Genomic DNA, 72089 nt, shown 5'->3' on the forward strand with positions numbered 1-72089 from the left:
ATAAAATTGTAGGTTTTGTTTGAATTCAAGGATTTGATGAAGGATTTGAAATCCATCCAAATCGCTCTAGTTGTTTGGATTGCTTAAAAGGTATTTGGATTTGTGTAGACAATGAAATTTTAATTAAATTTCAAAAATTACCATTAGTCTATAAAGTATTTTTATGGCTTATTTTTATCCAATTGGATATTGCCATATGGCATGTACACCTGGAAAGATTGGTTATTAAACGGCCAATTATATTTCATCACGTGTCAAGTTGAGGTGTTCCAAATCAATTTAAATTGCATGGATATCTCCACCAATCAAATCATATCATGTCACATGTCTATTGGATAAACTAGTTTTGTACCCGTTCATTGAACGGGAATCATCGAAAAATAATAAACTATTTAGTTAATTTTATAAAAATGTCGATATAAAATAAAAATTTAATGTATAATCTATTATAACTTGTCTTAAGTATATTACTATGTACGCATTGTAATACAAAGTATTCTTATAATATAAATTTAAACATCTAATTCAGTGAATAATAATTCAAAAATAGAAAAAATATCATTCAACAATACCATAACATTAAAAAACTTGAAAATAAATAAAAAGTGCAGTAAATAGTATCAAATAATATGATATTCTTCAGAAACTTGTTTTTGTTTTTCTTCTGTTTGAACATTCTCCTCGATCTGTCCGTGCAAATCAACATTTATTGATTTTCCATTATCGCTGCATGATAGCAAAGCAAAATAACTAAGTACTGGAAAAAAATGATTTATCGCATTTAAGGTTGTATATAACAATACGTAAAGATTATAATTTGTTGACCTTGGTCGATCAATCCTTGGTTTTGATGATTATCAAACCAAAATGTAGATTTGGGCTAATGTTTTTATGTGAGTAATTTGTTAGAACAGATTCTTGTGGCGTAAAAGAAGAAGCAAAAACAGGGCACTCATGTGGGACGTCCGAAAGGAAGCTATCGGACGTCCGAAAGGATGAAGAACATCAACGGACGCACGCATCGGACGTCCGAGAAATTTCGCAAAGATTTGATGACTCTCTGACGACGGTCGGACGCAGGGTTCGGACGTCCGACAGGTGGTTCGGACGTCCGACAGGCCAACGGCTAGTTTTGACAGCATTTAATATTTGACCGTTGGAGAGACTTTTGAAGCCATTTCTCACCTTTTATAAACACCCCAAAGCACAAGAAGACAAGAAACTTTTGCCAACACAAAATACAAGCTTACAAGTGAGATTTTTGAGTAGAAAGATTCTTTGTTGGTTGTATAAGGGGTTGGGAAAGTTGGGTTGTGAGGTTGCTCAAGTGAAAACCTTGGTGAAGGTGAACATATCACTTGGAGTGGTAAAACCTTGGTGAAGGTTGCCTCATTTGTATAAAATAGTTCTTAATTGGGTGAGTGATCTTTCAAGTGTAGGTTGTTGAGGGTTAACTAGAATTGTTGTAAAACTCCTTGGCTCAACCAAAGAGTATTTGGGGTGAGGAAGGAGTGAACCTTCACTTGTACATCTTGGTTAGCATCGCCATCAATTGAAGAGGCTATTGGATTGATATTTGGTTTGCATTTCTTATCTTTTCTCTTTAATTAAGTTTTCTTTATTGTGCTTAAATTTGATATATCTTTGTGCATCATTGTGAAATTGTTTGTACTCATTGGGTTGCACCGGGTATTACAATTGGTATCAGAGCTTGGTCTCTTTTGATCAAGCTTAACCGCTTAGAGTAAAGATCATGGCAACCATAAAAGTTTCTTTTTTAGAAGGGCAATCTATTGATAGACCACCTATGTTTAATGGTTCTCATTTTAGCATGTGGAAACAAAGAATGATGATTTTCTTACAATCCGTTTATATTGAATTATGGTATGTAGTAGAAGATGGTCCTTATGAAGCTAGAATAGTTGACTCTACCACCAATTTGAGTAGATTAAAGACTAGACAAGAATTGAATGAAAAAGACAAGAGATACCTTTCTTTGAATGCCAAGGCCATGTGTATATTGTACAATGCATTAGATGTAAATGAATCTAGTAGGATTAAAGGTTGTAAATCAGCTAAAGATATTTGGGATAAATTGTGTGTATTTCATGAAGGTAACCAAGATATTAAAGAACAAAAGAAATCTTTGCTTGTTTCTCAATATGAATTTTTCAAAATGCATACTCTTGAAAATGTTGATAAGATGTGTAGTAGATTTTGTGACATTATTGAAGATCTTAAATTGCTTGGAAAAGAATATTCTTTGGGTGAGAAAAATAGAAAGATTTTGAATGCCTTACCAAAAGAATGGGAAAACAAAATAAATGCTATAGAAGAGGCAAAGGATTTAAATTCTATGTCCATTGAATCTCTTGTGGATACCCTAACCTCTTATGAATTAAAGCTGAAATTCAAAGTGCAAGAGGAAGAAAATGCAAGAATGTATAAGAGAGGCATAGCTTTTAAAGCATCTCAAGTGGGGGATAACCCATCCTTCATGGGTAATGAAATCATGGAAGTGGACAATGATATAACTCCTCACATCAAAAGTTTCAAGAAGATCTTCAACAAGAGATGTTCAAGAGGAGATTGCAAAGTTACATGGGATGAATGCAATTCAAAAAGAGAAAAAGAAGAGTTGGCCCAAATGGCACTAATGGCCGTTGGAGAAGATGAGGTAAGTTCTTATCACTCTTCTTGTGATGAAGATAATGAAGATGATGATGTGAAAATTCTTATGATTAAAATGCATAAAAGTTTGAGAAAATCTTATGCTAAAAATAAAGATTTGAAAACAAAAATAAATGATTTGTTGGAAGAAAACTCCAAACTGTTTCAAGAAAACAAATGTTTGAGAATGGAAAATGATGATTTAAAAAATCAAAAAAGTGTTTTTGATTGCAAAAATAATTTGAAAAGGAAGTTAGAAGAGAAAACAAAGTTTTATGAAAAAATGTTGGAGGAACAAAATGTGTTAAAGAAAAGAATTAATGACTTGAACGAGTTTCTCCAAAATGAAAAACAAAAGTTTTCTCAAACAAAAGAAAGCAAATCTTTTCAAGGCACAAATAAGTTTGCTATGATAAGAAATAAGAAAATTAGTTGCATTAAATCCACCTATGTGCAAAATACTTCTATCATGTGTAACTTTTGTTGCAAATTTGGACATATGCATAATGATTGCTATGTAAAGAAAAATATGAGAAAAGGCATGAAATTCATGTGGATTGCTAGATCATGTCGTATTAACTCCCAAGGACCCTATAAAGAAAGGGTACCAAATGAAATTTCTCATATTTAGGTACATCATGAAGATTTGATCCAAGTAGTGCTATATGGTTGTAAGTACATTTGAAAATTTTGATATTCAATATGGTCTTGATTTGAAAAATAAAGGGGGAGTTTGTTTTTTTTTTATTGATGCCAAAAGGGGGAGTAGGATTTATTGAAATTTCTTTGTATGTTGGCACTTTCTAAGGGGGAGCTTTATTTGAACTTATTTGATAAAAGAAATCTTCATTTTGTTTGTCATCATCAAAAAGGGGGAGATTGTTGACCTTGGTCGATCAATCCTTGGTTTTGATGATTATCAAACCAAAATGTAGATTTGGGCTAATATTTTTATGTGAGTAATTTGTTAGAACAGATTCTTGTGGCGTAAAAGAAGAAGCAAAAACAGGGCACTCATGTGGGACGTCCGAAAGGAAGCTATCGGACGTCCGAAAGGATGAAGAACATCAACGGACGCACGCATCGGACGTCCGAGAAATTTCGCAAAGATTTGATGACTCTCTGACGACGGTCGGACGCAGGGTTCGGACGTCCGACAGGTGGTTCGGACGTCCGACAGGCCAACGGCTAGTTTTGACAGCATTTAATATTTGACCGTTGGAGAGCCTTTTGAAACCATTTCTCACCTTCTATAAACACCCCAAAGCACAAGAAGACAAGAGAATTTTGCCAACACAAAATACAAGCTTACAAGTGAGATTTTTGAGTAGAAAGATTCTTTGTTGGTTGTATAAGGGGTTGGGAAAGTTGGGTTGTGAGGTTGCTCAAGTGAAAACCTTGGTGAAGGTGAACCTATCACTTGGAGTGGTAAAACCTTGGTGAAGGTTGCCTCATTTGTATAAAATAGTTCTTAATTGGGTGAGTGATCTTTCAAGTGTAGGTTGTTGAGGGTTAACTAGAATTGTTGTAAAACTCCTTGGCTCAACCAAAGAGTATTTGGGGTGAGAAAGGAGTGAACCTTCACTTGTACATCTTAGTTAGCATCGCCATCAATTGAAGAGGCTATTGGATTGATATTTGGTTTGCATTTCTTATCTTTTCTCTTTAATTAAGTTTTCTTTATTGTGCTTAAATTTGATATATCTTTGTGCATCATTGTGAAATTGTTTGTACTCATTGGGTTACACCGGGTATTACATAATTTTAAAAAGTAAAATAGTATATTAAATCTATATTCTCAAGCAAATCTTTTTATGACGATTCCCTTCCTCTGTGATTTTTGTTGAACCCTCTGATGAATAATTCATATGAAGTGTATTGAAATGTTGTTGATTAGAATCATCTGTTATACTAATTGGGATCTGGGAAGAAAATGCTTCAGGTTGGTATTGGTTGTCGGTTCTACCAATCTGATAATGATTTATCAAAATTAAAGACAAAAATATTATGTGAGATATAATATATGAAATATAAGAGAAATTTATTGCACATTACCTGTGAAAGCATGAAATGCGTTTCCCTCCCGAAATCACAGTGGAACCATTTAGTCACTGTAAATCTATTACTATCTTATTCCAGATTGTAATTGTTCAACTTGATTTGGAACACAAAAGGTTTCCACGTGATCTTATTTATAATTGATGACACGATTTCACTTCTAAATCCTTCCTGAAAATGAAATGCAAAATAGATTTTTTTTTGTTAGAATATTCAACGGTTAAGATAAGTGTCGGATTGTCTACTATTATTAAAAATATTTTTAAAAATTAGATATAAGTTTAACTTGTTAAATTCTTCAAAAACAAAGGAAAGTTTGTGTTCTATTATTCTTTCAACCTCTTGATCAAATATAACAAACCAAGCACTACTGGTTGTATCACTTGCCAAGACTTTTAACATACACCTATATAAATACACATATTCTAAAAGTTATGTTTATGTAGATATTGTAACAATTAAAATGATAAAAAGGTTAACACCTACGACATACCTCAATTTAGGATACTCTACATTTTGATTGCAAGCATTGCACACAAAATTAGACCCTTCTAATGTCACTTTTCTCTGACATTTAGGACATACTTTGTAGTACAGTTGACTATTGAAATCAACATTCAAAATCGTCACTTTCGAAGTGTAAACCAATTCCTAGAGAAATGAAAAGATCTAAGCAGTCAATTTAAATAATTAATATTTTTAATTGTGAAAACTAATGTGCTATAATTGTAACTTGTAACTTTAATTGTACCTATGTTTAAACACCGGCCATTATCTGATGTATCTCTGATAATAATTTTCGATTCTTGAACATTAGTTGCTGTATAGCTTCTCACGTTTTTTGAGGATGTAAAACCTCAATAGTTTGAGGAGTAGTGCTATCAATGCTAATAACAATCTTATCTTAATTACTTATATACAATATATATGAAAATATTAAACAAACATCTGATAAAGATATATAATTTTACCAATTCAAATAATCTGCAACTTCAAAAATATTTAGATTCATATATACTCGATTTATCAATGCAAATCAGCATTTATTGATTTTCTATTATCACTGCATGATAGCAAAGTAGGATAACTAAGTATAAAAAAATAAATGATTTATTGCATTCAAGGTTGTGTATAACAATACGATTATAATTAAGTAAACGGCCCGAGTCTTTTAATTAACTAATGAATTTGCAGATATATCTAATAGAGATATTTATGTCTCTTATATTTATATCGCATTGCTTTCCAGTGCCTTTTGTTTTTTGTTGTTTTTCCTGAAGGCAAATTAACAAACATCATAGTATATGATCACAAAAATCAATTAACAAATATGATAGAAAAAATCCTACAAAAATAACGATGAAAGTACTTGTTTAAATCCTATGTCTTCATACAAAACAAATAGAAAATTAAAATAAAAAATTAAAATTCAAGATATGTTAGTAAGCTCTTACAATTGAAGATCAACATGCATTTTTTAAATAAATAAATAAATAAATATATATATATATATATTGAAAGAAGATGTACCTGATAATCAAGAAGAGTGGAAATCCAAAATCGATACTTTAATATGCCAACCGTTTGCACTGGAAATACCTAACCATGAATTTGATGTTTGAAATCAATATATTAGAGGCTATATGTAGTGTAAGCATAGGAAGTAAGAATTGATAAGGATACAAAGAGATATTTATAAGAACATTAAAAGTATGTTTATCTTAATTTAAGTTGCTTAAAGTACGTAACTTTAGGTAGGAAATAAGAATCCTATAATATTAAGAATTCTTATAGGAAATAAAACCATAATCGTCCAAATAACTTTGGGTAGGAAATAAGATCTTATGTGACCCGTACTATGCACGTATATAAACCTGTACGTAATAAATTTACAAATACGTTATCAAGATAGATTTTACCAATCTTAAAAGACCACCTCCATATTGAGTCCTTTAAGTACATGGACTCCTATGATGTGAGTCCACACACGAAATATTGCCCACCATCTGGGCAGAGATATATTGTGATTAAGGAATTATTAGCAGAAATATATTAAAAAAAAGACGGGCGGAGGACACTATGGATACTACGGACGGAGGCCTTTCTCTTGGATTGGAGGACACTACGGACAGAGGGTCAGGTAGGGGCCTTCGGGGTGCAAAACTTCAACAAATATCTAATGTTTTATCTCATCTTTCTTTAGTTATGATAATGGGATTTTATTTCTTTGGTTGATGACACTCCATTTTCTATATGGACTTTTCCAGAAATTTTCAATCAGATGAAGTGCCATTTCTCTTTGTACATCAATTATGCATGGGGACTATGAGTCTTGTAAAAACTTTCTCGAGCTAACTTTCTTTAATTTTCATGTCTAGATTGTTTGTATATTGTTCTATATATGGATAGATTATCTTAAAATAAAAAGGATCTATGATGAAACTGTTAAAAAAAAAAAGAATAGGACACTATAAAAAAATATATTATCATTTATTCCTATATATCTAATAGAGGAGATTTATGTTTCTTTTATTTATATCGCATTACTTTCCAGTTTCTTTTTTGGGTAGGAAATAAGAATCATACAATATTAAGAATTTTTATAGGAAATAAGAATTGATATATATCCAAACAAAAAAGGAGCAAGCCACGTAGGAAACTACTTGCCGTCTCGTTAAGCCACGTAGGAAAGAGAAAATATGAAGGGATAAGTATGAGAATACGACTTTATTATATATATATATGATATCTAAATATTTATTTCTTATTAAAGGGATAATAATTAGAGTTGTTTAATCCAAGTATATTTCTTATACGCTGCAATAATTTGGCCAGTCAAATGGCGCCACGTCACGTGCCCCCACAAGTTTGGCCAATCGAGGAATTACTTATTTCTTTATTAATAAATATAAAATGAAGAGATAATATTTGACTGGTACAGTCCTAATATGACTGCACATCTTGCAAGACAAGTAAAGTAGTACACAGGTTTTCAACCTCTACATCTTGCTACAACTATTAATAGGGATCTTTCAACCAAATTAAAGACACACGAGACATCCAAAGGCATCTCGTACGCTCAAGTATTGAATCTCCAAGCCACGAAAGGCCCGGGTTTTCAAGCTCTTCGAGTCTCCCATATATCAAGACTTGAGTCTTCAAAATATCTTTCAAGTTCTTCGAATCTTCCATCTCAAGATTTGAAGGAGCCGGTGGTGGATCCAAGAGCAAGCTGCAAAGCCCCTGGATTAGCGTTTGAGGAGGAGAATCGAGGGGAACTCTCTACAAATCCGAGAAAATCCCAGAGATTGTACTCACACATTTTCTTAAATTTATATTATACATTTGTCGTGTATATTTCTTGTTTTTTTGCAGATTTGAAATTTTATCGCGTACAATTTGTAATTCATCAATTACATAACTACGTTTTAAACAAAATAATTAGTGATTTACAAATCCAAATACCTTTTAATTAATCTAAACAACTAGAGAGATTTTAGAGGATTTCAAATCCTTTGTTAAATTTCTCAATCCAAATGCAGCTTTAATGAACCAGTAGTACCAAGCATTAAATGATTGGCTGAATTTTCTTGAATTCAACTTTGAATTAAAAAAGAAATAAGGCTAGTTAACTACAGTTAAAAAAAATCTATATGAACAAGTTTTTATTCACGTCCTGTCAAATATCAATTTAAAGTAAAGTGATAGTATTAATAATCCTTTTCTTTAAAAGATTGGAACTTATCTAATTTGAATTGTACGTTGATAATCGACATGAATTTTCAAGGCTAATTTATTTTTATCCTTTTCTTGATTTACTTTTCAAAAGCTATGCCAATCTTATATGACCAACACATAGAATAATGCTTCACTAAGTTTCAGTCTACCACTACTAAATATATATGAAACTTATTAAAGAACTTCACAACTGATACAAAAAAAAGTAACATGCAAATAAAAATATCTTAGAACAAGACAATTCACAATAAAAAATCAGCATAAACGCACACATTAATATTCAAACAAGAAGGAGTTACAAGTGTACCTCCATTTTTACATATTTCTTGCGAACATAAAGTCTAGTTTGAACTAAAATTCATGAGCTCGGATACTAGAATACGAAAGCAACACTCATTAACTAAAGAATCATTTAGTAAAAATATATTTAGTGGACAACCACACAAGATGAGACAGGATTTTCGAGGGCAGGAGAGTTTATTCTCAACTAAGTTACATATAACCATAAAAGAAAGACACCATGCGGGTGGGACTTTTTTGCCAAAAATAACACTTCTTTTTAAAAAAATATTCTCAATGTGATTCACTTTCAAATTTTATTCCCAAATCGATGTTATTGTTGCCACCTAATTACCCTGATTGCCATGTAGGATAACAAGAAAGGAAACCTTTAATCTAGTTTATAGTTTCCAATAAAAATTAAAAATTTAAACTATTTTATTATAGAGGCACAAGAAAATTGCATAACTTTGATAATTTCCTTATAATTATTTAAAATAAATTTTACCATTATTGACCTTGCTATTATTGCTCTCTGTAATTTTTTTTTAAATGTATCAAACTTATTGCATATATTTTTTCAAAAATAAATTTGCAAAATACAAAAATTGCAATGAACATTATAAGCAATAACAAGAAAAAGTTACAAAAACTTCAAGGCTATCATATTTGTTTATGTTATGCTTCCTACTCCTTGAAATTTTTTTTTACAAAAAGTAATCAAACTATTGCAATTAAGATAATGCTAAAGTTTCTCAAAAGTAGCACAGGCCATTAATTGATGTTGAATAAATGTGCAAAAATACTTCAAGCATACGAGATTATTTGATTATGTGATAAAGAGGCACTACAAATGGACATGCTTATATTGAGCATGAATTTATGTTGTTACGTAGTTTTCCTCTTACACATTTTATCAAACACACGGTATGAGAAATCATTTGTTAAAGCAATTAGTATTCAAAATTTTTTGAAGGCCATAGAAATGTTTCAAAAACTGCACAATAGAAAAGACAAGAGAATAATCTTCATTTACCTTGAAATTATCAATTCAAGGAGAATATTTTCATCTATAGATACAATATCAGGAATGATGAAGTTTTAGATGTTGTTCATATAAATATTGGCTTTTAACAATTACATTTGACAAGGAAAAATAACGAAAGGACACAAAATAATAAAGGAAAAAAAAAGTGGGAAGGTTCAGAGAGGGAATCAGGAAAGATATTAGTTGGGAAAGAGAGATAGAATGTGTCTCTATTTCTATCTTACCACATATGCAACCTATATGGAAAAAAAAGAATTATAAAGGTAATAAATTTTAAAATTAGGTTACTTTGGGTATATGTAGAGATGGCAATTTGTCCCAAGTCCTAATGGGTTACCCATGCCCATGGGGATTTTGGGCGGGTTGGGTACTAGAATTTGATATTGGGTTTAAAATGAGACAAATCCCAATTATACCCATTAATTGATGGGAAATTTTGGAAAATACTTGGGTACCCATGGGGCTCAAATTAGATTCAAAAATTATCTTTAACAATTTTTATAGTCATACCAGTGAATATAATCTAACAATCTTCATAGTCATTATTCACAAGAATTTTTAGCATTTCAGTCAGTTTAAACCTGTCATCCTTGGATAATGATGATGATAAATATTCAACACCTTAAGTGCCTTGGCCATCCTGATATATGTTGGAATATGGTTGTATATCTATTTTTTCCTTTATTTGTTAATCCAAATTTTAGTGGGAATCCTGAGTATAAAGCACTTGCATGTTTATTTAATAAAACTAAAAGAAATTTAATAAATCAAAAATATTAAAGTTATATAAAAAAATAAAAAATGAATTAAAGAAAAAAAAATATGTAGAAAATAGATTTAGGTATTGGGCGGAATTAATCTAAACTCATTCTAAAATGATTCAGTCCAAGTTAGTCCCAAAACACATATGAGTAAGGTTGGATCCAAACCCATATGACTCGATTCATCTCAAATACAAGCAAATCCCGCGCATCCGGTCTATTTTGCCACATCTAGGTATATGTTTCAAAAGAAGAGTTATTTTGGCAATAAACTCTGTGGGTGCCGGCTTAGAAACTAGTATGATGTCTTTATGATGCACAAAATTGAAAATAGAGAAAATTTGCCTTTTCTCTCACTTCATCACCTGAGCCCCAGTCAAGCTTACCAACAAAAAAAAAACAAAATTGAAAATTTCTTTTTTCCAAATCCTTATACTATATAAAATTGAGTTTTGGTCAAAGAATAGGTTGAATTTCAACCGTATAGGTGGAGATTTTTTGGGAATGTAAAATGTTGTGTATTAGTTTAAAAGCTTTAGGTACAAGTTAAGGAAACATGCATTTGGGTATGTTTACTGAAATGACCCCATTTTAATACATTTAAAGTTGTCATTGATGAGGCATCTGGGTATTGATGGAATGTGTAATTAGTGTGCAACCGTTTTTGCATTTTGTACAACCCATATATGCTTGTGTGTTGGTGTAATTACCGGAATATCCCTTAACTACCAATAATTCCCCTTTTCAGCCGCAAATAACCGTTTGAGATGTTGCTTTGTCTGAAACATTTGAATGGTAATCGGATTTAGGAAATGAGCCAACAAATTCTCTATCAATGGTAGAAACCTATTTCTCTATCATTTATAATCTGCATTTATGAGCTACAAACGTTGGTCATTTTATCCCCTTTCAGCTTCAAGAGTTAAGGTTTCCCTTTTTGCCTTTGTCTACAACGATTTGCCTCATCGTTTTCTCTTCCATCCGAACTCAACTCTGAAATTACCTATTATTTCGTCATTAATTACACCCAATTCAATTCCCGAACTGTTGGTATCTTAATGCCTAAACGATTGATTATCAGTTTCTCCCTGTTCACATTCTAGAATTGGGATAATTCTACCTGGCTTCATACTAATTAGCTCAGAACGCTCTTCAGTTCCAACTACTCCTGGTAGTTCAGCGTAAGGTTAGATTTTACCCCCCCCAATTTTTCAGTTCCTCCCTTAATTTTGTCAGTGTATTCTTAGTACCTACAATTAGCGACTTTTATCGTATTGTCTAACTGCAAGATAGCATTTTTCGCATTGCCTAACTCCAATTGGTCTGGATTGGTTATAATTTTATAGGTTTGGAACAACAGCAAGAGAGAGCTCTCGGTGAAGATTTTGGAATAAGGTTAGCTTTTTGTGTTGCTCTGCTTTTCTGCATTATCAACGACCTTCAATTTGATACAGTTTTATTGTAACGCTGTGTGAATTGATTGATTATATCGTTTATTTTTTTATACTAAATTTTATTTCTTTTCACAATATATTATTGTTTGTTCGACAAAAAAACCTCCTTCCCCACAAATATTAAATACTTGCGCGATGCGCGGGTACTCCCCTCTAGTTGTTAAGAAAACGGTTCGGACTTTTTACATTCCAAATCAACCGCGAAGAAATTATTTGCCTTTCCTTCTCCCTATTTTCTCTTTATAGAAGTAAAGTTTAAAATACTAAAAAAAAAAAAAAAAATCTCCTATGTTTGAATTAGTCTGAGAAGCTAAACCATCTTTTTTTTTTTCTTTTCTGTTTCTTTCTCGCGTAGACCCCCCACCGGCCACCGCCACCATTACGCTCTTTATCGGCCTGCTCCGGCAGCCCATTGTGTATAGCCATACATAACTTCCTGATTTCTCAGCATCTACATACAGTTGGAAGCCCCTAATTATTCCCATGTCGGCGGCGGAATCCCTGAGCATCGGGGACGAACAATATATTTCAATTCCCTGCGGGGGTCCTATCTATAGCCCCCATATGCTTGGGCGCCTCACTCGGGTTTCTGAGTTTGAGAGCTCTGTATTCGAACAACTTCAGGTATCCAAGGAAACAAAAATTTATTTATTTGTTTATTTACTTTTATACTAATTTCTACGGGTATTTTAATTTTTGAAGTATCTAAGAAAATTTTGGCTTGTTGAAGGTTTTATTTAGCTTTTTCTAATATGGAAATATTATTTGCTAGTAAGAATTGGGGAACAATTTTAACCATCTACAGAAGAAAGATTTTTTTTTTTTAAGGTTGTTTTTGATTAAGTCTTTCACTATGATAATTGATTTTAACCATCTACAGAAGAAAGTCTTTTTTAAGGTTGATTTTGAGGAGTTTTTTCACTGTGATAATTGATTTTATGGAATTTTTACTGTATGTATATATTTAATTGTGAATTTCAAGAGTAATTTTAATTTTTTTAATTATTTTTGAATAATGCTCTTTTTAGTGATCCTTTTTTATTTTTATTTTAGGAATATAAATTCCTTGGGATATTTGCATAGTCAAACTTATAAGAATTTGTTTTTGATGCAGAATCTCAAGGCAGAGATTGGTTGGGACTCGCTCGAGATATCTGATGACGAATTTTGGTCAGTTTTGTTTTGCTTTTTCTTTTTTATTTTTCACAATGTATTCAGAATTAGTCGTGGTTCTTTGCATTCTTTAATGATGATATCTGGTTTGGATGTTATATGAATTTTTCTCTCTTCTTTTAATGGCTTGGCAGTGTTAATGATCTTAAAATAATTAACGAGGAGGTCTTGGTAAATAGGGCTTTTGAAGAGGCATTTAAGGTAAGCTGTTTTGAATTGTAATTTCTCAGAATTACCAAGTTTCTTATTTTGTATTCTTTTCTTAACTTTTAGTGGATAATGATAGGATGGGCAGCTGATAGAAAATGTTTCACAAAAATCCCAGGAGCAATCATGTCAAAGGTTAGCAGACAATTCATTGCTTCTTGCTGTATTTGTTTCTTTTCTAAGCTTATTTGATGTTTTATATCTCGAATGGTGAAATACCTGAGATTTTCTTCTTCACTTTTTTGTTGAGTGTTGAAGTGAAGTGAAATCGAAATTACTGATTAATGGAAATTTCAGAGATGTTACAGGTCTTTGGGTTTGTGGTGGGGGAAAAAAGTTGGGTTAGTTTTAGGTTTATCATAATATAAAGGACATAATAGGCTGTGATATGTGACTTTGGATATGTAAAAAGGCAGCCAGATGAGCTTGGAATTTTGGCTTCATAAAACATGATAATGGTGTGCTGTACATAAATGGTTTAAGAAAGAACAAAATCAGCAATATTCCTGGAAACATTTGGCTGCAGTTCTTGCCTATTAGAGATACTATAATGCATAGTGGATCCTCATGAAAGTTTTGGTTATGTAAAATGAATCTCATTTGTGAGAACCCGTAATTTTCCCTATCCCTATATACAAGAAACAAAACTATCCCAAAACCCTAGGAGTCGAGACCTAGTCCGTCGACGGGCTAGTAGATCCACCCAACGGGGTGGATCCAACCCCAGCCTCAGGCCCTGCACATGAATCCTCGTCACTCACGCCCTCGACCACGTCCGCGCATAGGTTCAGGATCGAGGCAGCTCGAACCTTAACCTTTCGCGCTCGCTTAGTCTCGCGCTCACGGGTTTCCCTAAGTTGGGTGCACAGGTCATCCACCCGATCCTCAACCTCAAGCACATCGTACTCTAGCCCTTTAATGCGCTCGGCCTGTTTCTCATTGGCCGCCCTAAGCTGGGTCACCTCGGCCTCCAACCTAGCGTTATCTCGAGCTAATTCCTTACGCTCCTCCGCCACGACCAATACTAATGCGTTAGGATAGGCATACGTGTGTCGACACTCGCAACGTCAGAGGCGGTTAGTCGGGCTCCAACGAACAACGGCTCCTCCTGGCCGAATCTGGTATGTGATCACTGGGAGCGCTCCACGAGGTCGCTCTCCAGGCGGGGGACTACTAGGCTCACCATGACCGTCCATCCTACATCAAAAGAGTAAATAAACATAAATAATCTTAAATGACGTAATCAAAAGAATCCTCAAATCAAGTATTTCTAATACATCCAGGTCAATTCAAACTTAGGTTCTGATACCACCTGTGACAGTCCCATCTTCCTCTAAGGCGAACCAAAGGGGCTAGCGGACTGCCTGCCCAGCTCTCGCCAGTACTAACGGTTCAGTTCACATCGATCTAAGACGTGCCGAAACATACTAACGCGCGTAAATGAGTCACAATGTTCAAATAAAAAAAAATGAAACCGGAGTCGGCCATGAATAGTAACCGACACGTCAAAATCCAACCGAACATCAAGCAAATATTTACATGTTGAAATTAAGCATATACAATCCAAAATGGCATACAAAAGTTATTCCAAAGTGGATACATGTACGGTTTGCCAAATCAAAAGAGAAACGGATCCAAAAGTACATTTAGGGTTTCAATCAAGGAACTATACAAAAGATATGTCCAACTAGCTCAATTCGGCAATCAATTATCAAAAGTCATTCCAAAAGTGTTTATTTCCTGTAAGGAAAACAAAAGGAGTAGGGTGAGTTTATGCCCAGTGAGATAATACCACTCAAGCAACCAAGTTCATATAAGCATGAGATTTGCATTCCACAAGAAAGTAAGCCATGATCATATTTCAATAAATTGATAAAAGGATACGGACGGCTCTGAAGAGTCCCTTTCCTCGTTTGTATACTTGATCGGACTTCATTGACCCTCCGTCAATATTTAAGAGTAACCAACCGTAGGCTCTACTTTATTTCTATTCCGTCCACCTAACATTCCCCTATCGGGCCCGAACTCCAAACACTTGCAATGTGGTATTACTCGAGTATACCGGAATCGAGAGTCTCTCATACTACAAGATTCCATATAACAGTCCCCAAGGCTCATTAATTGGCACGACCAAGCCCTCGTCGGCTCGATTCAATCAACTACCAATGGGGTTGAGCTCAATGGTAACAATCATGGTCGTTGGATACTCGTCCAAACGACACCAAGTCAAGTACTTTCATTTCATGTAACATTCCAATAACATGATAAACAATGATATAAGGCATATAAGTGAGAGTGATAAAGTACACCCTCACTTCAATCAATATCGATGGTGCAGTAAACATTCAACGCATCAAGTTCAAGTATTAAAGCCATATAATAACACACATGTGAGTACTACACTCACCAAGCTTGAAAATGATATTTCATACACCTCCGTCAAAGGAGCGTCGTAAACCATCGTCACGCCCTAAAACATGCAAACAAGTACAATGAGACTCGATAACAAGTCATAAACCAATGCCAAATACTACCAAAATAGGGTTCCATAAGCATACATAAGCATTAGAGGAAACCAGAAAAATCCGGAAATGGGGTTAAGTGTTAACAAAAAAAACAGTTTTTGACATTATTTTGCGGTTTTGGCACCAAAAGCACTATGATTATCGGATGAAGGTGTAGGACCCATCGTTTCGAAACTAAAAGATAGGGCTACAATGTTGAAGAAGGTCACTCTGCCCAGTTTCGAGTGTAACCAGGTCAAAAATGCAATATACTACACCAGAACCGGAAAAACAGGTTCACAAAACGCATTCTGGTGCAAACATTCTAAATCAGGCTACCTAAGTCCAAATCCAGTAATTCCAAAGCCATCCGAAAGCTAAGATACAGGGCTACATTTCATCAGAAGACCTCAACAACCAATTCTGAAGCATTCCTAACCAAATTAACCAATTACAGTCGCAGTTCTCAAGTTTGGGTAGAAACAGGACAGCAAGAGTAATTCCGTCTTTTCACAAGTTACGCTACTCCGATTGACCTGAAATTTTGCAGGCATCTCTAAAATATCATTCCCTACAACTTTCATGTTTTAACTCAAGGCCAATTCGGCTTCTAACTATGAGCTACTGTGCCGGGCAGAATGTACAATCATAAAACCTAACTTTCCAAATTTCTTCCAAAATAGAAATTGCTTGCAATTAACCACTTTTTCCACCTTCTAGATTTCTTAAATACCATTTCCAATCATCATATATGACCACATAATCATATTCATATGAAAACAGAAAAATCACCAATAATTATAAGATTTCACCAATTCAACCAAAAATCAAGATGTAATCTATAAAATTGCATCTTATACTACCACCAATCATGAATTAAGCTTCATTAGAGGGAGGAGAGGGGTTCTTCACAACTCACCTTAGCAACACAAGAGAGAGAACAACTAGTCACCTTAGCTTTCCAAACAACTTCACCAATCACCTCACCAACACTAAGTGAAGAGGTTTTATGGAACAAAAGCAAGTTTAAGTGGTTGTTTTGATGGATTTGAGCTAAATGGAAGCAAGAACTTGGAGAGTTTTCTCTTTCTTTCTTGAAGTTGGCCGGCCAAGATGAAGAGAAAATGGTGAATTTTTGGTAAATTTTTGAATTTATTTGGTCAATTGGTAAGACAATGAATAGTAGTCATAAAGTACCACTAATCATTTGGTGACACTTGTCACTATAATTAATGCATCTCTATCTCTTTGTTTCCTCTCACAACACTCTAACCAGTAACCTCTAATTATTTCTTAGCACCCGATAATTTAAACCCAGTATCCAAAACTTAACCTAGTTGGCCGAATTTTTTCGAACTTTTCACCCTAGTGGGTCCCACGGAGCGTCACAGCAGGCAAAGGAAAGAAGCTCCAACCGAGGTTCGTTGGACCCTACAAGATCTTCCAGAGGGTAGGAGCGGTAGCGTATCGATTAGAGCTGCCGTCCAGTTTCTCTCGAATTCACGACGTCTTCCACGTCTCGATGCTCAAGAAGTACTATCCCGACCCATCACATATCTTACAACCAGAGGAGATAGACGTAGACGAATCGCTTGCTTACGAAGAGAAACCTGTCCAAGTACTTGACCGGAAAGTCAAAGAACTGAGAAACAAGCAGATTCCGTTGGTTAAGATACGATGGAGAAACCATGGGGTAGAGGAAGTTACCTGGGAAGTGGAAGAAGAAATGCGAAAGAAATACCCTGAACTTTTCGTGAGTTAAGGTGAGAAATTTCGAGGGCGAAATTCTTTTAAGGGGGAGAGAGTGTGAGAATCCGTAATTTTTTCATTTTCTAGGTTTTATTATCTTTCACGGCTTGTTTTCTGCATTTTCGTGATTAGAAAAATTCTAGATAATTTTTATGAGTAAATATAGTTTTTAGATGATTTTTCTAGTATCGAATAGTTTTTGAGAAATTAAGAGCGTATACCGGACGCGGGACCCACTAGGGCGAAAAGTTCGAAAAAATTCGGCCAACTAGGTTAAGTTTTGGATATTGGGTTTAAATTATCGGGTGCTAAGAGATAATTAGAGGTTGCTGGTTGGAGTGTTGTGAGAGGAAACAAAGAGATAGAGATGCATTAATTATAGTGACAAGTGTCACCAAATGATTAGTGGTATTTTATGACTACTATTCATTGTCTCACCAATTGATCAAATAAATCCAAAAATTTACCAAAAATTCACCATTTTCTCTTCATCTTGGCCGGCCAACTTCAAGAAAGAAAGAAAGAAAACTCTCCAAGTTCTTGCTTCCATTTAGCTCAAATCCATCAAAATAACCACTTAAACTTGCTTTTGTTCCATAAAACCTCTTCACTTAGTGTTGGTGAGGTGATTGGTGAAGTTGTTTGGAAAGCTAAGGTGACTAGTTGCTCTCTCTCTTGTGTTGCTAAGGTGAGTTGTGAAGAATCCCTCTCCTTCCTCTAATGAAGCTTAATTCATGATTGGTGGTAGTATAAGATGCAATTTTATGGATTATATCTTGATTTTTGGTTGAATTGGTGAAGTCTTATAATTATTGGTGATTTTTCTGTTTTCATATGAATATGATTATGTGGTCATGTATGATGATTGGAAATGGTATTTAAGGAATCTAGAAAGTGAAAAAAGTGGTTAATTGCAAGCAATTTCTGTTTTGGAAGAAATTTGGAAAGTTAGGGTTTTATGATTGTACATTCTGCCCGGCACAGTAGCTCATAGTTAGAGGCCGAATTGGCCTTGGTTTAAAACATGAAAGTTGTAGGGAATGATATTTTAGAGATGCCTGCAAAATTTCAGGTCAATTGGAGTAGCGTAACTTGTGAAAAGACGGAATTACCCTTGTTGTCCTGTTTCTACCCGAACTTGAGAACTGCGACTGTAATTGGTTAATTTGGTTAGGAATGCTTCAGAATTGGTTGTTGAGGTCTTCTGATGAAATGTAGCCCTGTATCTTAGCTTTCGGATGGCTTTGGAATTACTGGATTTGGACTTAGGTAGCCTGATTTAGAATGTTTGCACCAGAATGCGTTTTGTGAACCTGTTTTTCCGGTTCTGGTGTAGTATATTGCATTTTTGACCTGGTTACACTCGAAACTGGGCAGAGTGACCTTCTTCAACATTGTAGTCCTATCTCTTAGCTTCGAAACGGTGGGTCCTGCACCTTCATCCGATAATCGTAGTGCTTTTGGTGCCAAAACCGCAAAATGATGTCAAAAACTGTTTTTTTTTTTGGTTAACACTTAACCCCATTTCCGGATTTTTCTGGTTTCCTCTAATGCTTATGGAATCCTATTTTGGTAGTATTTGGCATTGGTTTATGACTCGTTATCGAGTCTCATTGTACTTGTTTGCATGTTTTAGGGCGTGACGGTGGTTTACGACGCTCCTTTGACGGAGGTGTATGAAATATCATTTTCAAGTTTGGTGAGTATACTACTCACATGTGTGTTACTATATGGCTTTAATACTTGAATTTGATGCGTTGAATGTTTACTGCACCATCGATATTGATTGAAGTGAGGGTGTACTTTATCACTCTCACTTATATGCCTTATATCATTGTTTATCATGTTATTGGAATGTTACATGAAATGAAAGTACTTGACTTGGTGTCGTACCATTGAGCTCAATCCCATTGGTAGTTGATTGAATCGAGCCGGCGAGGGTTTAGTCGTGCCAATTAATGAGCCTTGGGGACTGTTATATGGAATCTTGTAGTATGAGAGACTCTCGATTCCGGTATACTCGAGTAATACCACATTGCAAGTGTTTGGAGTTCGGGCCCGGTAGGAGAATGTTAGGTGGACGGAATGGAAGTAAAGTGGAGCCTACGGTTGGTTACTCTTAAACATTGACGGAGGGTCAATGAAATCCGATCAAGTATACAAACGAGGAAAGGGGCTCTTGAGAGCCGTCCGTATCCTTTTATCAATTTATTGAAATATGATCATGGCTTACTTTCTTGTGGAATGCAAATCTCATGCTTATATGAACTTGGTTGCTTGAGTGGTATTATCTCACTGGGCGTAAGCTCACCCTATTCCTTTTGTTTTCCTTACAGGAAATAAACACTTTTGGAATGACTTTTGATAATTGATTGCCGAATTGAGCTAGTTGGACATATCTTTTGTATAGCTCCTTGATTGAAACCCTAAATGTACTTTTGGGTCCGTTTCTCTTTTGATTTGGCAAACCGTACATGTATCCACTTTGGAATAACTTTTGTATGCCACTTTGGATTGTATATGCTTAATTTCAATATGTAAATATTTGCTTGATGTTCGGTTGGATTTTGACGTGTCGGTTACTATTCATGGCCGACTCCGGTTTCATTTTTTTTTATTTGAACATTGTGACTCGTTTACGCGCGTTAGTATGTTCCGGCACGTCTTAGATCGATGTGAACTGAACCGTTAGTCCTGGCGAGAGTTGGGCAGACAGTCCGCTAACCCCTTTGGTTCGCCTTAGGGGAAGGTGGGGCTGTCACATCATTACTTTTAGTTTAGCTTGGCATTCTTAACTGCAGGAATCTTCATAGTCACTGTTCACTGTTCCAAAGCTGTCCCTAAAATCATATGTTTTTGCTGCTAGTTGAATGAGAATTTTCTTTCAGCTGAACCACAGAGACTTATGAAAAGGTTAAGAAGCAAATAGAATTATATATAAAGTCATTCACTGGCTTCTGTTCAACTTTGTTTACATATCTGGATTGTGCAAACATTTTAACTCTCGAAACTCTTCTCAGACTACTACAAGAAATAGTGGAAGTTAAATTCTTTATCTTATGAGTGTTGTAATTATAGCAAATGGACAATAAACTTCTATAAAACACTTGCACATCACACATCTCATGCTTATCTTAATGATACCTTATGATTATTACAAAAGGGAAAAGGAAAATGGAAGTTGTCTTTTACTTAATTTTTAATTATAAAATTGAAGTTCCAGCACAAAGAGCAATGCGTTTATGAAAAAGCAATAGGCTGCAGTAGTATCACGTGATTCTTTTTCATGGTTGGCATCTTTGTTTTTCTGAAGCTTTTCTGATTTCTTTATTTCTTACTCTATGAGAGCGACTTACTTCAATACCAAGCGTTGAGAGGTTTTCAACTTTCTCATCTCAGCTTTGTTTTTCTTTCTTTCGCTACTTGTGTTGATTATGACCTCTAGCATTTTTTTTTTCAGATAGCATCTCTTTATATATTTAGTCTCCTTAGACTTGTGTGGGGCTTTCTTCTCTACTTGATCAGGAGTTTAGATTCATTTAGTTTTGATGTCAAATCTGTAGGGAACCAGATAATGGCACTTCATCTGCTACTCTAACTTCTTGTATTACTAGGTTGGGAGGAAAGGACACTTTAGTTTCTTGTGACTCCTCAACTGGTGGTCCTAGAAACTTTGAAAAGACAGTATCAAATGATAATGTTTCACAAAAGAGGAAGAGGAAGAGGCATGTGAATCGGGAAACTGTTGATCTTGAAGTATGCTTCTAGCTTCTTATTGTACTTTTTCCTTATAGGCATTCTTTTTCTGCTTCCAAATGAGAATTATGTTGTTCAACATTTGATAGAATTTGGCTGCTTAAAATACACGCCTCTCCTTTGTCTGTTCCTTATGGGCTACATTTGTAGATATACTTAGGATATATTCAACATTTTAGATTGTTTATTAATTTTTGGGGATCTGAATATGGACCATGTAATTAGCAAACCAAAATGTTGTGATTTTGCCTCGTTTGGGAAATATAATTTATGAAAGAAAAATGCTAAACTGAAAAAATATTTGCAGTAGCAGGGATGCTATTTTACCAATTTTGTCCCTTGATTTTTGTGGAAAACTTTACCTCAACTTGATTTAAGGAGATTTTCTCCTGTATTATCAGGAAGGATATGTTGTAAAGGTGCAAGAACTTGCAAAAATCAAACAAAAACAAGATGAAGATAAAACAGCAGCGAGATTGCATTCATTCAAGTAGGCATTTTCTAACTTTGATATTTGGAAATGTGCATTCGTTCTTAGATCTGGTCATTCTTGTTAGCAAATTCAAGTATTTATGATTTGCATCTTAGCTTTTGTGTTTATGCTTCAATGCAGTGGTAGTTGCAGGAATCAATCTCCTACTATTTCCCAGATGAATAATGACAAGATGACATCACTCAAGTCAACAAGTTTTTCACCTAAGGTTTGCTTGATTAAATGCCTTGTTTTACTGATTGACATGTATCTGAAACTGAGTGCTGTCTATCCACGATTAAAACTTTATGCATTTGGTTTTTTCTCTTTCTTATTTTTCTATGAAGTTGACTATTCTTTTGAATAAAAATAATTTTCTACTTCAGGTCTTTAGCTTACTTATCCTGCAGATTGGAGCAAGTGAACATTAGCATTGTTAGATATGCGAGAAATATGTCCTGTTTCTATTACTCTACTGAGGCAAACTTTTTTAGATATGTTTTGCAAGTAAAATTTTGGAGTGTTGCTTAATTTGGTTGCAAAAGGAGTTTAATAGTTTAAAAGTATGACCATGTAGTACTCATTCAGAAGAACCTTCCGTCTTTTTATTTAGCAAGGATGGTGGTGTTTGAGTTGGACAGAAGCCATTGAAATAACGGGGAGTGATGAAGAGCACTTTTTAATGTTGAATGTAAAAAGCAATTATAGAAAATTAAATGAAGTATGCCTTGTTAAAAAAAAAGCTTCAACACAGTAAGGTTTTTCCCTGTAAGAAGGTGCTGGAAGAAGAAGACAAATTATTTAGATCTGATAAATTGTTTTGTCTAAGACTATAACAGGAATAGTATGAAGAAGAATCGGTGAGAGAGGAAGCACCTAGCTTTGAAGGATTGTTGCTTCATGCTTATATTCAGTTTTGGCCTAATTGTGCTCCCCAAATAATTTCTATATGGTACTAAATAGTTTTCATGAAAAAAATGGAAATGACAATATAAGCAATCAAAGGAAAACATGCTTAAGGTTATAATCAGATGTCTAGTTGTGGTACAGTGGATTTGTTTATATGTGAAAATGATATTAAGTATGCATATGCTTAGATTTGTGGATTTTATGTCATTTTGTTTCTTGTTAATGCTTTAACTTGCTCAAAGTGGATGATAGTTTGACTTACTCTGTAGGTGAAAGGCTAAAAACCATTTTAATGTTTAGGAGCATCTAAGCTAGTGCAACATGACTCCATTACACAAGTCTCATGAGAAGGTTAAAGTGATTTTTTGCTAGAACAGTATGAAGTCGTTGTCTGTGCTATATGTGGTTTGCACTCCCATATATACACGATGAAGAAGATAGCATTTATACTGTTTTATCATCATTATTTATCATCATTAACAGATGATTTCTTTTATAATTGGGATTTGGTGTACAAAATAATGTTCTTTAACCACTTAATAGCTTGCAATAAGAAAATATATTTCTAACGGAATAATACCAAATATTAGGTTTGAGTTTTAAATAAAGGTCTATACAAGTACAACAGTAATATCGCAAGTTGTTAATTTAAAAGATTATTTTGGAACATTATTGGATTACATGCATAAAGTGATCTGATCTATTTAATTTTGCAGTCAATGAAGATTGTGCGTATACAAATGTGAATGGATGGTGAATTTTGTAAATTTCATAGTTGGGAAGTTGTAATAGGTATTGTAGGTTTAACATGCAGACACTGTGCATATTAATCCTATTGTTTATTGCTTTTTAAACTGTTACACGGTTCTGCTAGCTTAAATTCCTATAAATTAATTGCAGGTGAGATTATCCAATGCTCCTGAGCAAGTTCCAGTTCATTTTCCTGAAGTTATTCTCTGCCTTGAGGTTTACCATCGCAGCAGAACATGGTCTAAGGTGAAGTACCGCCACATAGTATATCCAAAATGATGATGCTTTTATATTGACTCATTTAATCATAATGTCTTTACCTGGATCAAATCATTCATCTCTGTTTGTTCGGTTTTTATTCCCTTTCACTAACAAATAAGTATACAATTGGTATATGAGATAGCAATCAGTTTATTTAAAAAACTTGTCCAACCAGCTATCTATAGAGGTGGAGATGGATTCTACAAGCCCAAAAAAGAAAGTGAAAATGAACATTGCTGTATTGCATTCTCCACGAAGGGCTTTCAGTTCCCTCAAAGCTCTTTTTTTTCCTCTCTCTCCATAGTAATTTCAACCACCAATTGACATACATCTGTTCTGGCATAACCTTGTGCATTTGAAAAGATTAAATGCAGCTTAAAACCCTTATTACCCATTGTAACTGAGCACTGGATGGTTGTTATCTTCTACTGTCTTGTTGCGCATTAAACACCAAGTTAGGCAAATTCTTTTGCTCATACCTCAGATATTCAGCAGTTAGAGTTAATTAATTGGTAGCCTTTCATGCAGAGAAAGCAACTTGTGCCATATTACCATTATGTTGATCATTGATTTCTGTCCTAAGGAAAAAGTTATAACATTATGTTGATCATTGATTTCTGTCCTAATGAAAAAGTTGTACCATTATGTTTGTATTGTGATTTGTAGCTTTCCTTAAGTTTATGCTGTTTAATGGCCAGTAGCCTCCAATATCTTGAAAATTTTGGCTGTTTGTGATATAAACTTTAGCCTAGAGTTGATTTTTGTCATGAATAGAATTTTCACATGTGGTTTCAACTTTATCAAGGTGGTGCTATTCCGCTAGTACTTGTGCTGTTCAACAGATGAAACCTGAAGTAATATGTCCATTCTGATACTTGGTGAGGACTTGTAACTCCTATGTATGTGCATTCAGTAGTACAAATTTTAGGGTCTTCCTTTAGGTGTGTGTAACCAGCATTCTGCTGCTGGAAAGACTCATTAAATGATTGCATGGAAATCCTAATGTATTGGTGCAATTTGTTATTTAGTTAAGTGGTTTCAGGATTTTCATAATGCCTTGTGCTATCTTTAAGGGAGAGCTTCTAACTCTGGTTCCTCACATGTACAATTATCTTCTTAGTATGTAAAGTTTGGTCCTTAGAAATTCTGGGTTTCTCACCAATTGCTTCTTATTCATGTCTTGGTGAGACTACTCTTACAATAAAAAGGAATTGAGGATAGCTGGACTAGACAATATGCGCACACAGCTTACAAGGACTATAGTGGTTGTAATATCTTAGATCCTTTTCTAGTTTATGAGATTTTTTGAGTTTGTATTTATTTTAATTTTCTCCTAGAGTTGATCATCTTGTAATTTGCCACTTGATTGCTCTGGAGGGAAATAATGCCTTGTCCTCGAGCTGAATGTTTTGAACATCTCTTCTTGAGGCTGTGAATTTTTATGAATTATGTTATTTAGTCTTAACTTTATATCCTTGAAAACTAGCAGCCCCCTCATGGGAGCTCTGCTGTTTATTTTATTTTTTGTTTGTTTTTCTTTCTATCTTTAGTTTCCATTGTAAACTAAAAGTTGTGCTAGTTTTGCCTAAGAAGTGCATTATTTTGCTTTCCATTGAGTAATTGACACACATTAACCTGGGAAATTGTCTCAAATCACCAAATGTAGTTTCTGGTTGCATGTGAAAATGGTCTGTCAAAAGACATTTAAATATATTTTGTTATACTTAATCACACTTTGTTATTAAATCAATGTACTTTTTTAGAATTGCACTTTACTCTCACTTTCGTGGAATGTGGTTTTTTGGGAACTTCACCTGGATTTGTGTTTGATATTTTTTGGCCTTTTCTCGGTCTCTCTCTGTTTTTTTTTTTCTTTTTAGGAGGGGGTGGATACCAGAATCTGTTTGATTGATATTTGTCCCCAGTTTTACTTGCTGCTGAATTTAACTTATACTTTTGCGATAAATTCTGCAGACACAAGAATTTTTGGTTCTTGGGCGACAGTTTTTGACTGAAGTGAGGGACAAGATATATTGTTTAACTGATGAGATCATGAAAAAGGCTGGCCAGTATGATCCATCTGGATACTTCCTGGTAGAGGTAAGTGAGTGTAATGGCTTTCTTCATTGCTGAAACCTATGGCTGTTCTTCAATTTCTCACCCTAAGAGAGGTGTACTTTTGGTAGGATGTATTTTGCAATGATACGAGGGAACCTTCAGCAATAGATTACAGTAAGCCCATTTTTAAGTGGCTTGAACACTGTAGGAATGATGCACTTGAAAAATGGGAGTTCATTGTAGCTGGTGAACAACAGCAGCACCAGAAGCAAAAGGCATTTCTAGATAACAATGAAAAACTACAGTTACCACGATTCAAAGCTGTTCACATGCAAAAAACTCGCTTTTGTGACCTTGGATTTCGACTTGGCGCTGGATATCTTTATTGTCACCAGGTATACTTGTTTACAATCATTCTAGAAGTTATTCTTTTCTGTCCAGTTGTTACCTTATCAGAATTGTATGTTAAGGAAAGTTAGAAAACTGTTGGAACCCTAGTTTTCTGCTGATTTTATGTTGCACTATTTCGTATTCGTAATTTCATGCTGGTCAGAAAACTGGTCAGTATATCATGAACTGTGTTTTTTTTTTTTGAGCAAACATTTACTTTTCATTGATCAGAAAATCAGCTTATACAAAGAGTCAGCAGGCTAATTACATCGACAAAAACACTATTAAACTATAAACAAAATTCAACCAAGACACTGATGTGGTAATCCCAGTTCCATGATAACTCCTAGTTGGCCTTAGTCCTAGGAAATTTTCCCCCAGCCAGCAATCCCAGCCCTTCCTGGACCCAAAATGGCATATTATGAACTTCATCATATCTTCCTTCCTCTGTGTTCTGCCAGTTCACCTACTTTTATGATTTCTTTTTGAACTGTCCCACGTGTTCAATTGTTTAGCTGTCTCGCTCATGGACTAATTTTGCTCATCTTATTGTGCTTAAGGGGGATTGCAAACACCTAATTGTCATTAGAGACATGAGGTTGATCCACCCAGAGGATGTACAGAGCAGAGCCTCGTATCCACTGATAACCTTTCAATCTAAATTGCGTTTTAGAAAATGCTCGATTTGCAAGATTTATAAGGCGACCAAGGTTACAGTCGATGACAAATGGGCTCTGGAGAACCCTTGCTATTTCTGTGATCTTTGCTATTACATGCTTCACTATGCAAATGGCTCTCTGCTGTACAGTGACTTCTCTGTATATGATTATCTTCATGAATAGTCCAACAGATAATAGAGTTTGTGTCTTCAAACCGTATGCAGTGCGGCAGTTGAACTTCAAGAGCTTTAATCATATCTGTTGTTTTTGCCCGCATATGAAATGCATAAAGATATGGTAATGATTTTTTCTATTTCCTTATTGAGTATATTTGTGCTGGCAATTTATTTTATAAGTTATTAAATTGCTTTTGCAAGAAAACTATTTTGTACCAACCGTAGCAGCTATTCTGTAATGATGTGTATGGGTTTCCTTTATTTGAGAATCAAATGTGAAAGAATTGAAAGGTCCAACCGAAACTTATCTGTGTAATTGATGATACATGCCTATTGCTTGGAGCACATTGAGCTTAAGAGGCCATCTAGCGAAATGATTGAATAAGATTCTTTCATTTTCACTTCTGAGTACTTCAGATATACCTTCAGTGATAGTCTTTTGTAAATCATTGCCTGTCTATATACGTTACTTTCTTTTAGTTTAATGACCATGTACTGTAGTTAACGGCTGTACGTATGACAACAAAGAGGGAGAAGTACAGTTCTGGCTCTCAAATTTCGGCCTATGTGTCAAATTGATCCCTAATGCTTCATTAAAAACAAATCTAGCCTCCTATATTTTTTATGTCAGGCAAATTTAGGATAACTAATGAAAAATTACAATAATTAAGGGTCAATTTAAATTGGCATTTGTCAAAAGTTTTGATAATGCATTTTTAGTTCCTAATTTTTGAAGTTTTGATCAAAGTTTCAAGTAGTTATAATTACAGATTTTAAGATAAAATGTAATGTGAATTGATTTGAATATATGACAATTGAGCTCCTGAATCCTTATAAAATTCTATGAAAACACTTTTCGGCAAAACATCATTTTTTAGCCTAAATTGCATCTCTTTGTTAAATAAATTACAATTAGATGATAAGTTGAGACTAACCATGGTAAAAAGAATAAGTATATGAGAAATTGGTGGCATGAATAAGTAAAATAAAATAACAAAACGAAGTTTAATAACAATTCCTATTACCAAATTAACACAATTTTAAGAGGTGTCCTAGCTCCATGAGTAAAGCTGCTTTACACAGAGGTCTACAGTTGTATAATGCTGGATCTAAGTGGTTGATCAAGAATGGAGAAGTTGTTAGATTTTGGTTGGAAAACTGGTTGGGGGTAGGTCCTATCTGAAGTTGAGTTCAGGGACCCTAATAGGTGTAGGGAAGAGGATATCATGTGTATGATCAAAAGCTATTCCCAGACAGATGAGTAACCAAGACATGACTCTTATTCCGGGCACTTCTTGTGATGGTAAGTTTAATTCTAAAGGGGCCTACAATCTGGCAACTGACTGTAACTTTCTTTCCTCTCCTAATGATCCTAACATTGCTTCGGTTTGGAAGATTAAAGCTGCCACTAAGATCAAACGTTTCTTCTAGTTGCGCAGCCAGCAATAGAGACTAGCTTCTAGAGACGCGTTGGGTAAAAGATCTATTGTTCAAACGGTTCTAGCGTTTTTTGTAGCGCTCCAGTTAAGAATGTAGAACATATTGTTAGAAGCTGTGCTATGCTAAAGCTATTAGCCTCTGGTCTTCTTTATCCTTTCCCATTACTGATCCTCGTGTCGCTCAGATGCTTTTTATCGACCGGTTTAAGTTTGGAGGTAAAAAATTTTCAGTTGCAAATTCTTCTAAATTGTCTTCGAGCACTTTCTTTGGTTATGTCTGCTGGGATCTATGGATTGACAGGAATAAAAGCTTTTTTGAACCTTTTGAAAGTCCAAATTTATTTAAATCACTCAGCCAAAACTTGTTCAAATGCAGAATGCCACTTCTTAGTTTTTCTTCTGTCCACTAGCCTCAAGTACAGAAACTCACAAGTTTTTGTCTGTAACCCTCTGCCATCAGGGTGATGGTTGCCAGAAACTCCAGAATAAATTTTAGGGTTAATAACACTGCGCCCCCTCCCCCTCCCGGGGCGCCCCTTCGCCCGGGGGCTGTGCTGCAGAATATCCTTTGCTTCCGTTGTAAGCTGTTTGCAGCAGCCAAACTTGGAATCAATTTCTCAAGGTCATGCTTTCGTTTGGACCTTAAACGCAGCTAGTTGAACCATTACAACCATGAAGAAAATTGTCCCGAGACATGATTTCAGTGGAGAATATGAGGAGCAGATGTTATTACGCAAAACACAAGGCAGAAAAGACAGCAAAAGTGTCAACATGAGAAATTTCAAGCAACCAAAGATCAAGAAGTTCCTGCTCCTGATTTAGAAGTTGGGTAAATAATAAAACATTTTTATAGCTTTTGCTATGTATCCATGAAACTCAGGAATTTACAGAGGGCAAGAAAGATCGCAGTCCATTCTGTTGTTCACTACAACATGTGTCATCAACAACCTTACAAGTCCACTCCTGGCCTAACTTAAAACAAAAAGTACAAAAAAGTGATATCATTTTTTAACTCCTATTTAGAAGTTGAGAAACTGCAGAAGCATCTTTTTATATCAACTATTAGAACTTGTACAATTGTTTAACTCCTATTAAGCACATAAAAAGCGATATCATTTGATTTCACAGGGATTCCCAATGTTCCAAAAGTTAAAAAAGTCATTATAACACCCAATGGATGTATGCACCGAAACCAAGCTCCAAGCATTTAGCTAATTCTTCAGACCGCTCATGTTAAATCTTTGGCGTTTCTCCTATTTGCTAAAGCATCCGTGGACATTGTCAAGTTAGTGAACCAAAACTGTTGTCTTTCTGACCCTATATTAACCCAGACATGTCAAAGGCTTGAACAATCCTGCTTTATGTAACTTTAGTGCAAGCTGACTTGCAATTCTCATGAGCCTGCAACTTGAACAGAAAAGAATAACTGCAGCGCCAACCGGAGGCTTTTTAGGGTGAAATTGCCGAAGCAAGAGCTAATTTCTCATTTTCGAAACTGGAAACAGCTGCTAGTCCATCAAGCAACAGTATGGCAGTAAAAGAGAACAACACCCATATGAGTTTGTTACCCAGCTAGATGATCATAATGGCTTGTGCACCTTTTTTCTGTCTTCTTGACTAACTATATATATAGCGAGTTATTGGCTTAACTGAACCGGCAGCATTGGCAATCCTAGACGCTCCTCCTTGCCTCTTGCTAAAAAGTCCAATGTTTTCGTTTTGATGTTATCATGACACTTAGAATGCCTATTTCTTTCTCAAAGTTAACTTTCTTATTTGTTATAGAATATTCAAGGTCCCTACTGACTCTTTAGGATACTAATAATGGAGCACGTACCTTGCAGGTTAACATGATACTTTGAAGGAATAATTGTAATTGAGACAAAAAAAAGTGATATTTAATATTTATATTATTTTAATTTTTTCTGAACTTGATTTGTCCTAACCATCACAAATCACAAGCAATAAAGCATCCTTTATCCCAAGAGTACTTTTATTTTGTAACAGTATCAACATTTTTGTTTTTCTATTAAATTTGGATGATCTAAATGCTCACTTTTATGCCATTTGAGTTAAAATTTTTAACTTTTTGAATAATTTGTTGTTTCTCTTTAAGTCATTCTATTAACTTTTTTTTATTGGTTTTAGTAAACTCTTCTTTCTTTCATTTTTTTTGTCTTTTTGCTAATGTTAGATCATAAAATGATCTATAGTGCTATTATAATTATAATAGTATTTAAATATAATGATGTTCTAATTTAAATAGCTTAACTTGGACGAGAAATGTTTTGACTTAGCGAAACTTATTTGTATTTCTCATTAATGACATATTTTATCATTATACAGTTTACATGATTAAAAATTATAAGCCACTAAGATTGTTTATTATATAATAGTCAAACCGAACTTGGATATATTTTTATTCACCTTTGAAGTACCCTTTGAAATTGGATGTTTTATTTTATATATATATGGTTTAATTTTGACAGGTGTCGGACTTGTGCAATAATAAAAACCTGCTCAACTAAAGTTAATTTTTGTAAATAGTGATAAGCAGGATTGAATCCACAGCAATTGGGGGTAAATGTTTCTTTTCAAATCCACAGTAACAAAGGGGATGTTTTTGTGCAAAAGGTGACAATCAAAGACAATTCAAATAAAAATAAATAACTAACTAAAAATTAAATAACAATTCACTAAAATTAGAGTAACAATAATTAAAAGTCTAGCCAAGAAATAACTTCAGCAATGGTTCATCCAATTGATCATCGATGCAAAGCCAATTCCAATTATTTACTAATGCATAGGTTATAATTGCCAAACAAGCGATGACAGTCAACCCCTCCTTACTGTGTCGGTGATTAAGGTACGCCCGTCAATCACTGCTCTAATTGAGAAATAATATGTGGTACGCCCGTAAGATTTAATTTTTCAATTGCTTTACATATTAGAGGAGCTCTATTCTAACCAAATAACGCACTACCAGGGTTATTTCAAATTAGCCCGCGTATCCCCCTAACAAAAATCTAATCATGCCAGTTGTCACTAATTCAGAGCAATTAGACAACTACGGATCTAACGCCCCAATTGACAATAGATTTTCAAATTAACTAATTATCCGGATCCAAGACAATCAATTAAGTAAATAATCATAAGCACTACAATCAAGAAATATGCGAATACCAATAAGTAAAAGAAAAAGATGAAATTAAATCGATCTCACAATTTTTAGGCGAATCAAAGCCTCCGTTATTCCTTGACTAGAAAAGCGGGTTTAGTTCATCCCGAATGCGAAAAACCCATACAAAATTGGAGAGAGAGAGCCGCGGCCATAAATTGGAAAATGGGGAAATTCAATTCGGTCAAAGAAATAAAGAAGAGCAAAGTTACAGAGGATGATTCAATGTTTCAATTGGTCCTGACATACGAATGAAAGAAAGCTCACTAAAAGATGAAGAGCTAAAGTCTACAATAAGATACTACAGAGCATGATTCAACGAAAAGGTCAACAAAACCTATCAAAAGGTAGTGCTCATCCTCTGCTATCTTTAATTCCTAATTCCTATCAAAGTCCTACTCTCATGCTACTGTGCGGCGTCCGCCGCCCAGCCGAAGAAGACTTTAGCCATTTTATTTTTTAATGCTGTCTTCGGCCAAATTACCAAGAAGGGTCGCGGCTTGATATTCCAAAAATGGTCTTGGATGCCTGCTACTTGAACTCTTTCCTGATAACTGTCAAATTGGCACTTGTTATGGTATTTTCGTTCTGCTCCCTGAAATATATACCAAATACTAAAAGTGAGTGGAATCCAGTAATTAATTCACATCGGGTTAGGTAATAGGGAAAATTAATAATAAAATAAATTATAAAATTGCACCCTATCAAATCCCCCCCCACACCTAGACCATGCTTGCCCTCAAGCATAAGAACAGTAAACTAGCACCAATATTTGACAATGACCATTGCTCTATCTACCATATTGCTAAGATACCAAGAAAAATATATATCAAGCATCAGTGATCAAGATCCAAGAAACATCACTCCGGTTAGCTTCTAAACCACAAACTCCTCTAATTTTAGGTTAACTAATCTAAGAAAAAGGAATGACGCACAACATATATTAGCAAATGGTCCAAATATTAACCAAAATCTCCACATTGAATCCATAAATCAGCAAGCTGACCTCTATCATACACTAACACAACATATACTTTTTTTTTTCTTTTTTTCTTTTTCACGCTTTCTATTATTTATTTTTTTCTTTTTTTTAAAAAAAAAAATAGCACAAAAGACTTAGTCTCTAGTCATTGGAGCCTTTTGACGCGAATTTCGACCTTTTTCAGATGAAGGAGCTCGGTTACTCAACTCCTATCGCTATATGACCACGTACTTATAGAAATTACAATTTTTTGATGCGAGAATTGACACTTTTGGTGAAGATCCCCGGTTACTCAGTAGTAACAACTAGAGGAGTGCAGCCACTCTTATTAACAACCAAATAACACAAAAGCCAAAAGAAAATTTGCATCAGCTAGCCTCCTTTTGAAACATGGAGAACTAACGTTAATAATCGGACCAATTCACATGAAAATGCCAACAATCGTTCCCTATGTCCAGACAAGTCAACCAAAGAATCAAAAGAGTCAAGCAATCACCGATATTCACCAAAGAGACGTGTTTGGATTCAACCACATTAACTAGATACACTTTTATTATTAAAACTTGGCAATAGTAGAATTAGAGGCAACAATTGCACATCAAACTTTGGCAGTCATAGGAGAGTTAGACAGATAAATGACGAAAAAGTAAACGACAATTAGACAAATAACAAACTAAAATAGAAGAAAACTAAAAACTAGAAAAACTAGCACACAGCTGATCCAATCCCTCCCATACCTAGATCCGACATTGTCCCCAATGGAAATTATAAAGCAAGAAAAGCGAAGAGGACAACGAAACTTCCCTCGCGAGTGGTTAAGGGATAGGCGGGAATGGTGAAGGGAAACCGATGTGGTGGAAGTACACGGCAAAGTCCTGAGACATCTTAACTCAACTCAACCAGCAAATGCAATACAATTCAAGCGTCACAGGACCCCCAATTCAACCAGCGAATGCAAAACTCTGTCCACCCAAAATCTCAACAAAGTCTCCATCCCTAGGACTGCAGTAGGTGGCGGTGGAAGGAACTGCGGCGGCGCGGCGCATGAGGGATAGAGAGGGAGAGGGAGGCGGCGGAAGCTTCGGTCGAAAGAGGAGAGGAGAAGCAGGGGAGAAGAAGGAAAGAAAAGAAAAAGGAAGGAAGAAAGAAAGAAAAGAAAAGAAAGAAAAAGAAAAGAGAAAAAGAAAAGAAAGGAGAAAAAAAAATAGTTTTTGGTTTGTTCTTTTTTTTTCATCCATTACATTTTTCATTTTTTTTTCATTTTCGAAGTTATGGCCAAACGGAAAATTGTTTTTTAAACAAAATATATTTTCGAAATTCAAAATTTGAGATTAAAATGACTTCAAAATTTTTCGAGATTTGAATACCTACCTTTCCTGTGACCATGACGTGGGCACGTCAAAAAGGTAAGAATCCTTCTGACCTTGAGCTCTCCATACGACTTGACGCGGGCGTGTCATGAGGGCAAGAACCCTTCTGACTATGAACTCTCCATATGACATGACGCGACCCTTCTGACTATGAACTCTCCATATGACATGACGCGCGTGTGTCATGTCAGGGAGATACCTACGAATTATTAAGAACGAAAATTGAAGCCAGAGATCAGTCAAGCTCAAAGAAAATATATTTAAACTATCAAACAAAATCGAACAAACAACTAAAAGAAATTGGATTGCCTCCCAATGAGCGCCTTTCTTTAATGTCTGTGGCTAGATATTGTTATGTTTGTTCAGGGAGGATAAAATCTTGTGGCTCGTTTTAATGTTTCATTCTCTATATAGTCCTGATAACCTTCGTGAATAGAGTAATTCTTGAGCACACGAGCTACGATTTTCCATGAACTAGTAAATGGCTCCAGACAAGTCAACGATAATTTAAATTCTCTATTCACTCCTCCCTCACATGCATTTATTGGTCCAAGATATCTTGCCATTGCCTTTTCAACTGCATCTTTAGATTCGTTTCCTTGAAACTGTTGCAGTTCCATGTCATTTGACCGGATAATTGCATTCTCATCTTCCTCAAGGTTAATGTTGATCAGTGAGGGCAATTCTTCACAAATGTGAGAAGCCAATTGCGTTATCCTGGATGTCAATAGATGCACTTGATCCGCCATCCCGGATGTCAATAGTTGCACTTAATCTGCCATCGCTTGTGTCTCCTGTTGAAATCGATATGTATTAGCAGCTAGTAATTCAATCATTTCTTCAAGAGACATACCTAACACGAATGATGGTTGTTGAGACTCTTGCTGTTGAAAATCCATTGGCCCGGTCGCATACTTAAAATTGGAATTATCCCACAATCTTTCATCATACCTGTTTGGGTAAGGGTCATACCACGTTTGAAATCGAGGTGAAAAATCTCCAAAAGTATCAATTGGAGCACTTAGATTATCTTGAAATGCGGGGCATGTGTCGGTTGAATTACCTGAGGCAGAATAAGTTTCACAATTTTCAACAGCCCATGGATCATTAGGAAAAACACGAGTCTCATAACCCCATTCAGGAATAAAGTTCAGTCTATCATCAAAATATGGAATGTTAGCAGCCATAAACTATATAAAAAAAATAAGAGAAAAACAAATAAAAAAATGAAAACAAGATGAACTCAAAAAGAAACAAATTAATTTGGCACCAGTCCCGGGCAACGGCGCCAAAAATTGACAGGTTGTCAGCCTGTGCAATAATAAAATCCTGCTCAACTAAAGTTAACTTTTGTAAATAGTGGTAAGTAGGGCGAATCCACAGGAATTGGGGTAAATGTTTCTTTTCAAATCCACAGTAACAAAGGGGTGTTTTTGTGCAAAAGGTGACAATCAAAGACAATTCAAGTAAAAATAAATAGCTAACTAGAAATTAAATAACAATTCACTAAAATTAGAGTAACAATAATTAAAGGTCTAGCCAAGAACTTCAGCAATGGTTAACTCAATTGATCATCGATGCAAAGCCAATTCCAATTATTTACTAATGCATAGGTTATAACTGCCAAACAAGCGATGACAGTCAACCCCTCCTTACTGTGTTGGTGATTAAGGTACGCCCCTCAATCACTGCTTTAATTGATAAATAATCTTAGGTACACCCGCAAGATTTAATTCTCCAATTGCTTTACGTATTAGAGGAGCCATATTCTAACCAAATAACGCACTACCAGGGTTATTTCAGATTAACTCACGTATCCCCCTGACACAAATCTAATCGTACCAATTGTCACTAATTCAGAGCAATTAGATAATTACGGATCTAACGCCCCAATTGACAATAGATTCCCAAATTAACTAATTATCCAGATCCAAGACAATCAATTAAGTAAATAATCATAAGCACTACAATCAAGAAATATGCGAATACCAATAAATAAAAGAAAAAGATGAAATTAAATCGATCTCACAATTTTTAGGCGAATCAAAGCCTCCGTTGTTCCTTGACTAGAAAAGCGGGTTTAGTTCATCCCGAATGCGAAAAACCCATACAAAATTGGAGAGAGAGAGCCACGGCCATAAATTGGAAAATGGGGAAATTCAATTCGGTCAAAGAAATAAAGAAGAGCAAAGTTATAGAGGATGATTCAATGTTTCAATTGGTCCTGACATACGAATGAAAGAAAGCTCACCAAAAGATGAAGAGCTAAAGTCTAAAATAAGATACTACAGAGCATGATTCAACGGAAAGGTCAACAAAACCTATCAAAAGGTAGTGCTCATCCTCTGCTATCTTTAATTCCTAATTCCTATCAAAGTCCTACTCTCATGCTACTGTGCGGCGTCCGCCGCCCAGCCGACGAAGACTCTAGCCATTTTATTTTTTAATGCTGTCTTCGGCCAAATTACCAAGAAGGGTCGCGGCTTGATATTCCAAAAATGGTCTTGGATGCCTGCTACTTGAACTCTTTCCTGATAACTGTCAAATTGGCACTTGTTATGGTATTTTCGTTCTGCTCCCTGAAATATATACCAAATACTAAAAGTGAGTGGAATCCAATAATTAATTCACATCGGGTTAGATAATAGGAAAAATTAATAATAAAATAAATGATAAAATTGCACCCTTTCAAATCCCCCCCACACCTAGACCATGCTTGCCCTCAAGCATAAGAACAGTAAACTAGCACCAATATTTGACAATGACCATTGCTCTATCTACCATATTGCTAAGATACCAAGAAAAATATATATCAAGCATCAGTGATCAAGATCCAAGAAACATCACTCCGGTTAGCTTCTAAACCACAAACTCCTCTAATTTTAGGTTAACTAATCTAAGAAAAAGGAATGACGCACAACATATATTAGCAAATGGTCCAAATATTAACCAAAATCTCCACATTGAATCCATAAATCAGCAAGCTGACCTCTATCACACACTAACACAACATATACTTTTTTTTTCTTTTTTTCTTTTTCACGCTTTCTATTATTTATTTTTTTCTTTTTTTTTAAAAAAAAAATAGCACAAAAGACTTAGTCTCTAGTCATTGGAGCCTTTTGACGCGAATTTCGACATTTTTCAGATGAAGGACCTCGGTTACTCAACTCCTATCGCTATATGACCACGTACTTATAGAAATTACAATTTTTTGATGCGAGAATTGACACTTTTGGTGAAGATCCCCGGTTATTCAGTAGTAACAACTAGAGGAGTGCAGTCACTCTTATTAACAACCAAATAAAACAAAAACCAAAAGAAAATTTGCATCAGCTAGCCTCCTTTTGAAACGTGGAGAACTAAGGTTAATAATCGGACCAATTCACATGAAAATGCCAACAATCGTTCCCTATGTCCAGACAAGTTAACCAAAGAATCAAAAGAGTCAAGCAATCACCGATATTCACCAAAGAGATGTGTTTGGATTCAACCACATTAAGTAGATACACTTTTATTATTAAAACTTGGCAATAGTAGAATTAGAGGCAACAATCCAACATGAAACTTTGGCAGTCATAGGAGAGTTAGACAGATACCTGACGAAAAAGTAAACGACAATTAGACAAATAACAAACTAAAATAGAAGAAAACTAAAAACTAGAAAAACTAGCACACAGCTGATCCAATCCCTCCCACACCTAGATCCGACATTGTCCCCAATGGAGATTATAAAGCAAGAAAAGCGAAGAGGACAACGAAACTTCCCTCGCGAGTGGCTAAGGGATAGGCGGGAATGGTGAAGGGAAACGGATGTGGTGGAAGTACACGGCCAAGTCCTGAGACATCTTAACTCAACTGAACCAGCAAATGCAATACAATTCAAGCGTCACAGGACCCCCAATTCAACCAGCGAATGCAAAACTATGTCCCCCAAAATCTCAACAAAGTCTCCATTCCTGGGACTGCAGTAGGTGGCGGTGGAAGGAACTGCGGCGGCGCGGCGCATGAGGGATAGAGAGGGAGAGGGAGGCGGCGAAAGCTTCGGTCGAAAGAGGAGAGGAGAAACAGGGGAGAAGAAGGAAAGAAAAGAAAAAGGAAGGAAGAAAGAAAGAAAAGAAAAGAAAGAAAAAGAAAAGAGAAAAAGAAAAGAAAGAAGAAAAAAAATAGTTTTTGGTTTGCTCTTTTTTTTTTCATTCATTACATTTTTCATTTTTTTTTCATTTTCGAAGTTATGGCCAAACGGAAAATTGTCTTTTAAACAAAATGTATTTTCGAAATTCAAAATTTGAGATTAAAATGACTTCAAAAATTTTCGAGATTTGAATACCTACCTTACCTGCGACCATGACGTGGGCACGTCAAAAAGGTAAGAATCCTTCTGACCTTGAGCTCTCCATACGACTTGACGCGGGCGTGTCATGAGGGCAAGAACCCTTTTGACTATGAACTCTCCATATGACATGACGCGCGTGCGTCATGTCAGGGAGATACCTACGAATCATTAAGAACGAAAATTGAAGCCAGAGATCAGTCAAACTCAAAGAAAACATATTTAAACTATCAAACAAAACCGAACAAACAACTAAAAGAAATTGGATTGCCTCCCAATGAGCGACTTTCTTTAATGTCTGTGGCTAGATATTGTTATGTTTGTTCAGGGAGGATAAAATCTTGTGGCTCGTTTTAATATTTCATCCTCTATATAGTCCTGATAACCTTCGTGAATAGAGTAATTCTTGAGCACACGAGCTACGGTCTTCCATGAACTAGTAAATGGCTCCAAACAAGTCAACGATAATTTAAATTCTCTATTCACTCCTCCCTTACATGCATTTATTGGCCCAAGATATCTTGCCATTGCCACTCTTAATTTATGCATGTTGTGAAATTCTAGATTTTCTGGTCTAATGAAGTCAATTTCATTAGCAGGAATTGAAAAATAAGAGTCAGCAGAATATTGATTAAGGAATGGAGGAGATGTCACCGCATTTGGAGGTTGTTCACTGGATTCATTCACTTGCACGAGTTGATATTGAGGGCTCATTATTTGCACATCAACTTCCTTTTCAACTGTATCTTTAGATTCGTTTCCTTGAAACTGTTGCAGTTCCATGTCATTTGACCGGATAATTGCATTCTCATCTTCCTCAAGGTTAATGTTGATCAGTGAGGGCAATTCTTCACAAATGTGAGAAGCCAATTGCGTTATCCTGGATGTCAATAGATGCACTTGATCCGCCATCCCGGATGTCAATAGTTGCACTTAATCTGCCATCGCTTGTGTCTCCTGTTGAAATCGATATGTATTAGCAGCTAGTAATTCAATCATTTCTTCAAGAGACATACCTAACACGAATGATGGTTGTTGAGACTCTTGCTGTTGAAAATCCATTGGCCCGGTCGCATACTTAAAATTGGAATTATCCCACAATCCTTCATCATACCTGTTTGGGTAAGGGTCATACCACGTTTGAAATCGAGGTGAAAAATCTTCAAAAGTATCAATTGGAGCACTTAGATTATCTTGAAATGCGGGGCATGTGTCGGTTGAATTACATGAGGCAGAATAAGTTTCACAATTTGCAACAGCCCATTGATCATTAGGAAAAACACGAGTCTCATAACCCCATTCAGGAATAAAGTTCAGTCTATCATCAAAATATGGAATGTTAGCAGCCATAAACTATATAAAAAAAATAATAGAAAAACAAATAAAAAAATGAAAACAAGATGAACTCAAAAAGAAACAAACTAATTTGGCACCAGTCCAGGCGCCAAAAATAGACAGGTTGTCAGCCTGTGCAATAATAAAATCCTGCTCAGCTAAAGTTAATTTTTGTAAATAGTGGTAAGCAGGGCGAATCCACAGGAATTGGGGTAAATGTTTCTTTTCAAATCCACAGTAACAAAGGGGTGTTTTTGTGCAAAAGGTGAAAATCAAAGACAATTCAAGTAAAAGTAAATAGCTAACTAGAAATTAAATAACAATTCACTAAAATTAGAGTAATAATAATTAAAGGTCTAGCCAAGAAATAACTTCAGCAATAGTTCACTCAATTGATCATCGATGCAAAGCCAATTCCAATTATTTACTAATGCATAGGTTATAACTGCCAAACAAGCGATGACAGTCAACCCCTCCTTACTATGTTGGTGATTAAGGTACGCCCGTTAATCACTGCTCTAATTGTGAAATAATCTTAGGTACGCCCGTAATATTTAATTCTCCAATTGCTTTACGTATTAGAGGAGCCCTATTCTAACCAAATAACGCACTACCAGGGTTATTTCAGAGTAACTTACGTATCCCCCTGACACAAATCTAATCGTACCAATTGTCACTAATTCAGAGCAATTAGATAATTACGGATCTAACGCCCCAATTGACAATAGATTCCCAAATTAACTAATTATCCAGATTCAAGACAATCAATTAAGTAAATAATCATAAGCACTACAATCAAGGAATATGCGAATACCAATAAATAAAAGAAAAAGTTGAAATTAAATCGATCTCACAATTTTTAGGCGAATCAAAGCCTCCGTTGTTCCTTGACTAGAAAAGCGGGTTTAGTTCATCCCGAATGCGAAAAACCCATACAAAATTGGAGAGAGAGAGCCGCGGCCATCAATTGGAAAATGGGGAAATTCAATTCGGTCAAAGAAATAAAGAAGAGCAAAGTTACAGAGGATGATTCAATGTTTCAATTGGTCCTGAGATACGAATGAAAGAAAGCTCACTAAAAGATGAAGAGCTAAAGTCTAAAATAAGATACTACAGAGCATGATTCAACGGAAAGGTCAACAAAACCTATCAAAAGGTAGTGCTCATCCTCTGCTATCTTTAATTCCTAATTCCTATCAAAGTCCTACTCTCATGCTACTGTGCGGCGTCCGCCGCCCAGCCGACGAAGACTCTAGCCATTTTATTTTTTAATGCTGTCTTCGGCCAAATTACCAAGAAGGGTCGCGGCTTGATATTCCAAAAATGGTCTTGGATGCCTGCTACTTGAACTCTTTCCTGATAACTGTCAAATTGGCATTTATTATGGTATTTTCGTTCTGCTCCCTGAAATATATACCAAATACTAAAAGTGAGTGGAATCCAGTAATTAATTCACATCGGGTTAGGTAATAGGGAAAATTAATAATAAAATAAATGATAAAATTGCACCCTATCAAATCCCCCCCACACCTAGACCATGCTTGCCCTCAAGCATAAGAACAGTAAACTAGCACCAATATTTGACAATGACCATTGCTCTATCTACCATATTGCTAAGATACCAAGAAAAATATATATCAAGCATCAGTGATCAAGATCCAAGAAACATCACTCCGGTTAGCTTCTAAACCACAAACTCCTCTAATTTTAGGTTAACTAATCTAAAAAAAAGGAATGACGCACAACATATATTAGCAAATGGTCCAAATATTAACCAAAATCTCCACATTGAATCCATAAATCAGCAAGCTGACCTCTATCACACACTAACACAACATATACTTTTTTTTTCTTTTTTTCTTTTTCACGCTTTCTATTATTTATTTTTTTCTTTTTTTTTAAAAAAAATAGCACACAAGACTTAGTCTCTAGTCATTGGAGCCTTTTGACGTGAATTTCGACATTTTTCAGATGAAAGAGCTCGGTTACTTAACTCCTATCGCTATATGACCACGTAATTATAGAAATTACAATTTTTTGATGCGAGAATTGGCACTTTTGGTGAAAATCCCCGGTTACTCAGTAGTAACAACTAGAGGAGTGCAGTCACTCTTATTAACAACCAAATAAAACAAAAACCAAAAGAAAATTTGCATCAGCTAGCCTCCTTTTGAAACGTGGAGAACTAAGGTTAATAATCGGACCAATTCACATGAAAATGCCAACAATCGTTCCCTATGTCCAGACAAGTTAACCAAAGAATCAAAAGAGTCAAGCAATCACCGATATTCACCAAAGAGATGTGTTTGGATTCAACCACATTAACTAGATATACTTTTATTATTAAAACTTGGCAATAGTAGAATTAGAGGCAACAATCCAACATGAAACTTTGGCAGTCATAGGAGAGTTAGACAGATACCTGACGAAAAAGTAAACGACAATTAGACAAACAACAAACTAAAATAGAAGAAAACTAAAAACAAGAAAAACTAGCACACAGCTGATCCAATCCCCCGTACACCTAGATCCGACATTGTCCCCAATGGAGATTATAAAGCAAGTAAAGCGAAGACGACAATGAAACTTCCCTCGCGAGTGGCTAAGGGATAGGCGGGAATGGTGAAGGGAAACCGATGTGGTGGAAGTACATGGCCAAGTCCTGAGACATCTTAACTCAACTCAACCAGCAAATGCAATACAATTCAAGCGTCACAGGACCCCCAATTCAACCAGCGAATGCAAAACTCTGTCCACCCAAAATCTCAACAAAGTCTCCACCCCTGGGACTGCAGTAGGTGGCGGTGGAAGGAACTGCGGTGGCGCGGCGCATGATGGATTGAGAGGGAGAGGGAGGCGGCGGAAGCTTCGGTCGAAAGAGGAGAGGAGAAACAGGGGAGAAGAAGGAAAGAAAAGAAAAAGGAAGGAAGAAAGAAAGAAAAGAAAAGAACGAAAAAGAAAAGAGAAGAAGAAAAGAAAGGAGAAAAAAAAATAGTTTTTGGTTTGTTCTTTTTTTTTTTTCATCCATTACATTTTTCATTTTTTTTTTCATTTTCGAAGTTATGGCCAAACGGAAAATTGTTTTTTAAACAAAATGTATTGTCGAAATTCAAAATTTGAGATTAAAATGACTTCAAAATTTTTCGAGATTTGAATACCTACCTTTTCTGCGACCATGACGTGGGCACGTCAAAAAGGTAAGAATCCTTCTGACCTTGGGCTCTACATACGACTTGATGCGGGCGTGTCATGAGGGCAAGAACCCTTCTGACTATGAACTCTCCATACGACATGACGCGCGTGCGTCATGTCAGGGAGATACCTACGAATCATCAAGAATGAAAATTGAAGCCAGAGATCAGTCAAACTCAAAGAAAACATATTTAAACTATCAAACAAAACCGAACAAACAACTAAAAGAAATTGGATTGCCTCCCAATGAGCGCCTTTCTTTAATGTCTGTGGCTGGATATTGTTATGTTTGTTCAGGGAGGATAAAATCTTGTGGCTCGTTTTAATGTTTCATCCTCTATATAGTCCTGATAACCTTCGTGAATAGAGTAATTCTTGAGCACACGAGCTACGGTCTTCCATGAACTAGTAAATGGCTCCAAACAAGTCAACGATAATTTAAATTCTCTATTCACTCCTCCCTCACATGCATTTATTGGTCCAAGATATCTTGCCATTGCCACTCTTAATTTATTCATGTTATGAAATTCAAGATTTTCTGGTCTAATAATGTCCATTTCATTAACAGGAATTGAAAAATAAGAGTCAGGAGAATATTGATTAAGGAATGGAGGAGATGTCACCGCATTTGGAGGTCGTTCACTGGATTCATTCACTTGGACGAGTTGATATTGAGGGCTCATTATTTGCACATCAACTTCCTTTTCAACTGCATCTTTAGATTCGTTTCCTTGAAACTGTTGCAGTTCCATGTCATTTGACCGGATAATTGCATTCTCATCTTCCTCAAGGTTAATGTTGATTAGTGAGGGCAATTCTGCACAAATGTGAGAAGCCAATTGCGTTATCCTGGATGTCAATAGATGCACTTAATCCGCCATCCCGGATGTCAATAGTTGCACTTAATCTGCCATCGCTTGTGTCTCCTGTTGAAATCGATATGTATTAGCAGATAGTAATTCTATCATGTTTTCAAGAGACATACCTAACACGAATAATGGTTGTTGAGACTCTTGCTGTTGAAAATTCATTGGCCCGGTCGCAAACTTAAAATTGGAATTATCCCACAATCCTTCATCATACCTATTTGGGTAAGGGTCATACCACGTTTGAAATCGAGGTGAAAAATCTCCAAAAGTATCAATTGGAGCACTTAGATTATCTTGAAATGAGGGACATGTGTCGGTTGAATTACATGAGGCAGAATAAGTTTCACAATTTGCAACAGCCCATTGATCATTAGGAAAAACACGAGTCTCATAACCCCATTCAGGAATAAAGTTCAGTCTATCATGAAAATATGGAATGTTAGCAGCCAGAAACTATATAAAAAAAAATAAGAAAAAAACAAATAAAAAAATGAAAACAAGATGAACTCAAAAAGAAACAAATTAATTTGGCACCAGTCCCGGGCAACGGCGCGAAAAATTGACAGGTTGTCAGCCTGTGCAATAATAAAAACCTGTTCAACTAAAATTAATTTTTGTAAATAGTGGTAAGCAGGGCGAATCCACAGGAATTGGGGTAAATGTTTCTTTTCAAATCCACAGTAACAAAGGGGTGTTTTTGTGCAAAAGGTGACAATCAAAGACAATTCAAGTAAAAATAAATAGCTAACTAGAAATTAAATAACAAATCTATAAAATTAGAGTAACAATAATTAAAGGTCTAGCCAAGAAATAACTTTAGCAATGGTTCACTCAATTGATCATCGATGCAAAGCCAATTCCAATTATTTACTAATAAATAGGTTATAACTGCCAAACAAGCGATGACAGTCAGCCCCTCCTTACTGTGTTGGTGATTAAGGTACGCCCGTTAATCACTGCTCTAATTGAGAAATAATCTTAGGTACGCCCGTAAGATTTAATTCTCCAATTGCTTTACATATTATAGGAGCCCTATTCTAACCAAATAACGCACTACCAGGGTTATTTCAGATTAACTCACGTATCCCCCTGACACAAATCTAATCGTACCAATTGTCACTAATTCAGAGCAATTAGATAATTACGGATCTAACGCCCCAATTGACAATAGATTCCCAAATTAACTAATTATCCAGATCCAAGACAATCAATTAAGTAAATAATCATAAGCACTACAATCAAGGAATATGCGAATACCAATAAATAAAAGAAAAAGTTGAAATTAAATCGATCTCACAATTTTTAGGCGAATCAAAGCCTCCGTTGTTCCTTGACTAGAAAAGCGGGTTTAGTTCATCCCGAATGCGAAAAACCCATACAAAATTGGAGAGAGAGAGCCGCGGCCATCAATTGGAAAATGGGGAAATTCAATTCGGTCAAAGAAATAAAGAAGAGCAAAGTTACAGAGGATGATTCAATGTTTCAATTGGTCCTGAGATACGAATGAAAGAAAGCTCACTAAAAGATGAAGAGCTAAAGTCTAAAATAAGATACTACAGAGCATGATTCAACGGAAAGGTCAACAAAACCTATCAAAAGGTAGTGCTCATCCTCTGCTATCTTTAATTCCTAATTCCTATCAAAGTCCTACTCTCATGCTACAGTGTGGCGTCCGCCGCCCAGCCGACGAAGACTCTAGCCATTTTATTTTTTAATGCTGTCTTCGGCCAAATTACCAAGAAGGGTCGCGGCTTGATGTTCCAAAAATGGTCTTGGATGCCTGCTACTTGAACTCTTTCCTGATAACTGTCAAATTGGCACTTGTTATGGTATTTTCGTTCTGCTCCCTGAAATATATACCAAATACTAAAAGTGAGTGGAATCCAGTAATTAATTCACATCGGGTTAGGTAATAGGGAAAATTAATAATAAAATAAATGATAAAATTGCACCCTATCAAATCCCCCCCGCACACCTAGACCATGCTTGCCCTCAAGCATAAGAACAGTAAACTAGCACCAATATTTGACAATGACCATTGCTCTATCTACCATATTGCTAAGATACCAAGAAAAATATATATCAAGCATCAGTGATCAAGATCCAAGAAACATCACTCCGGTTAGCTTCTAAACCACAAACTCCTCTAATTTTAGGTTAACTAATCTAAGAAAAAGGAATGATGCACAACATATATTAGCAAATGGTCCAAATATTAACCAAAATCTCCACATTGAATCCATAAATCAGCAAGCTGACCTCTATCACACACTAACACAACATATACTTTTTTTTTCTTTTTTTCTTTTTCACGATTTCTATTATTTATTTTTTTCTTTTTTTCTTAAAAAAAATAGCACAAAAGACTTAGTCTCTAGTCATTGGAGCCTTTTGACGCGAATTTCGATATTTTTCAGATGAAGGAGCTCGGTTACTCAACTCCTATCGCTATATGACCACGTACTTATAGAAATTACAATTTTTTGATGCTAGAATTGACACTTTTGGTGAAGATCCCCGGTTACTCAGTAGTAACAACTAGAGGAGTGCAGTCACTCTTATTAACAACCAAATAAAACAAAAACCAAAAGAAAATTTGCATCAGCTAGCCTCCTTTTGAAACGTGGAGAACTAAGGTTAATAATCGGACCAATTCACATGAAAATGCCAACAATCGTTCCCTATGTCCAGACAAGTTAACCAAAGAATCAAAAGAGTCAACCAATCACCGATATTCACCAAAGATATGTGTTTGGATTCAACCACATTAAGTAGATACACTTTTATTATTAAAACTTGGCAATAGTAGAATTAGAGGCAACAATCCAACATCAAACTTTGGCAGTCATTGGAGAGTTAGACAGATAAATGACGAAAAAGTAAACGACAATTAGACAAATAACAAACTAAAATAGAAGAAAACTAAAAACTAGAAAAACTAGCACACAGCTGATCCAATCCCTCCCACACCTAGATCCGACATTGTCCCCAATGGAGATTATAAAGCAAGAAAAGCGAAGAGGACAACGAAACTTCCCTCGCGAGTGGCTAAGGGATAGGCGGGAATGGTGAAGGGAAACCGATGTGGTGGAAGTACACGGCCAAGTCCTGAGACATCTTAACTCAACTCAACCAGCAAATGCAATACAATTCAAGCGTCACAGGACCCCCAATTCAACCAGCGAATGCAAAACTCTGTCCACCCAAAATCTCAACAAAGTCTCCACACCTGGGACTGTAGTAGGTGGCGGTGGAAGGAACTGCGGTGGCGCGGCGCATGAGGGATAGAGAGGGAGAGGGAGGCGGCGGAAGCTTCGGTCGAAAGAGGAGAGGAGAAACAGGGGAGAAGAAGGAAAGAAAAGAAAAAGGAAGGAAGAAAGAAAGAAAAGAAAAGAAAGAAAAAGAAAAGAGAAAAAGAAAAGAAAGAAGAAAAAAAATAGTTTTTGGTTTGTTCTTTTTTTTTTTCATCCATTACATTTTTCATTTTTTTTCATTTTCGAAGTTATGGCCAAACGGAAAATTGTTTTTTAAACAAAATGTATTTTCGAAGTTCAAAATTTGAGATTAAAATGACTTCAAAATTTTTTGAGATTTGAATACCTACCTTTCCCGTGACCATGACGTGGGCACGTCAAAAAGGTAAGAACCCTTCTGACCTTGAGCTCTCCATACGACTTGATGCGGGCGTGTCATGAGGGCAAGATCCCTTCTGACTATGAATTTTACATACGATATGAAGCGGGTGCGTCATGTCAGGGAGATACCTACAAATCATCAAGAACGAAAATTGAAGCCAGAGATCTGTCAAACTCAAAGAAAACATATTTAAACTATCAAACAAAACCGATCAAACAACTAAAAGAAATTGGATTGCCTCCCGATGAGCGCCTTTCCTTAATGTCTGTGGCTAGATATTGTTATGTTTGTTCAGGGAGGATAAAATCTTGTGACTCGTTTTAATGCTTCATCCTCTATATAGTCCTGATAACCTTCGTGAATAGAGTAATTCTTGAACACACGAGCTACGGTCTTCCATAAACTTGTAAATGGCTCCAAACAAGTCAACGATAATTTAAATTCTCTATTCACTCCTCCCTCACATGCATTTATTGGTCCAAGATATCTTGCCATTGCCACTCTTAATTTATTTATGCTATGAAATTCAAGATTTTCTGGTCTAATAAAGTCAATTTCATTAACAGGAATTGAAACATAAGAGTCAGGAGAATATTGATTAAGGAATGGAGGAGATGTCACCGCATTTGGAGGTTGTTCGCTGGATTCATTCACTTGGACGAGTTGATATTGAGGGCTCATTATTTGCACATCAACTTCCTTTTCAACTGCATCTTTAGATTCGTTTCCTTGAAACTGTTGCAGTTCCATGTCATTTGATCGGATAATTGCACTCTCATCTTTCTCAAGGTTAACGTTGATCTGTGAGGGCAATTCTTCACAAATGTGAGAAGCCAATTGCGTTATCCTGGATGTCAATAGATGCACTTGATCCGCCATCCCGAATGTCAATAGTTGCACTTAATCTGCCATCGCTTGTGTCTCCTGTTGAAATCGATATGTATTAGAAGCTAGTAATTCAATCATTTCTTCAAGAGACATACCTAACACGAATGATGGTTGTTGAGACTCTTGCTGTTGAAAATCCATTGGCCCGGTCGCATACTTAAAATTGGAATTATCCCATAATCCTTCATCATACCTGTTTGGGTAAGGGTCATACCACGTTTGAAATCGAGGTGAAAAATCTCCAAAAGTATCAATTGGAGCACTTAGATTATCTTGAAATGCGGGGCATGTGTCGGTTGAATTACCTGAGGCAGAATAAGTTTCACAATTTGCAACAGCTCAATGATCATTAGGAAAAACACGAGTCTCATAACCCCATTCAGGAATAAAGTTCAGTCTATCATCAAAATATGGAATGTTAGCAGCCAGAAACTATATAAAAAAAATAAGAGAAAAACAAATAAAAAAATGAAAACAAGATGAACTCGAAAAGAAACAAATTAATTTGGCACCAGTCCTAGGCAACGGCGCCAAAAATTGACAGGTTGTCAGCCTGTGCAATAATAAAAACCAGCTCAACTAAAGTTAATTTTTGTAAATAGTGGTAAGCAGGGCAAATTCCCAGGAATTGGGGTAAATGTTTCTTTTCAAATCCACAGTAACAAAGGGGGTGTTTTTGTGCAAAAGGTGATAATCAAAGACAATTCAAGTAAAAATAAATAGCTAACTAGAAATTAAATAACAATTCACTAAAATTAGAGTAACAATAATTAAAGGTCTAGCAAAGAAATAACTTCAGTAATGGTTCACTCAATTGATCATCGATGCAAAGCCAATTCGAATTATTTACTAATAAATAGGTTACAACTGCCAAACAAGCGATGACAGTCAACCCCTTCTTACTGTGTTGGTGATTAAGGTACGCCCGTTAATCACTGCTCTAATTGAGAAATAATCTTAGGTACGCCCGTAAGGTTTAATTCTCCAATTGCTTTACGTATTAGTGGAGCCCTATTCTAACCAAATAACGCACTACCAGGGTTATTTCATATTAGCTCACGTATCCCCCTGACACAAATCTAATCGTACTAGTTGTCACTAATTCAGAGCAATTAGACAATTACGGATCTAACGCCCCAATTGACAATAGATTCCCAAATTAACTAATTATCCAGATCCAAGACAATCAATTAAGTAAATAATCATAAGCACTACAATCAAGAAATATGCGAATACCAATAAATAAAAGAAAAAGATGAAATTGAATCGATCTCACAATTTTTAGACGAACCAAAGCCTCTGTTGTTCCTTGACTAGAAAAGTGGGTTTAGTTCATCCCGAATGTGAAAAACCCATACAAAATTGGAGAGATCGAGCCGCGGCCATCAATTGGAAAATGGGCAAATTTAATTCGGTCAAAGGAATAAAGAAGAGCAAAGTTACAGAGGATGATTCAATGTTTCAATTGGTCCTGACATACGAATGAAAGAAAGCTCACTAAAAGACGAAAAGCTAAAGTCTAAAATAAGATACTACAGAACATGATTCAACGGAGAGGTCAACAAAAGCTATCAAAAGGTAGTGCTCATCCTCTGCTATTTTTAATTCCTAATTCCTATCAAAGTCCTACTCTCATGCTACAGTGCGGCGTCCGCCGCCCAGCCGAAGAAGACTCCAGCCCTTTTCTTTTTTAATGCAGTCTTCGGCCAAATAACCAAGAAGGGTCGCGGCTTGATATTCCAAAAATGATCTTGGATGCCTGCTACTTGAACTCTTTCCTGATAACTGTCAAATTGGCACTTGTTATGGTATTTTTGTTTTCCTCCCTGAAATATATGCCAAATACTAAAAGTGAGTGGAATCCAGCAATTAATTCACATCGGGTCAGGTAAAAGGGAAAATTAATAATAAAATAAATGACAAAATTGCACTCTATCAATTCCCCTCCACACCTAAACCATACTTGCTCTCAAGCATAATAATAGTAAATAAGCACCAATATTTGACAATGGCCATTGCTCTATCTGCTATATTGCCAAGATACCAAGAAAAATATATATCAAGTATCAGTGATCAAGATTCAAGAAACATCACTCCGGTTAGCTTCAAAACCACAAGCTCCTCTAATTTTAGGTTAACTAATCTAAGAAAAAGGAATGACGCACGACATATATCAGCAAATGGTCCAAATATTAATCAAAATCTCCATATTGAATCCATAAATCGGCAAGCTGACCTCTATCACACACAAACACAACCTATACTTTTTTTCTTTTTTTCTTTTTCACGCTTTCCTTTTTTTTTTTGTCTTTTTCTAAAAAAAATAGTACAAAAGACTTAGTCTCTAGCCATTGGAGCCTTTTGACGCGAACTCCGATATTTTTCAGTTAAAGGAGCTCGGTTACTCAACTCCTATCGCTATATGACCACGTACTTATAGAAATTACTATTTTTTGATGCGAGAATTGACACTTTTGGTGAAAATCCCCGGTTACTCAGTAGTAACAACTAGAGGAGTGCAGTCACTCTTATTAACAACCAAATAACACAAAAACCAAAAGAAAATTTGCATCAGCTAGCCTCATTTTGAAACATAGAGAACTAAGGTTAATAATCGGACCAATTCACATGAAAATGCCAACAATCGTTCCCTATGTCCAGACAAGTTAACCAAAGAATCAAAAGAGTCAAGCAATCACCGATATTCACCAAAGAGATGTGTTTGGATTCAACCACATTAACTAGATATACTTTTATTATTAAAACTTGGCAATAGTAGAATTAGAGGCAACAATCCAACATGAAACTTTGGTAGTCATAGGAGAGTTAGACAGATACCTGACGAAAAAGTAAACGACAATTAGACAAACAACAAACTAAAATAGAAGAAAACTAAAAACAAGAAAAACTAGCACACAGCTGATCCAATCCCCCTCACACCTAGATCCGACATTGTCCCCAATGGAGATTATAAAGCAAGTAAAGCGAAGACGACAATGAAACTTCCCTCGCGAGTGGCTAAGGGATAGGCGGGAATGGTGAAGGGAAACCGATGTGGTGGAAGTACATGGCCAAGTCCTGAGACATCTTAACTCAACTCAACCAGCAAATGCAATACAATTCAAGCGTCACAGGACCCCCAATTCAACCAGCGAATGCAAAACTCTGTCCACCCAAAATCTCAACAAAGTCTCCACCCCTGGGACTGCAGTAGGTGGCGGTGGAAGGAACTGCGGTGGCGCGGCGCATGAGGGATTGAGAGGGAGAGGGAGGCGGCGGAAGCTTCGGTCGAAAGAGGAGAGGAGAAACAGGGGAGAAGAAGGAAAGAAAAGAAAAAGGAAGGAAGAAAGAAAGAAAAGAAAAGAACGAAAAAGAAAAGAGAAGAAGAAAAGAAAGGAGAAAAAAAAATAGTTTTTGGTTTGTTCTTTTTTTTTTTCATCCATTACATTTTTCATTTTTTTTTTCATTTTCGAAGTTATGGCCAAACGGAAAATTGTTTTTTAAACAAAATGTATTTTCGAAATTCAAAATTTGAGATTAAAATGACTTCAAAATTTTCTGAGATTTGAATACCTACCTTTCCCGCGACCATGACGTGGGCACATCAAAAAGGTAAGAACCCTTCTGACCTTGAGCTCTCCATACGACTTGACTCGGGCGTGTCATGAGGGCAAGAACCCTTCTGACTATCAACTCTCCATACGACATGACGCGGGTGCGTCATGTCAGGGAGATACCTAGGAATCATCAAGAACGAAAATTGAAGCCAGAGATCAGTCAAACTCAAAGAAAACATATTTAAACTATCAAACAAAACCGAACAAACAACTAAAAGAAATTGGATTGCCTCCCAATGAGCGTCTTTCCTTAATGTCTGTGGCCAGATGTTGTTATGTTTGTTCAGGGAGGATAAAATCTTGTGACTCGTTTTAATGTTTCATCCTCTATATAGTCCTGATAACCTTCGTGAATAGAGTAATTCTTGAGCACACGAGCTACCGTCTTCCATAAACTAGTAAATGGCTCCAAACAAGTCAACGATAATTTAAATTCTCTATTCACTCCTCCCTCACATGCATTTATTGGTCTAAGATATCTTACCATTGCCACTCTTAATTTATTCATGTTATGAAATTCAAGATTTTCTGATCTAATAAAGTCAATTTCATTAACAGGAATTGAAAAATAAGAGTCAGGAGAATATTGATTAAGGAATGGAGGAGATGTCACCGCATTTGGAGGTTGTTCACTGGATTCATTCACTTGGACGAGTTGATATTGAGGGCTCATTATTTGCACATCAACTTCCTTTTCAACTGCATCTTTAGATTCGTTTTCTTGAAACTGTTGCAGTTCCATGTCATTTGACCGGATAATTGCACTTTCATCTTCCTCAAGGTTAATGTTGATCTGTGAGGGCAATTCTTCACAAATGTGAGAAGCCAATTGTAAGGCCCAAAGACAACCTAAGAGGGGGGTGAATTAGGTTGATTAAAATTTTAATCAAATTTATGCACTTTTTTCTTTAATAAAAATTTACCTTCTTTTCTAGTAATGATCAACCAAATAGATTAGAATAAGAGAACACTATTGATCAGAAAAACAAGTATAGATAAGCAATGAGATTTTTATTAAACAAAAAGTAAGATAGAATATCAAACCGATTGTCTACCAAGTTTTCCTCAAACTTGAAGACCAATCACTAGGTTGAGCAACTTCTCTTTGATGAAAGATGTTCAACTAGATGTACAATGGTGGGAGCACTTCCTCCTTGCCCTAAGCCTCACTTAGTCAAGCTAAGAAATTTTACAATCACTCAGATAACCCTCAACAAAGCTACACTAATGAAACTTTCAACCACAAAAGAAATGCTCACAAGAAATTCACACCACTTGGAGAACAAATCTAGCTTTGGAAACTATTTTCTAGTTAAAATATCTCTTGAGAACTTGTAAACAAAGTGTGCAAAAGTCCTTTCTTGGTTCAGAACAGTTTGTTTTTAAAGGGGACCAAAAATGGGCTTCATCAATGCTTCTAACGGATAGAAGGCAGATGAAGAGTCAGCTAGCCGTTGGGGCTGTTGGACGTCCGACGACCAAATCATCGTCTGAACCAATCGTCCGAAAGTAGCCAAGTTGAAGTTCGGACGTCCGATGCGTTTTTATCGTCCGACAGCACAGCGTCCGATCGTTGGCAGAGAGTAGGCAAGTCATCTTCGAATTTTTCGGACGTCCGATGCGGTTGATGTGCGTCCGAGGCGTGCGTCCGATCCTTCCGGACGTCCGATGCTTCCTTATGAGCGTCCGATAGAGCTTCCTTCTTGATGTTCTTTATCCTTTCGGACGTCCGACAGATTCCTTTTGGACGTCCGACATGAGTGTCCTGTTTTTGCTTCTTCTTTTGGTTGATTTGCATTTAATGACATATTCGTACCTGATTCTTTGATAGGCAAAAACACTTATATTTGAAAAAAGTTAGATAAACATTTCAAAATACTTTGTGATCATCAAAACCAAGAATAACATTCTCCCCCTTTTTGATGATGACAAAACAAAGGTTTGAAATGAGATTTGATGATTGGAATAAAAGCTCCCCCTTTCTCAATAGACAAGAATTCCCCCTTACTTAGTGAATCATAAAAATTTTGAAAAACTCCCCCTCACTTGGCTGCCCAACCGAATTAAACAATTATCCAAAAATATGACAATTAAGCAGCCAACAACCAATATTTTACCAATTCAATCCATCAGCCAATCCAAATTTAATCAACTCATCAGTCAATCCAACATCATCAATCATCAATCAATCCAGTCACTCAATCCTCAATCCAGTCCTCTCCCCCTTTTTGTCATCACAAAAGGGCAATCAATCACATCCATCTCATCCACAAACACATTCATTAATGCAAACCAAAATTCATTACATTCACACAGTCATCATTCAAAATACTTACATATCGATCAAAAAGTACCAAAAGAAACATAAACATAAGCATAACCAAATGTTGAATTCATCTACATATCCATTGTTGAACACCACAAACACATAAAAGAGACAAACAGAATGCAAATGTCCTAAATGGTGAACTATGTGGATCCAGATGTTCTTCAAGAGAGCTGATATTGGGAGAGGTCCTCCTCATCAGTTTCTTCATCATCTTCAGCAGCCTCTTCAATTGGTGCCTTGCCTTTGTCTGTTGTGGAAGGGCCATGAGGAGTCACAGGAGTTGATGGGTTCGGATCTGGAATTGATGAGCTTGGATCAGTGGTGCGAGGCTCTTTGCCATGTGAAACTTCCTCAACCACAGGTGGGGGAAAAAGAAGATTCTTTTTGTCTAGGTAGGCTGTTTGATGCTCAGAGGACATGGTGAGCATTAGACCATGTTCCAGAAGAAGAACATGCTGTTTGAGTTCACGAAGGAGCTCAATCACTTCATCATTGGAGGAGGAAGATGCCTTAGTGGCAGACTTCCTGGGATGAATGGGAGTGAGTGTGACAAATGAAGGATCATGTGCAGCCTTAGACCTATGTTCACTAGATGATGCCCCCTTATAAGCCCATAGATTATCCTTAAAGACAAGATTTTTCCTTTCAAAATATCCTTTGGTAAAGGCATAAGAAGATGGTTCTTTGGGACAAACACCCAGAATTGGAACTTTGTAAAACTCAAAAATCTTTTGAAGAAACTTTCCATAAGATAATTTTCTGCGAGAATCAGTGGCATAGCGAAGTAAAAACTTGCACATGACAAAACCAAAATCAATACGAATTTTTTCTCGAAAACAGTAAAAGAGATACAACTCATTTTATTTGCATCAGTTCTATGACCATCAGTAGGCACAAGTAGGTTTGAAATGATTGAAAAGGCAATTAGATTCACAGGGGCAAAATCATTCAGTTTAGCATCAGCAGGGGAGGAAAAACTTCTTTTAAAATAAGTCAACATTTTAGCCCCATCAAAATGATTATCAGCAGTAGGGTGCTCTTCATAGGAAAAGAAATTTGCAATTTTATCCTTGCAACCACGTTCAATGGTAGTATTTAAAATGGAATTCACAGTTTCAGAATCAAAGACTAAGTCTACCCCATTAACCCTGGACATGATCTCAGTTTGGTCAGTACCTTTCCTAAGGTTAGCAAAGAATTGATACAACATTTCAGGGTAATAAACATTGGGCATAGAAATGAGATGTGACCATTTCTGGAAAGCAAATAGACTCAGAATGGATTTTAAACCAATGTGACGAAATTCAGAAGAATTTATAGTGCGTTGAGGGATGACACCTTTCTGGGATATCCAGGAGTGTTTGTCTTTTGCAGCATCATCAAAGAATGGAGGGAGAGTAGTTGATTTTGGAGGCGGTTGAGTTGAGGTTCCCCGTCCAGATTCAGGCAGAGGGGTGGGTTGTGGTGTAGGCCGTGACATTTGACCCTTCACAGCTCATCTCTTGAAACGTTTGGATGTCTGTTTAACCGTTGGAAGATCATCATCCTCATCCCTGAGTGGATGCTTGCGTCCGGCAGTAACCTTTCCTCCTCTTAGATTCACCATTGTGCGAAATGTGTGGAATGAAGGATGCAAATGATGCACACAGTAGTGAGGAAGTGAAATACACAGAAATTTTGGGACAAAAAGGCCTTGAACAAGATTTGACAGAGCGGTTATGAAAGAGTAGGGTTTTGAGGGAAATTTGGAAATTTGCGAAATGTTATGCGATTCGGTGAAATGATCAGGAGAAATGAATCGCAATCGATCAGGAAAAGTTTTGTTTGAGTCAATTTGGGAATGAGAACTTCAAAATGGTATGAATTAGAGAGTGAGAGATGAGAGAGTTTTCGTCCGAGAGGAAATCGAAAAAGAAGAGTTTGAAGCAAGTGAGGAAGAAAGTTACTTTTTAAAAAATGAGCCGTTGTACTGTGGGACGGCCGAACGAAGTCGTGCGTCCGACAGTTTCGTCCGAACAGGTGCATTCTGGGAAAATAGCTGAAGAACATCATCGGACGTCCGTTCATCCTCTTTCGGACGTCTGAAGGCTAAAAAATTTAAGATGATTTTTCAATTATCCCAAATTTTGATCTTAGATGAATGAACTGATCTAATGGTAAAGCTTTTGTAAAAATATCAACAAATTGATCTTTAGAACAAACATAATTTACACAAATTTCACCTTTTTGAACAAGATCACGAATAAAGTGGTGCTTTATATCTATATGCTTTGTCCTAGAATGTTGAATAGGATTTTTGGTCAAATTTATAGCACTAGTATTATTACAGAATACAGGCATGCAGTCATACAACAATCCAAAATCATTCAAGGTATGGTTCATCCATAAAAGTTGAGCACAACATGCACTAGCGGCAATATATTCCGCTTCGGTTGTAGACAAAGAGATTGCATTTTGTTTCTTGCTAAACCAAGAGACTAAACAATTTCCAAGAAAGTGACAAGTTCCACTAGTACTCTTTCTATCCACACGACAACCTCCAAAATCAGCATCCGAATAACCATATAGTGCAAACTCACTAGATCTAGCATACCAAAGACCATAGTCTAATGTACCTTTCAAGTACCTTTTTACAGCATTCAAATGTGATTCTTTTGGACAAGATTGAAATCTAACACACAAGCAAACAGCAAACATAATATCAGGTCTACTTGCGGTTAAATAGAGTAGGCTTCCGATCATACCTCTATAGTGCTTTTCATCCACATGATTACCTTCTTCATCTTTGTCAAGTTTTGTAGAAGTGCACATTGGAGTTCCAACTTGCTTTGAGTCCCCCATGCTAAACCTTTTCAGCAATTCCTTGGTATATTTTGCTTGATTTATAAAAATTTTCTCAAGAGCTTGATGTATTTGAAGTCCAAGAAAGAAATTTAATTCTCCCATCATACTCATTTCAAATTCACTTTGCATAGTTGTGGAAAAATCCTTGCATAGATACTCATTAGTAGCACCAAAAATAATATCATCAACATATATTTGCACAATAAGAAAATCATTCAATACTTGCTTAGTAAAAAGTGTGGTGTCCACAATACCTCTTTTGAAACCATTTTCAATCAAGAAACCACTTAGTCTTTCATACCAAGCTCTTGGAGCCTATTTTAAACCATATAAAGCTTTGGATAGTTTAAACACATGACTTGGAAATTTTGTATTTTCAAAACCGGGGGGTTGATCCACATAAATTTCTTGATCAATAAAACCATTTAAAAAAGCACTTTTAACATCCATTTGAAACAATTTGAAGCCTTTGAAGCAAGCAAAAGCAAGAAGCATTCTAATAGATTCTAATCTAGCTACGAGAGCAAATGTTTCATCAAAATCAATTCCTTCTTCTTGTGCATATCCTTTAGCAACTAATCTGGCTTTATTTCTTACAACAACACCTTTATCATCCAACTTATTTCTAAATATCCACTTTGTGCCAATGATAGGTTGATTTTGAGGTCTATCAACAAGTGTCCAAACCTTATTTCTCTCAAATTGATTAAGTTCCTCTTGCATTGCCAAAATCCAGTTTTCATTCTTTAAAGCATCATTGATATTTTTGGGTTCAAAAAGAGAAACTAAAGCAAAATTGTCTATCAATTTTCTAGAAGAGGAACGAGTCTTTACCTTCTCGGATGGATCACCAATTATAAGTTCTTTCGGATGATTTTGGCTAAATTTCCAAGCCTTGGGAAGATCTTTGAATGGATCATCATTTCTGTCATCATCTTCCCTTTCTTGATCTTCATGAGCTTCATTCTCCATTTCCTTTGCTTCCGGTTCAGAGTTTCCTCCATCTCCAATTTTTAGCTTTTCCATTCCTTCGCGAACACCTACATCATCATCCTCACACGAACGTTTGAAATTATCATCATTAGTTTCATCAAATGTTATGTGTATGGCTTCTTCTATCACAAGAGTCCTTCTATTAAAGACTCTATATCCTCTTTTGTTCTCGCAATATCCCAAAAATATTCCTTCATCAGATTTTTTCTCAAACTTACCAAGATGTTCCTTTAAATTTAAAATAAAACATTTACAACCAAAGACCTTGAAATATCCAATTGTAGGTTTCTTATCAAAAATCAGTTCATAAGATGTTTTATTCAAAATGGGTCTCAAAAGGATTCGATTCATCACATAGTATGCAGTGTTTACCGCTTCAGCCCAAAGGTACTTTGGCAAACTACATTCACTTAACATGGTTCTAGCAGCCTCTTGTAGAGTCCTATTTTTCCTTTCTACAACATCATTTTGCTGTGGAGTTCTTGCAATAGAAAACTCATGTGTTATACCATTATGATCACAAAATTCTGGAAAACCACAATACTTGAATTCCGTTCCATTGTCACTTCTAATTCTAACAATTTTTAAACCAAGCAGATTTTGCACTTTAGCAAACAATGAAGTGAAATTCTTGAACGCATCATCCTTATGAGCAAGAAATATTACCCAAGTATATCTAGAGTAATCATCTACAATCACAAAGCAGTACTTCTTACCTCCCAAACTAGTGATTTGAGTAGGACCAAACAAGTCGAGATGCAACAGTTCTAAAGGTTTGGAAGTAGATACACACTTTTTTGGTTTAAAAGAAACTTTTGTTTGCTTTCCAAATTGACATGCATCACAAATTTTATCCTTTTCAAAACTGATTTTTGGCAAGCCTCTAACAAGCTCCTTTTTCGAAATTTCCTTTAGTAAATCCATGTTAAAATGACAAAGTCCCCTATGCCACAACCAAGGATCTTCATTTGAAGCTTTAAGACATTTTAAGCTAGATGAATCAATTCTATCAAGAACCACAATATATATGTCATTGAACCTCTTACCTTTGAACACAACATTATATTTGGAATCAAGCACAATGCATTCATGCTTTTTAAACAACACATTCAAGTCTTTATCACACAATTGACTAACATTAAGCAAGTTATAACCTAAGTTATCAACTAAGAGCACATTATGAACAAACGTTTCACCATCCTTACCAACATCACCTATTCCAATTGTCTTAGCTTTCACATCATCACCAAATGTCACCTTTCCACTTGATTTTGATTTCAGTTTTATGAACAAAGAGGGATCATTGGTCATATGCCTTGAGCAGCCGCTATCAATAAACCATTTAGACTTGTTTGAGTCTTTTTCCTGAAAAGAGAAAGTGTTTGGTACCCTTTTTAATTTTTGGGTCCACAATAGTTAGCATTGTATCTAACTAACCACATGCATTTCATCCCTTTGTTCAGATTTCTTTTCACATAGCAATCACCTTTCAAATGCCCTTTTTGACAACAAAAACCACACATAATGGAAGAGTTCTTAACATGTAATGGTTTGACATATTTCAATCCACCTCTTCTATATGTTGTGAAACCATGTGCATTTTTGTTGTGTGCTAATGTTCTTTGATGAGCAGTAAGATGGGTAGATGACATGTTCCTTTTGAGAAACTCCCGCTTTCTTGCTTTCAAAGTTTCATCCAAGTTGTCCATTCTTTTTTTCAAATTACCATGTCTTTCCTTCAACATTTCACAAATATTTGTCTTTCTATCAAGCTCATTTTGAACATCACATCCGGCTCTTACAAGACTTTCATTGTCAGTCTTTAGTTGTTTATTTTGTTGAAAAAGACTTGTATTTTCTTGAATGAGAAAAGCCATTTTCTGTTTTAACTGCTTGTTTTTATCATAAGATTCCTTCAAGGCATTATGCAGTTTTTCAACAAAGGATTCAAGATCATCATCTTCATCATCATCACTTTCAGATTGAGAGTGTGTGGAAGTTATCTCATTATTTCCAATAGCCATGAAAGCCATTTGAGCTGATTCTTCATTTTCTTCAACTTCCCCTTCGGAGTTACATTCATTCCAAGTAATCTGAAAGTTGTTGAATCTTGGTTTTCGATCAGCTTTCCCATCTTTCATTTTCTTCATGGGACATTCGTTTGCATAGTGTCCAGGTTGTCCACATTCATAGCATTTGTCCACTTGTTTCTTGTTGAATTCTTGTTTTCCTTTGTTCCTTGCATTTGATGAATAATTTTAAAATTGATTGCTAGGTCCTTCCTTTCTAAACTTCCTTTTATTCAAGATTCTCTTGAAGTCTCTTGTGATGAGAGCAAGGTCATTATCATCACCATCCGAGTCTTCATCATCCAAGTGAGTTGGATCATCTTCACCTTGAGTAGTCTTTAGAGCAATATTTCTCTTTGCTCTAGCATCCTCTTCCTCCTGCACTTTGGATTTCAATTTCAACTCATAAAAGGTTAGTGAGTTAATGAGAGATTCAATAGGCACAGAATTTAAATCCTTAGCCCCCTCTATTGCAGTCACTTTATTTTCCCATTCTTTGCCCAATGCATTGAGAATTTTCCTGTTCTTCTCTCCCAAGGTGTACTCTTTGCCCAACACCTCGAGATCTTTGATCAAGTCATTGAACCTGCAATACATTTTGTCAATATCCTCAAGAGGTTCAATTTTAAATGATTCATACTTTGTGACCAAGATAGCCTTTTTCTGTTCTCTCACGTTGTCACCACCCTCATGGATTTCTCTTAACTTATCCCACATTTCTTTGGCCGATTTACAGCGTTTTACTCTAATTGATTCATTTGAATCTAAGGCACTATAAAGAACGTTCATGGTCTTGGCATTCAATGTGGGGTTAGTCCTATCTTGAGCATTCATTTTAGCTCTCGTTTTTGGCCGAAGCAAACCTGTATCTGCATCAAGAAAGTTAGCTTCATGCGGTCCTTCACTCACAATAAACCATAACTCAATATCAATAGATTGCAAAAAGATAATCATCCTTTCTTTCCAACTAACATAATTGGAGCCACTAAACATGGGAGGCCTAGTAACAGATTGCCCCTCAACAAACATAGCATGACTGGTTGTCATCTTTACTCCAAGCCGCTTGAGCTTAATCTCTAGGAGACCAAGCTCTGATACCAATTGTAAGGCTCAAAGACAACCTAAGAGGGGGGTGAATTAGGTTGATTAAAATCTTAATCAAATTTATGCACTTTTTTCTTTAATAAAAATTTACCTTCTTTTCTAGTAATGATCAACCAAGTAGATTAGAATAAGAGAACACTATTGATCAGAAAAACAAGTATAGATAAGCAATGGGATTTTATTAAACAAAAAGTAAGATAGAATATCAAACCGATTGTCTACCAAGCTTTCCTCAAACTTGAAGACCAATCACTAGGTTGAGCAACTTCTCTTTGATGAAAGATGTTCAACTAGATGTACAATGGTGGGAGCACTTCCTCCTTGCCCTAAGCCTCACTTAGTCAAGCTAAAAAGTTTTACAATCACTCAGATAACCCTCAACAAAGCTACACTAATGAAACTTTCAACCACAAAAGAAATGCTCACAAGAAATTCACACCACTTGGAGAACAAATCTAGCTTTGGAGACTATTTTCTAGCTAAAATATCTCTTGAGAACTTGTAAATAAAGTGTGCAAAAGTCCTTTCTTGGTTCAAAACAGTTTGTTTTTAAAGGGGACCAAAAATGGGTTTCATCAATGCTTCTAACGGATAGAAGGCAGATGAAGAGTCAGCTAGCCGTTGGGGCTGTCGGACGTCCGACGACCAAATCATCGTCCGAACCAATCGTCTGAAAGCAGCCAAGTTGAAGTTCGGACGTCCGATACGTTTTTATCGTCCGACAGCACAGCGCCCGATCGTTGGCAGAGAGTAGGCAAGTCATCTTCGAATTTTTCGGACGTCCGATACGGTTGATGTGCGTCCGAGGCGTGCGTTCGATCCTTCCGGACGTCCGATGCTTCCTTATGAGCGTCCGACAGAGCTTCCTTCTTGATGTTCTTTATCCTTTCGGACGTCCGACAGATTCCTTTTGGACGTCCGACATGATTGTCCTGTTTTTGCTTCTTCTTTTGGTTGATTTGCATTTCATGACATATTCATACCTGATTCTTTGATAGGCAAAAACACTTATATTTGAAGAAAGTTAGATAAACATTTCAAAGTACTTTGTGATCATCAAAACCAAGAATAACACCAATTGCGTTATCCTGGATGTCAATAGATGCACTTGATCCGCCATCCCGGATGTCAATAGTTGCACTTAATCTGCCATCGCTTGTGTCTCCTGTTGAAATCAATATGTATTAGCAGCTAGTAATTCAATCATTTCTACAAGAGACATACCTAACACGAATGATGGTTGTTGAGACTCTTGCTGTTGAAAATCCATTGGCCCGGTCGCATACTTAAAATTGAAATTATCCCACAATCCTTCATCATACCTGTTTGGGTAAGGGTCATATCACGTTTGAAATCGAGGTGAAAAATCTCCAAAAGTATCAATTGGAGCACTTAGATTATCTTGAAATGCGGGGCATGTGTCAGTTGAAATACTTGAGGCAAAATAAGTTTCACAATTTGCAACAGCCCATTGATCATTAGGAAAAACACGAGTCTCATAACCCCATTCAGGAATAAAGTTCAGTCTATCATCAAAATATGGAATGTTAGCAGCCATAAACTATATAAAAAAAATAAGAGAAAAACAAATAAAAAAATGAAAATAAGATGAACTCAAAAAGAAACAAATTAATTTGGCACCAGTCCCGAGCAACGGCGCCAAAAATTGACAGGTTATCAGCCTGTGCAATAATAAAAACCTGCTCAACTAAAGTTAATTTTTGTAAATAGTGGTAAGTAGGACGAATCCACAGGAATTGGGGTAAATGTTTCTTTTCAAATCCACAGTAACAAAGGGGGTGTTTTTGTGCAAAAGGTGACAATCAAAGACAATTCAAGTAAAAATAAATAGCTAACTAGAAATTAAATAACAAATCTATAAAATTAGAGTAACAATAATTAAAGGTCTAGCCAAGAAATAACTTTAGCAATGGTTCACTCAATTGATCATCGATGCAAAGCTAATTCCAATTATTTACTAATAAATAGGTTATAATTGCCAAACAAGCGATGACAGTCAGCCCCTCCTTACTGTGTTGGTGATTATGGTACACCCGTTAATCACTGTTCTAATTGAGAAATAATCTTAGGTACGCCCGTAAGATTTAATTCTCCAATTGCTTTACGTATTAGAGGAGCCCTATTCTAACCAAATAACGCACTACCAGGGTTATTTCAGATTAGTTCACGTATCCCCCTGACACAAATCTAATCGTACCAGTTGTCACTAATTCAGAGCAATTAGACAATTACGGATCTAACGCCCCAATTGACAATAGATTCCCAAATTAACTAATTATCCAAATCCAAGACAATCAATTAAGTAAATAATCATAAGCACTACAATCAAGGAATATGCGAATACCAATAAATAAAAGAAAAAGATGAAATTAAATGGATCTCACAATTTTTAGGCGAACCAAAGCCTCTGTTGTTCCTTGACTAGAAAAGTGGGTTTAGTTCATCCCGAATGTGAAAACCCATACAAAATTGGAGAGAGAGAGAGCTGCGGCCATCAATTGGAAAATGGGCAAATTCAATTCGGTCAAAGGAATAAAGAAGAGCAAAGTTACAGAGGATGATGCAATGTTTCAATTGGTCCTGACATACGAATGAAAGAAAGCTCACTAAAAGACGAAAAGCTAAAGTCTAAAATAAGATACTACAGAACATGATTCAACGGAAAGGTCAACAAAAGCTATCAAAAGGTAGTGCTCATCCTCTGCTATTTTTCATTCCTAATTCCTATCAAAGTCCTACTCTCGTGCTACTGTACGGCGTCCGCCGCCCAGCCGAAGAAGACTCCAGCCCTTTTCTTTTTTAATGCTGTCTTCGGCCAAATAACCAAGAAGGGTCGCGGCTTGATATTCCAAAAATGATCTTGGATGCCTGCTACTTGAACTATTTCCTGATAACTGTCAAATTGGCACTTGTTACGGTATTTTCGTTCTACTCCCTGAAATATATGCCAAATACTAAAAGTGAGTGGAATCCAGCAATTAATTCACATCGGGTCAGGTAATAGGGAAAATTAATATTAAAATAAATGATAAAATTGCACTCTATCAATTCCCCCCCACACCTAAACCATACTTGCCCTCAAGTATAATAACAGTAAATAAGCACCAATATTAGACAATGGCCATTGCTCTATCTGCCATATTGCCAAGATACCAAGAAAAATATATATCATGCATCAGTGATCAAGATTCAAGAAACATCACTCCGGTTAGCTTCTAAACCACAAACTCCTCTAATTTTAGGTTAACTAATTTAAGAAAAAGGAATGACGCACAACATATATCAGCAAATGGTCCAAATATTAATCAAAATCTCCACATTGAATCTATAAATCGGCAAGCTGGCCTCTATCACACACAAACACAACCTATACTTTTTTTTCTTTTATTCTTTTTCACGCTTTCTATTTTTTTTTCTCTTTTTCTAAAAAAAAAGTAGTACAAAAGACTTAGTCTCTAGCCATTGGAGTCTTTTGACGCGAATTCCGACATTTTTCAGTTGAAGGAGTCCGGTTACTCAACTCCTATCGCTATATGACCACGTACATATAGAAATTACTATTTTTTGATGCGAGAATCGACACTTTTAGTGAAGATCCCCGGTTACTCAGTAGTAACAACTAGAGGAGTGCAGTCACTCTTATTAACAACCAAATAACACAAAAACCAAAAGAAAATTTGCATCAGCTAGCCTCATTTTGAAACATGGAGAACTAAGGTTAATAATCGGACCAATTCACATGAAAATGCCAACAATCGTTCCCTATGTCCAGAAAAGTTAACCAAAGAATCAAAAGAGTCAAGCAATCACCGATATTCACCAAAGAGATGTGTTTGGATTCAACCACATTAACTATATATACTTTTATTATTAAAACTTGGCAATAGTAGAATTAGATGCAACAATCCAACATCAAACTTTGGCAGTCATAGGAGAGTTAGACAGATACATGACGAAAAAGTAAATGACAATTAGACAAATAAAAAAATAAAATAGAAGAAAACTAAAAACTAGAAAAACTAGCACACAGCTGATCCAATCCCCCTCACACCTAGATCCGACATTGTCCTCAATGGAGATTATAAAGCAAGTAAAGTGAAGAGGACAACGAAACTTCCCTCACGAGTGGCTAAGGTATAGGCGGGAATGGTGGAGGGAAATCGATGTGGTGGAAGTACACGGCCAAGTCCTGAGACATCTTAACTCAACTCAACCAGCAAATGCAATACAATTCAAGCGTCACAGGACCCCCAATTCAACTAACGAATGCAAAACTCTATCCACCCAAAATCTCAACAAAGTCTCCACCCCTAGGACTGCAGTAGGTGGCGGTGGAAGGAACTGCGGCGGCACGGCGCATGAGGGGTAGAGAGGGTGAGGTAGGCGTCGGAAGCTTCGGTCGAAAGAGGAAAGGAGAAACAGGGGAGAAGAAGGAAAGAAATGAAAAAGGAAGGAAGAAAGAAAGAAAAGAAAAGAAAGAAAAAGAAAAGAGAAAAAGAAAAGAAAGAAGAAAAAAAATAGTTTTTGGTTTGTTCTTTTTTTTTTCATCCATTACATTTTTCATTTTTTTTTCATTTTCGAAGTTATGGCCAAACGGAAAATTGTTTTTTAAACAAAATGTATTTTCGAAATTCAAAATTTGAGATTAAAATGACTTCAAAATTTTTCGAGATTTGAATACCTACCTTTCCTGCGACCATGACGTGGGCACGTAAAAAAGGTAAGAACCCTTCTGACCTTGAGCTCTCCATACGACTTGACGCGGGCGTGTCATGAGGGCAAGAACCCTTCTGACTATGAACTCTCCATATGACATGACACGGGTGCGTCATGTCAGGGAGATACCTAGGAATCATCAAGAACGAAAATTGAAGCCAGAGATCAGTCAAACTCAAAGAAAACATATTTAAACTATCAAACAAAACCGAACAAACAACTAAAATAAATTGGATTGCCTCCCAATGAGCGCCTTTCTTTAATGGCTGTGGCTAGATATTGTTATGTTTGTTCAGGGAGGATAAAATCTTGTGGCTCGTTTTAATGCTTCATCCTCTATATAGTCCTGATAACCTTCGTGAATAGAGTAATTCTTGAGCACACGAGCTGCGGTCTTCCATGAACTAGTAAATGGCTCCAACCAAATAACGCACTACCAGGGTTATTTCAGATTAGCTCACGTATCCCCCTGACACAAATCTAATCGTACCAGTTGTCACTAACTCAGAACAATTAGACAATTACGGATCTGACGCCCCAACTGGCAATAGATTCCCAAATTAACTAATTGTCCAGATCCAAGACAATCAATTAAGTAAATAATCATAAGCACTACAATCAAGGAATATGCGAAAACCAATAAATAAAAGAAAAAGTTGAAATTATATCAATCTCACAATTTTGTGGCGAACCAAAGCCTCTGTTGTTCCTTGACTAGAAAAGTGGGTTTAGTTTATCCCGAATGTGAAAAACCCATACAAAATTGGAGAGAGAGAGTCGCGGCCGTCAATTGGAAAATGGGCAAATTCAATTCGGTCAAAGGAATAAAGAAGAGCAACGTTACAGAGGATGATTCAGTGTTTCAATTGGTCCTGACATACGAATGAAAGAAAGCTCACTAAAAGACGAAAAGCTGAAGTCTAAAATAAGATACTACAGACCATAATTCAACGGAATGGTCAACAAAAGCTATCAAAAGGTAGTGCTCATCCTCTGCTATCTTTAATTCCTAATTCCTATCAAAGTCCTACTCTCATGCTACTGTGCGGCGTCCGCCGTCTAGCCGAAGAAGACTCCAGCCCTTTTCCTTTTTAATGCTATCTTCGGCCAAATTACCAAGAAAGGTTGCGGTTTGATATTCCAAAAATGGTCCTGGATGCCTGCAACTTGAACTCTTTCCTGATAACTGTCAAATTGGCACTTGTTATGGTATTTTCGTTCTACTCCCCGAAATATATGCCAAATACTAAAAGTGAGTGGAATCCAGCAATTAATTCACATCGGGTCAGGTAATAGGGAAAATTAATAATAAAATAAATGACAAAATTGCACTCTATCAATTCCCCCCACACCTAAACCATACTTGCCCTCAAGCATAATAACAGTAAATAAGCACCAATATTTGACAATGGCCATTGTTCTATCTGTCATATTGCCAAGATACCAAGAAAAATGTATATCAAGCATCAGTGATCAAGATCCAAGAAACATCACTCTGGTTAGTTTCTAAACCATAAACTCCTCTAATTTTAGGTTAACTAATCTAAGAAAAAGGAATGACGCACAACATATATCAGCAAATGGTCCAAATATAAACCAAAATCTCCACATTGAATCCATAAATCGGCAAGCTGACCTCTATCACACACTAACATAACCTATACTTTTTCTTCTTTTTTTCTTTTTCACGCTTTCTATTATTTATTTTTTTCTTTTTTTTTTAAAAAATAGCACAAAAGACTTAGTCTCTAGTCATTGGAGCCTTTTGACGTGAATTTTGATATTTTTCAGATGAAGGAGCTCGGTTACTCAGCTCCTATCGCTATATTACCACGTACTTATAGAAACTACTATTTTTTGACGCGAGAATCGACACTTTTGGTGAAAATCCCCTGTTACTTAGCAGTAACAACTAGAGGAGTACTGTCACTCTTATTAACAACCAAATAACACAAAAACTCAATATAACACAAAAATCAAAAGAAAATTTGCATCAGCTAGCCTCATTTTCAAACATGGAGAACTAAGGTAAATAATCGGACCAATTCACATGAAAATGCTAACAATCATTCCCTATGCCTAGAAAAGTTAACCAAAGAATAAAAAAAGTCAAGCAATCACCGATATTCACCAAAGAGATTTGTTTGGATTCAACCACATTAACTAGATATATTTTTATTATTAAAACTTGGCAATAGTAGAATTAGAGGCAACAATCCAACATCAAACTTTGGCAGTCATAGGAGAGCTAGACAGATAAATGATAAAAAAGTAAATGAAAATTTGACAAATAACAAACTAAAATAAAAGAAAACTAAAAACTAGAAAAACTAGCACACAGCTGATCCAATCCCCCCCACACCTAGATTCGACATTGTCCCTAATGGAGATTATAAAGCAAGTACAGTGAAGAGGATAACGAAACTTCTCTCGCAAATGGCTAAGGGATAGGCGGGAATGGTGAAGAGAAACCGATGTGGTGGAAGTACGCGGCCAAGTCCTGAGACATCTTAACTTAACTCAACCAGCAAATGCAACACAATTCAAGTGTCACAGGACCCCCAATTCGACCAGCAAATGCAAAACTCTGTCCACCCAAAATCTCGACAAAGCCTCTACCACTGGGACTGCAGCAGGTGGCGGTGGAAGGAACTGCGGTGATGCGGCGCATGAGGGATAGAGAGGGAAAGAGAGGCGGTGGAAGCTTCGATCGAAAGAAAAGAGGGGAAACAGGGGAGAAGAAGGAAAGAAAAGAGAAATGAAGGAAGAAAGAAAGAAAAAGAAAAGAAAGTACAAAAAAAAGTTTTTGGTTTGTTATTTTTTTTTATCCATTTCATTTTTCATTTTTTTTTCATTTTTGAAGTTATGGCCAAATAGAATTTTTTTTAACAAAATGTATTTTCGAAATTCAAAATTTGAGATTAAAATGATTTCAAAATTTTTTGAGATTCGAATATCTACGTTTCCTGCGAACATGACGCGTGCACGTCAAGAAGGTAAGAACCCTTCTGACCATAAGCTCTCCGTATGATTTGACACGGGCGTGTAATGAGGGCAAGAACCCTTCTAACCATGAACTCTCCATATGACATGATGCGAGCGCGTCATGTCAGGGAGATACCTACGAATCATCAAGAACGAAAATTCAAGCCAGAGATCAGTCAAACTCAATGAAAACATATTTAAACTATCAAACAAAACTGAACAAACAACTAAAAGTAATTGGGTTGCCTCCGAATTAGCGCCTTTCTTTAATATCTGTGGCTAGATATTATTATGTTTGTTCAGGGAGGATAAAATCTTGTGGCTCGTTTTAATGCTTCATCATCTATATAGTCCTGATAACCCTCGAGCATAGAGTTATCCTTGAACACACGTGCCACGGTCTTCCATGAACTAGTAAATAGCTCCAAACAAGTCAACGATAATTTGAATTCTCCATTCATTCCTCCCTCACATGCATTTATTGGTCCAAGATATCTTGCCATCGCCACTCTTAATTTATTCCTATTATGAAATTCAAGATTTTCTGGTATAATAGAGTCAATTTCATTAATAGGAATTGAAAAATAAGAGTCAGGAGAATATTGATTAAGGAATGGAGGAGATGTCACCGCATTTGGAGGTTGTCCACTGGATTCATTCACTTGGACGAGTTGATATTGGGGGCTCATTTTTTGCACATCAACTTCCTTTTCAATTGCATTTTTAGATTCATTTCCTTGAAACTCTTGCAGTTCCATGTTATTTGGCCGGATAATTGCACTCTCATCTTCCTCAAGATTAATGTTAGTCTGTGAGGGTAATTCTTCACAAATGTGAGAAGCCAATTGCGTTATCCTGGATGTCAATAGATGCACTTGATCCACCATCCCGGATGTCAATAGTTGCACTTGATCAGCCATCGCTTGTGTCTCTTGTTGAAATCGATATGTATTAGCAGTTAGTAATTCAATCATTTCTTTAAGTGACATACCTGACACGGATGATGGTTGTTGAGACTCTTGTTGTTGAAAATCCATTGGCCCGGTCGCATAATGAAAGTTGAAATTATCCCACAATCCTTGATCATACCTGTTTGGGTAAGTGTCATACCACATTTGAAATCGAGGTGAAAAATCTCCAAAAGTATCAATTGGAGCACTTAGATTATCTCGAAATGCGGGGCATGTGTCGGTTGAATAACCTTAGGCTAAATAAGTTCCACAATTTACAACAGCCGATTGATCATTAGGAAAAACACGAGTCTCATAACCCCATTCAGGAATAAAGTTCAGTCTATCATCAAAATACGGAATGTTAGCAGCCATAAACTATATAAAAAAATAAGAGAAAAACAAGTAAAAAAATGAAAACAAGATGAACTAAAAAAGAAACAAATTTATTTGGCACCAGTCCCCGGCAACGGCGCCAAAAATTGACAGGTTGTTAGCCTGTGCAATAATAAAAACCTGCTAAACTAAAGTTAATTTTTGCAAATAGTGGTAAGTAGAGTCGAATCCACAGGGATTGGGGATAAATGTTTCTTTTCAAATCCACAGTAACAAAGGGGGTGTTTTTGTGCAAAAGGTGACAATCAAAGACAATTCAAGTAAAAATAAATAGCTAACTAGAAATTAAATAACAATTTACTAAAATTAGAGTAACAATAATTAAAGGTCTAGTCAAGAAATAACTTCAATAATGGTTCACCTAATTGATCATCGATGCAAAGCCAATTTCAATTATTTACTAATAAATAGGTTATAATTGCCAAAGAAGCGATGACAGTCAACCCCTCCTTACTGTGTCAGTGATTAAGGTACGCCCATTAATCACTGCTCTAATTGTGAAATAATCTTGGTACGCCTGTAAGATTTAATTCCCCAATTGCTTTACGTATTAGAGGAGCCCTATTCTAACCAAATAACGCACTACCAGGTTATTTCAGATTAGCCTGCGTATTCCCCTGACACAAACCTAATCATGCCAGTTGTCACTAATTCAGAGCAATTAGACAATTACGGATCTAACGCCCCAATTGACAATAAACTCCCAAATTTACTAATTATCCGGATCCAAGACAATTAATGAAGTAAATAACCATAAGCACTACAATCAAGGAATTTGTGAATACCAATAAATAAAACAAAAAGATGAAATTAAATCGATCTCATAATTTTTAGGCGAACCAAAACCTCCGTTATTTTTTGACTAGAAAAACGGGTTTAGTTCATCCCAAATGCAAAAAACCCATATAAAATTGGAGAGAGAGAGCCGTGGCCATCAATTGGAAAATGGGCAAATTCAATTCGGTCAAAGGAATAAAGAAGAGTAAAGTTACAGAGGATGATTCAATGTTTCAATTGGTCCTGACATACGAATGAAAGAAAGCTCACTAAAAGACAAAAAGCTAAAGTCTAAAACAAGATACTACAGAGCATGATTCAACGGAAAGGTGAATAAAAGCTATCAAAAGGTGGTGCTCATCCTCTACTATCTTTAATTCCTAATTCCTATCAAAGTCCTACTCTCATGCTACTGTGCGGCTTCTGCCGCCCAGCCGAAGAAGACTCCAGCCCTTTTCTTTTTTAATGCTGTCTTCGGCCAAATTACCAAGAAGGGTCTCGGCTTGATACTCCAAAAATGGCCTTGGATGCCTGCTACTTGAACTCTTTCCTGATAACTGTCAAATTGGCATTTGGTATGGTATTTTCGTTCTACTCCCTGAAATATATGTCAAATACTAAAAGTGAGTAAAATTCAACAATTAATTCACATCGAGTCTGGTAATAGGAAAAATTAATAATAAAATAAATAATAAAATTACACCCTATCAAATTCACAAAGACTCAAAAGGGTGTTTCACTTTCGTAACTATTATTATAACAATCATTTATGTATATAATATTCAATAATTGTAGACTAATGTTCTCAATTATTACAAGAATACCACTAATAAAGTTCATTTAATTTAATTTTGTTATAATTTAAATACAAAAGTCCAACATAAAATCCTTTGCCTGCCCTTGTTCTCTATCTCCTATTATTATTTTTTGTACTAAAGTTTCTTACTCAATACTAATATATGCATGGTAAAAAGATGCTCTTAAAACTCATGAT

At 36.0% G+C, this 72089-nt stretch overlaps 1 protein-coding gene across 1 annotated transcript; it reads left to right on the top strand.

The window, feature by feature from the left end:
• Nucleotides 1–12259: 12259 nt before the first annotated feature.
• On the top strand, nucleotides 12260–27386 carry LOC113708343 (snRNA-activating protein complex subunit-like). Its single transcript, XM_072064240.1, has 11 exons — nucleotides 12260–12632; nucleotides 13123–13178; nucleotides 13316–13382; nucleotides 13468–13523; nucleotides 21256–21397; nucleotides 21799–21887; nucleotides 22011–22098; nucleotides 23679–23774; nucleotides 25764–25889; nucleotides 25976–26242; nucleotides 26798–27386. Exons 1-11 carry the CDS (start codon nucleotides 12492–12494, stop codon nucleotides 27077–27079), a joined length of 1410 nt encoding a protein of 469 aa, XP_071920341.1. The 5' UTR covers nucleotides 12260–12491; the 3' UTR covers nucleotides 27080–27386.
• Nucleotides 27387–72089: the final 44703 nt, after the last annotated feature.

This window comes from Coffea arabica, chromosome 9c (assembly GCF_036785885.1).
Source record: "Coffea arabica cultivar ET-39 chromosome 9c, Coffea Arabica ET-39 HiFi, whole genome shotgun sequence".
Classification (NCBI taxonomy): Eukaryota; Viridiplantae; Streptophyta; class Magnoliopsida; order Gentianales; family Rubiaceae; genus Coffea; species Coffea arabica.

What these genes read in the sequence shown, in the direction of transcription:
- LOC113708343 (XM_072064240.1), top strand. Translation starts at nt 12,492, where the DNA reads ATGTCGGCGGCGGAATCCCTGAGCATCGGGGACGAACAATATATTTCA. An exon ending in ATATCTGATGACGAATTTTG is followed by an intron (nt 13,179 to 13,315) that starts GTCAGTTTTGTT and finishes ATGGCTTGGCAG; the next exon opens with TGTTAATGATCTTAAAATAA. An exon ending in CAACAAGTTTTTCACCTAAG is followed by an intron (nt 22,099 to 23,678) that starts GTTTGCTTGATT and finishes AATTAATTGCAG; the next exon opens with GTGAGATTATCCAATGCTCC.